This window comes from Ornithorhynchus anatinus, chromosome 4 (genome assembly GCF_004115215.2).
Source record: "Ornithorhynchus anatinus isolate Pmale09 chromosome 4, mOrnAna1.pri.v4, whole genome shotgun sequence".
NCBI classification, from domain to species: domain Eukaryota; kingdom Metazoa; phylum Chordata; class Mammalia; order Monotremata; family Ornithorhynchidae; genus Ornithorhynchus; species Ornithorhynchus anatinus.
In genome coordinates, this window is record NC_041731.1 from 7,089,644 (window position 1) to 7,160,675 (window position 71,032).

Genomic DNA, 71,032 nt, shown 5'->3' on the forward strand with positions numbered 1-71,032 from the left:
GACCTAGGTCTCAGCGTCTCAGGGAAATCATTTAACTTTCCCTGCTCACTTTCTCCCTTGCAACTTTCCAGGTTGCTGCAAGGATAAAAAAAGATTTGTGAAATCACTTTTATGCTCTTCAGGAGAAAAGTGTTCTATAAATCTAAGGAATTATTTTTATAATATCACAAAAAGCATACCCACACAAACAAGAGGAGCTAGGAAAGTCTTTTGCTTTGTGCAGGAGTGTCACAAAGATTTTTCAGAAGAAAATATTTTAGAAGGAATCTGAAAGAAATAGATAAAAGCACAGTGAAAAAAGTATGGGAGACAGTTTCAGTTATAATTGCAGAATGAAAAGCATGGAAGAAAAGGCAGGAGAAGAAATAAACGAAATGATTAGGCATATGCTTTGGCAGATCCAAGACAGTACGAAGGAAGAATCTGAAAATTAAAGTCATATAGGGATGAAATGCTGCAAACTTGAAATGAGATGAAGACGACAAGGTCAGGCCATTAATCTCAAATAAAGTATAATGTATTCTAAATAGTAACTAGTGGGAATTATGTGACAGTGCAGTTTTTGATAAATCAGATGGAGGGGCAGGGAATCGTTTTAGAATACGGAGGAAAGAAGGATGGAGAAATGAGGGAGATTAAAAGAGAAAAACAAGAGCAACCAGTGAGGAAATTTGTAGTTATTGCAGGGATGAGCATTACAGCCAGAGATGGAGAACAAGACGGAGGAAAATTCTAATAGGATTTTTCCACATATTTCATGGGCAAGAAAAGAAAGCAGCAAAGTTTCTCCTACACTCTGGCATTAAATGTTTGCCAACCACAGACTAATGCATTCCCCCTACTATAGCACTAAGAAAGACAAGAATGAAACCAAATTTCTCCTACTAGATTTGCATATTAAAGATAAAGGAAGCCTTTTTACAAGGAAATAATACTGCGGTCTATATCCAGACATGTAAAAAGATTAGTAATTTTTCCAAAAACAACATAGCTCGTTGTGGGCAGGGAACATGCTTATCAACTGTGTTATACTGTACTCTCCCAAGCAGTACAGTGCTCTGACTACACAGCAAGCACTCGACAACAACCATTGATTAATAAAAGAAAAATATCCAATTTCTATTGAAAAATATATTACATTGAATTAAGACAAAACAATAGTCTCTATTCCATGGGCTCCTCGTACTGGTTATACGTTGAGCTAATCACATTATGCCAATAAACTATGGGCTAGTTTGCAAACCAGATCTAAAAGCAGCTTTTTCCCCCCAATCAAGTACATTTTGGCTTTGAAAGACAAAGCTAGTTACTCTTTCGTATGGTATACTTTTTAGGAAAAGGAAAAAAAAATCAGTAGGGCACATACTCCATGATACTGTAAACTATTTGTAGTCCTTTCTACTGTGGCTTTTAAAATTCAGAGATATCCTGATTTTTGTGCATGTTAGTATAATCCTTAGCTGTCAAGCAAAGATAATTTAGTGGGGAGGGAAGAAGAACAGCTCAATTGCAGCTGAGCTACAACAGTAAAAGGGGGAGCTAATCTGTGGGGGAGCAGCAGACAGAGGCTCGGGTTACAAAGTTACTCTAGTATAAGATGCAAGGGGATTGTAATTTCCAGGCATATGAAAGTAGAAGCCTGGACTAGAAAGGATTACTTAGTCAAAGCTAAATTAAAATAGCCATATCCTTATAAATATGTGCGCGCCTGGTATTAGGGAAGCATGGTGGTAAATTCATCCATCATTTGACGAACCCGTGTTTCTCTTCCCACACACCCTCATCTTCAAAGAAAAAAAGTTGAAAAGAAAAGTTACCTTGTAATAACATTTTCTTGAATTGGCTTCTTTTTGGATTTAGAGAGCTTATTTTCTTTTTTCAGGAAGCACTGATAAAATTCACAAAACGACAGTAAGGAAAATCAGTCGGTTTCTTGGGATGGTTCTAATTTTTACCATAAATAAATAATTCTATTTGGTGATCCAAGCACTCAGAGAAACAAGTTTTGTTATGCCTATCAGCTGCAACAAATGGGGCCATATCACTCCACATTTTGCCCCTCAAAGTCGACTAAGGGCAAAGAAATCACGCCTTAGCTGTTCACAATAAAAATTGACTTGAAAGTAGCTAACTGCAGGAGTACCAGCTCATGAAATAATGAGGGTAGACACTGCAAGCTCTCACACACACCCCTGGCCCCAGTGAGGAGTATCAACTTGCACGATATGCTGCAAGTTGCACGATATGCCAGAAACAAATTACAGCCTAAGACATCATTGGGAACATGTCGAAAGTTGTGGAACTTTAGACTATTTCTCCCTAATCCCACCCTCTTGCTCTCATGCTGCTGCATTCCCCTCCCAGGGTCCAGAAAGCAGGAATGCCACTTCTGAACTGCAGGACTCGGCAGCAGAAGCTAAGGTGGATGGAGGCTGGGGGCTGAAAATAAAAACATCGGCAGAAAGGAAACCAGTCCCAAACCAGGCAAGGGAAAAATCTGCCGAAGATCAGACTGTTCAATAGATAACTCGATGAAGGTCAACTCTAGTGAGAGCTAAAAAACAAACCAAAAAAACTAACCCAACTCATAAGAATTCATAAGACAGTCTTAAATCTTTACCTCCCTCCCCAATTTTCCACTAATAACCTAGTAAAGAAATAGTCCTGGGCACATGTAGTATACTATTTTATTTTGAAAGAAGTCTGAAACCCACAGTTACCATAAAGTTACTATTACATTTATGACTACATTCTAAAACTACTAAAATACTAATGGGAAAGAAGACTGGGTTTAACAATAACACAAAACCACCACAGCACAGTGAAACACAAAATAAACTAAAAAATGAATATTTTAGCATGCTCATACCTCCTCTTTTTGCCATGCTTCCTTTCTCTTTCGGGTTAACCCCTTTACTTTTTGTTTCTTGATCCTGCCTACCTCCATCTGGGCAATGTTCTCTTTGCCTTCAACTGAAAAGTTGCAAAAACAGTGTTAAAATGGCAGCATTGACTGGAAGAAGCACAAATAAAAATAAAGAGAATCCGTTAAATCCAAATAACCCTGTTCGATTAATCGGATACTAAGGAATACAATTGTTCATGCTTAAGAGGGCTTTTTGCATTTAATTCAACATGAATATTTCCGATTTAGACTGTGAGCCTCAGAAGGGACAGGGACTGAGTCCCACCAGATTTCCTTGTACCTACCGCAGTGTTTAGTATAGTGCTTGGCACCAAGTAAGCGCTAAACAAATACCATTAAAAATTATAGATAAGTTGAAATGAGCTGGGAGCGCAAAGGACTAAACAGTTCATATCCCTGGGCAGTATCTGTTATTAAATTGTCCTTCTGTCCAAAGAGACCCTGCCAATGACGGCACTGTAACCAAGAGTGTGAATGTCTTTTGAAAATTGCTTCCACAAATGTTAGCAAATGCTAATAACCCACCCATTCCTCAAACTATGAACACACTTGCCTTTTTACAAATAAAATTTTCCCTTTCAGTTGAGGACAATCTTAATCTTCAATGAAATTTTCTAATTCAACTGTTTTACTTATAATCCCCCTTTTCCTCAGCTTTCCTATGTTATCACTAATGAAAAAATCAAAGGTAATAATAATAATAATGGTATTTGTTAAGCACTTACTATGTGACAAGCACAGTTCTAAGCGCTAGTACAAACTACATTACAAAACAGTGGAATAGTTTTACTCCCAAAGTTTGTATAAAGTTCAACCTATATCTGGCAAAGACAATTACATAAAGAAGTCTTAGATTTCAAAAAAATACTGCTGCATATTGTATCCATGCTGCTGCACCTGGTGTGCCATAAGTGATGATTTGCACTGAAGTTAATTTTAGAGTGTACTGATTCATCAGCAACTAAAAACACTGAACACATAGTAAATTAGAATTTTCTAATTTTCTTCTTCAACTCAAACTCCTGCTCATTTGAAAGCTCCACTTCAGGCTGCCTCTCCCCTCACTCTCCAGACATTTGAGTTTCATTAAAATAAAGACGTTTCAAGAAACAGGGGGGTTGAAAAGAGCCAACAGTGTCCGGTATAAACAAGGCTGCAATTTTTCAAACAAATCTTTTAAAGCCTTTCGTTCTTCTTTCAAGTCCCAGCCTCCTTATCCCCCACCTAAAAGACTCAGGGCCTTTTCACCTCCACACTCAAAATGAAAATTCGGCACCTTTAAACTGACAACACTTGCACGTCCTAGTGGAAAGAGCCTGGGAGTTAGAGGACCTGGGTTCTAATCTCCGCTCCACCACTTACCTCCTATGTGACCTTGGGCAAGTCACTTCAATTCTCTAAGCCTCAGTTCTCTCACCTGCAAATGGAAATTCAAAACAGTCTCCCTTCTTCTTAGGCTGTTAGCCCCATATGGGACCTGATTATCCTGCACTTGCCCCAGCATTTAGTGCAATGCTTGGCACAGGGTAAATACTGAAACACCACAGTCATTACTATTCCTGTATCTGGTCACTTGTACTGAATGCCATAAATGCAGACTCCCCTCTTAAAATCTGTGAGGTACAGATAAAAACGTTCGGAATCTGCTTTGGACGGGAGCCCAGCTCTGGGATGAGCAGAGTTAGGGTCGATCCTGGAGGGGAAAAGGTTGCCAGGGTCAAGGAGGGGATGGGAAACTTGGGAAGAAGCAAGGAGAAAGGGATGGGGGAGAAGAGGAAACCTCCATCATGCAGGGGCAGAGAGGAAAGGGAATATCGCCACGGAGTGAGGTGTGGAGGGGCAATTGGGGTGGTTTTATGGACCTGAAAGGGAGAAGATGAAAAAGGACCAAACATACACCAAAATTATTATTAAGAGACCACAGGAGAAGGGCACAATAAAAATAATTACGGTATTTGTTAAGCACTTACTACGTGCCATGTACATACACCAGCAGTTAGAGCAGTGTTTGACACATATTAAGCACTTAACAAATACCATCATTCTTATTACAAGGTAATCAGGGTGTCCCACGTAGGGCTAACAGTCCTAATCCCCACTTTGCAGATGAGGTAACTGAGGCACAGAGAAGTGATGCGGCAAAACCAAGGTCACACAGCTGATAAGTGGTGGAGCGGAGATTAGAACCCACATCCTCTGGCTCCCAAGCCCATTTTCTTTCCACTGGGCCACAGTGCTTAGCACAGTGGCTTCGGGAAGAGGCAGAAATAACCACTTGAAGGATTAAGGGGTGGGCAGAGGAACCAAATAATAATTATGGTTTTTGTTAAGTGCTATGTGCCAAGCACTTTTCTAAGCACTGGGGGGGGATACAAGGTAATCAGGTTGTCCCCCATGGGGCTCACACTTTTAATCCCTATTTTCCAGATGAGGTCACTGAGGCACAGAGAAGTTAAGGGGCTTGCCCAAGGTCACACAGCAGACAATAATAATAATAATGCTATTTGTTAAACGCTTACTATTTGCCAAGCACTGTTCTAAGCACTGGGGGGGGGGGGATACAAGGTAATCAGGTTGTCCCCCATGGGGCTCACACTTTTAATCCCCATTTTCCAGATGAGGTAACCGAGGCACAGAGAAGTTAAGGGGCTTGCCCAAGGTCACACAGCAGACAATAATAATAATAATGCTGGTATTTGTTAAGCGCTTACTATGTGCCAAGCACTGTTCTAAGCAATGGGGGGAGATACAAGGTAATCAGGTTGTCCCCCTTGGGGCTCACACTTTTAATCCCTATTTTCCAGATGAGGTAACTGAGACACAGAGAAGTTAAGTGGCTTGCCCAAGGCCACACAGCAGACAAAATAATGCTGGTATTTAAGCGCTTACTATGTGCCAAGCACTGTTCTAAGCGCTGGGGGGGGGGATACAAGATAATCAGGTTGTCCCACGGGGGGCTCACACTTTTAATCCCCATTTTCCAGATGAGGTAACTGAGGCACAGCGAAGTTAAGTGACTTGCCCAAGGTCACACTGCAGATAAGTAACAGGGGGGGCGGGATTAGAACCCACGACCCCAAGCCTGGGCTCTTTCCACTAAGCCACGCGGAAATAAAGGGTCTGTGCCAGGGTGGGGGAGGAAAGATTCCAAGCGCTTAATTAATGAATTAATGATGGTATTTCTTAAGCGCTTACTACGTGCCAAGCACTGTTCTAAGCGCTGGGGGAGATACAAGGCCCCCGTGGGGCTCCCAGTCTTCACCCCCATGTTCCAGATGAGGCCCTGAGAAGTGACTTGCCCAAAGTCACCCAGCTGGCAGGGGTCGGGATTAGAACCCACGACCTCTGCCTCCCAAACCCGGCCCCTTTCCACCGAGCCAGGCTGCTTCTCATCCCTGCTGAGCAGAGCGCCCTGCACATTGTGGGCGCTCGCTAAAAACGCCGAAAAGAAGGGCGAGGGAGACAAGGCGGAAGTGCAGAGGCCAAACAAAATGGAGTCGGGGCCACCTCGGCCAACCCACCCGCTCCACACACCCCTTCCTCAGGGCGCCACTGCCCCCGTTGCCCCCTTCTGAGAGGCGGGGGGGAACCTCGCCCCCAAATCCGCAGTCCCTGCTGGACCGGGAGAAGCCGGGTCCGGGCTAGTGGTCAGCGTCGGGGCTAGTGGTCGGGGAGGGGCCAAGATGGCCAAGGAGACGACTCCAGCGAGAGGCTCGGCGTCGCCTTGGCCTAGGCCCGCCGACCGCGCCTGCGCAGTAGCCTCGCACCCGGCCCGCGCCCCCGCCATGTGCAAAGCTCGCTCCCGCGGCCGGGCCGGCAGCCGGGCAAATCTCGCGAGACTTGGGGCGGCCTTCGCCCCCATCCCGCCATTTTTTGGTCTGAGGTCATTCATTCATTCATTCATTCATTCAACCATTCATTCATTCAACCATTCATTCATTTAACCATTCATTCAATAATAATAATAATAATAATGCTGGTATTTGTTAAGCGCTTACTATGTGCCGAGCACTGTTCTAAGCGCTGGGGTAGACACAGGGGAATCAGGATGTCCCACGTGGGGCTCACAGTCTTAATCCCCATTTTACAGATGAGGTAACTGAGGCACAGAGAAGTTAAGTGACTTGCCCACAGTCACACAGCTGACAAGTGGCAGAGCAACCATTCATTCATTCAACAATTCATTCATTCAACCATTCATGCAATTATTCATTCATCCATCCGTTCATTCTAATAATCATTCATTCATTCATTCATTAGTATTTATTGAGCGCTTACTACTCCTACTAATAATGTTGGTATTTTGTTAAGCGCTTAGTAGGTGCGGAGCACTGTTCTAAGCGCTAGGGTAGATACAGGGTAATCAGGTTGTCCGGTGTGTGGCTCACAGTTAATCCCCATTTTCCAGATGAGGTAACTGAGGCCCAGGGAAGGGAAGTGACTTGCCCACAGTCACACAGCTGACAAGTGGCAGAGCGGGGATTCGAACCCTTGACCTCTGACTCCAAAGCCCGGACTCTTTCCACTGAGCCACGCTATTCCAAGCGCTTAGTCCAGTGCTCTGCACATAGTAAGCACTCAATAAATACTATTGAATGAATGATTGAATGTGCAGAACACCGGACTAAGTGCTTGGAATGGACAATTCAGCAACAGATAGAGACCATCCCTGACCCTTGATGGGCTCCCAGTCTAATCAGGGGAATAATAATAATGTTGGTATTTGTTAAGAGCTTACTATGTGCACAGCACTAGGGGAGATTTTACAGGGTAACCATAGTCTTCATCCCCATTTTAAGATGAGGTAACTGAGGCACTGAGAAATAATGTTGGTATTTGTTAAGCGCTTACTGTGTGCAGAGCCCTGTTCTAAGCGTTGGGGGAGATTTTACAGGGTCATCAGGTTGTCCCACGTGAGGCTCACAGTCTTCATCCCCATTTTAAGGATGAGGTAACTGAGGCACTGAGAAATAATGTTGGTATTTGCTAAGCGCTTACTGTGTGCAGAGCCCTGTTTTTAAGCACAGGGGGAAATACAGGGTCATCGGTTTGTCCCACGTGAGGCTCACAGTCTTCATCCCCATTTTACAGATGAGGGAACTGAGGGACAAAGAAGTGAAGTGACTTGCCCACAGTCACACAGCTGACAAGTGGCAGAGCCGGAATTCGAACCCATGACCTCTGACTTCCAAGCCAGGGCTCTTTCCACTGAGCCACACTCATTCATTCATTCGTATTGATCGAGTGCTTACTATGATGACGATGGCATTCGTTAAGTGCTTACTGTGTGCCAAGCCCTGTTCTAAGCGCTGGATTAGATACAAGGCCATCAGATTGTTGTAGGTGGGGCTCACAGTCTTCATCCTCATTTTACAGATGAGGTTAACTGAGGCACAGAGAAGTGAAGTGACTTGCACACAGTCACACAGCTGACAAAAGGCGGAGGCAGCATTAGAACCCACGACCTCTGCCTCCCAAGCCCGGGCTCTTTCCGCTAAACGGGGGACAGACAGCAAAGCGAAACAGAACAAAACAAAACAAGTAGTCTGGTGTCAATGTCATCAAGATAAATAGAATCATAGATATATCCACATCATTAACAGAATAAATAGAGTAATAAATAATATATACAAATATGCCCAGTGCTGTGGGGAGGGGAAAGGGGAAAAGCAGAGGGAGGGAGAAGGGGGGGAGGAGAGGAGGAGCAGAGGGAAAGGGAGGGCTCAGTCTGGGATGGCCTCCTGGAGGAGGTGAGCCCTCAGTAATTGGTGGGGAGCGAAGGACGGAAGAGGGGAAAACAAAAGAAGAAATGACAAGAATGGCCTTAGAAACACTGTCGCCTAATGGCAAGAGCCCGGTCTTGGTAGTCAGAGGTCTTGGGTTCCAATCCCTTCTACCCTCTGCCTCACTGAGTACCATATCGATACCGAGTGGTTTCGTTCGAAGCATTTGTAGGAACGATAACTGAAAAAGAAACTCCTGAAAGCAACGTATTTCATCTGCCTTTTAAAAAACACCAGTGTCAGCAGCAGCGACAATAGAATTACAGTGCATTCACCAAGATTAAAAATTAGTCATTCGTGCAAAATGGAAATGGGATTTCATGGAAAATGAGATTTGAGTGCTGGTGTTTTGCCTGATAAATAATAATAACAAATGATACGTATTTACTGATGATAGGAATATCTAAGCAGATTCAGGATTCAGTTAATAGTATTGCTGTCACTTAACAGTGACCAAAAGAAAGGCCTTTGTAAATTTTAAGATTCCACTGACTGAAGCCAAAGTTTTTTCCTAGATTGCAGGTGAATAAAAAAAGTCCATTGTTCAGGGAATTTTTTTTCCTCCTCTCTTACACGGTTGTCACAATAGTTTGGTGTACATTAACATGACTAGATTTACCTGGAATCACAATGTCACTTAGGACTAAAGTAGAAGAGCAGAATTTCGGGACAGCTGAATCTGACGTCATTTAATTTAACTCGCTGAAATGGAAGGTCAAGATTGAAACCTAACAGTAGTGATGACAATGACAAGGATGGCATTTCCCATTATAAATGATGGGAGACCCTTGGTCTAATTGTGAAGTGTTGGGATCGAGAGCCTTACCTGAAGAAACTGATTAAAATGCAGTGTCACTCAAACTTTCTCATCCCTACCAGTCCGGTTCCTCCCAGGAAAGGATGCGACACGTATCGGCGAGAAGGGGCGCGACATATGAAGAAATGCACCCGACATTTCTACATAAACCTATTTATGCTTCAAGTGACTGTACCATAGTACCGATGCTGTAGCTCACAAACGAAGGGGGAGGGAGAACAGGTATTTAACCCCCACTTTATAGATTAGGACTCTGAGGCACAGAGAAATTAAGTGACTTGCCCAAGGTGACCCAGCAGGCATTCTCCAAGCAGCAGTAGCCCATAATAATAATAACTGTAGTCCTTGTCAAGCACTTATTTTGTGTTAAATGCTGTATTAAGCACTGAGGATGACACAGGACAGTCAGAACATATACAGTCCTAGTCCCACATGCAGTTTACAGTTTCAGGGAAAGGGAGAACAGGTATTTAATCCAGATTTTTCAGATGAGGGAACTGAGGCACAGAGAAGTTCAGTGACTTCTGGCTGTTGGAGGTGTGGGTCAGGTTTGGCATGAGATATAAGACAGATATTGAAGGGAAAGGGGACCAAAATGGACCATATATGACATTACTCCACACTGTGCCCAAGTCAAGCTATTACTACTATTAATAATAATAATGTTGCTATTTGTTAAGCTCTTACTATGTGCCAAACACTGTTCTAAGCACTGGGGTAGTACAAGGTCATCAGATTGTCCCACATGGGGCTCACAGTCTTAATCCTCATTTTACAGATGAGGTCACTGAGGCCCAGAGAAGTGAAGCGACTTGCTCAAAGTAACACAGCTGACAAGTGGCAGAGCCGGGCTTCGAACCCACGACCTCTGACTCCCAAGCCCGGCCTTGGGAGCTCTACTAAGCCACGCGGCTTCTTTGAGCTCTGGCTCATTTTCTATGACTTGAAATGGAGAAGCTACGTGGCCTAGTGGATAGAACACGGGTCTGGGGGTCAGAAGGACCTGGGTTCTAATCTCATCTCTGCCATTTGTCTGCTTTGTGACCTTAAGCAAGTCATTTCACTTCTCTGTAGCTCCTCCATATGTAAAATAGGGATTAAGACTGTGAGCCCCATATGGGACATGGACTGTGTCCAGTCTGATTAGCTTGTATCTCTCCCAGTGCTTAGTAGAGTCCCTGGCACATAGTAAGCACTAAGAAAATACCATTAAAGAATACTGTCAATCAATAAATCAATTGTATTTATTGAGCACTAACTGTACTTAATCCTGGCCCTGCCACTTTCCTGCTGCGTGACCTTGGGCAAGTTACTTCACTTTTCTGTGCCTCAGTTCCCTCATCTGTAAAATGAGGATCGAGTCGTTGAGCCCCACATGGGCCAGGGACTGTGACCAACTCGATTTACTTATATCCACCTCAGTGCTTAGTAGAGTGCCTAGCACATAGTAAGCGCTTAACAAATACCGCAATTATTATTATTATTTTATTTCTAAGTGCTTGGGAGAGGACAATAGAACAGAGTTGGTAGACACGTTCCCTGTCCACAACGACCTTACTTTCTACAGGCTCTCCTTGATATATTTATGTATTTTCCTTTCATATGACTCGGTCTTGAATATTTTGATAATATTTTGATCTAGAAATTGACCATCATTCAGAGTCTTTCAGAGAAGCTATTTTCTCAGCAAAGCTTTACTGAAGGTGGCTCCAAATGATTAACTTTCCTACTAAGACAAAAGTGTTGATTGTATTTATAAACAATTCATTTTTCACATTCCACTAGTTTTTTTTTTCTTTTACCAGCATTCCATGTCTGACAGCTTCAAAAGATGATGCATCTGCAACTATTACAACCATTGATTAAGGTTTCCTTTTAGTCCTGTGGTACCTGTAACTTCATTCATCACCGTCAAACGGTTCCCACAGAGCAGTATATTATGTTTTCCTTCGTGCTCAATGGTTATTTATTTTTCAATTTATGGTGCGCACCCACTATAAATATATATAGGCTAAAGAACACACCAAAAATAAAAAAGAAACTTAATATACGGGCAAGCGTGGTGCAATAAAACCTCCCATTAAATTCCTTGGCTTCAGCCAATCCAACGAATCCATTGATTTCCCCCACCAACTCCCTTTACCTCCCACACCATGCTGAAAAAAGCCAGTGTAAACAAAGACACTGTGTCTTGAAGGTCAACTAATAGAGCCTTTATTGGGCTTGAGGAAAATAAACGTCAGTTAGCACTTTCCTCCCCCAACCACCCTACCTTCAATCTGAACCCAAGGACGCAAAATTCTCCAGGAGTACTGAAACAATCATCCAAAGTTATAGTCTCAGGATGACTCTGAGTTCAGAATCAGGACCTTTCTTCTCAACCCATTTTGTTATAAATCTCCTCATAATAATAATGTTGGTATTCGTATTTGTTAAGCGCTTACTATGTGCAGAGCACTTTTCTAAGCGCTGGGGTAGACACAGGGGAATCAGATTGTCCCACGTGGGGCTCACAGTCTTAATCCCCATTTTCCGGATGAGGTAAGTGAGGCCCCGAGAAGTGAAGTGACTTGCCCACAGTCACACAGCTGACAAGTGGTGGAGCGGGGATTCGAACCCCTGACCTCTGACTCCAAAGCCTGTGCTCTTTCCACTGAGCCACGCTCCTTCTCTTATGAAGATTCCTTCTTCTATCCAGGAAGTAATGTTTATTTTACCCGCTTTTCCTAGGTTTTCTGAGAATCTCTATCCCATGGTTGCACCCAGAATGATTCAAGCGATTGAAAATATGCTTACCCAGACTCCTGACTCCCCACAAGTGTCTAACTTCTCTGTGCCTCAGTTACCTCATCTGTAAAATGGGGATTAACTGTGAGCCTCACGTGTGACAACCTGATTACCCTGTATCTACCTCAGTGCTTAGAACAGTGCTCTGCACTTAGTAAGTGCTTAACAAATACCAACATTATTATTATGATTATTATTACTATCTATTATGAAGCAGCATGGCTTAGTGGAAAGAGCCCAGGCTTGGGAGTCAGAGGTCATGGGTTCGAATCCCCGCTCTGCCACTTGTCAGCTGGGTGACTGTGGGCAAGTCACTTAACTTCTCGGTGCCTCAGTTACCTCATCTGCAAAACGGAGGTGAAGACTGTGAGCCCCACATGGGACAACCGGATTCCCCTGTGTCTACCCCAGCGCTTAGAAAAGTGCTCTGCACATAGTAAGCGCTTAACAAATACCAACATTATTATTATTATAGTAAGCGCTTAACAAATACCAACGTTATCATTATTATTACCATTACTAAGCGCTCCTATTGACCACCTCATCCAGGCTGGTGTTCTAAACCAGCCATCAAAGCAGGTTGTTCAGTCGGTCGGTCGTATTTCTTGAAAAATTACAGTGTGCAAAGCACTGTAATAAGCACTTGGGAGAGTACGAGCGTGCCTCAGTGGAAAGAGCACGGGCTAGTGAGTCAGAGGTCATGGGTTCAAATCCCGGGCCAGCCGCTTGTCAACTGGCTGACTTTGGGCAAGTCACTTAACTTCTCTGGGCCTCAGTGACCTCATTTGTAAAATGGGGCTGAAGACTATGAGCCTCACGTGGGACAACCTGATCACCCTGGATCTACCCCAGCGCTTAGAACAGTGCTCTGCACATCGTAAGCGCTTAACAAACAACAACATTATCATTATTATTATTTCCTGAGCGTTCAACTGAGCCCAGAGCACTGTACTAGAGATACACCTTGTATCCTCCCTGCTCTTAGAACAGTGCTCTGCACATAGTAAGCGCTTAACAAATACCAACATTATTATTATTATTGTTAGCATTATTTCTAAGCCCTCCTATTGACCATCCCATCCAGGCTGGCGTTCTAAACCAGCCAGCAAAACAGGTTGTTCAGTCGGTCGGTCGTATTTCTTGAAAAATCACAGTGTGCAAAGCACTGTGCTAAACGCTTGGCAGAGTGTGCTCTAATAATTACTCCCGGCTCTGTCACTTGTCAGCTGTGTGACTGTGGGCAAGTCACTTCACTTCTCTGGGCCTCAGTTCCCTCATCTGTAAAATGGGGATGAAGACTGTGAGCCTCACGTGGGACAACCTGATGACCCTGGATCTCCCCCAGCGCTTAGAACAGTGCTCTGCACAGAGTAAGTGCTTAACAAATACCAACATTATTATAATTATTCTCTGTGCCTCAGTTCCCTCACCTGTAAAATGGGGATATTAAATGTGAGCCTCACGTAGGACAACCCGATGACCCAGGATCTCCCCCAGCGCTTAGAACAGTGCTCTGCACAGAGTAAGCGCTTAACAAATACCAACATTATTATTCTTCTCTGTGCCTCAGTTCCTTTACCTGTAAAATGGGGATATTAAATGTGAGCCTCACGTGGGACAACCCGATGACCCTGGATCTCCCCCAGCGCTTAGAACAGTGCTCTGCACAGAGTAAGCGCTTAACAAATACCAACATTATTATTCTCTGTGCCTCAGTTCCCTCATCTGTAAAATGGGGATGAAGACTGTGAGCCTCACGTGGGACAACCTGATGACCCTGGATCTCCCCCAGCGCTTAGAACAGTGCTCTGCACATAGTAAGCGCTTAACAAATACCGACATTATCATTATTATTATTATTATTGTTATTATGAGCAAAGGCCACACTCCCTACCCACAACTTGAGGACAACGGCAGCTTACGACACTTCCCTCTTTGGTCCAGCAGAGGGAGCTCGCGGCGCTGCCCCGTTCGGTCCACTGGAGGGGGTGCACTTCCCCGCGTGGCCCAGCAGAGGGCGCCGCACCCAACCGGGGGGGGGGGGGGGGGTTAGCGCAGGCGCATTTCCGAGCAGCCCCGCTCTGACTGTCGTCACTCGGCGTTCTAATCCCCCGCCGTTGCCAGGGGAGACGGGGCGGGGGCGGGGCTAAGGCCGCCTTTCCCCGGCTCCCATTGGTCAGACTCCCTTTCCATTTCAGCCGTCCCGGCTCGTGATTGGTCGGATGCAAATCAGGCCCCGCCCCCTGCCCCTCCCCCCCTCCCTTTTGGAGCGCCGCTTCTTTCCCATCGCTTTGGGAAGGAGAAGCAAGGAAAAGCGGGATCTGGAATTTCGGTTGCAAGATCTCCCGGGGCGGAGGAGGGAAAGCAGGCTCCCTCCTGTCGGATGCATTAGGCGCCCCCCTTATCCAGCGCTCAGTACAGTCCCTGTCCCATAGCACTTAATACTATCATTTATTTGATTTTTTTTAAATTTTATTTGGGTGCAGAGCTCCAAGTTCGGCACAACTTGGGGTCCTCGGATTGAGAGGGGCACGTGGGGAGCTGTGGACCCCCCCCCCCCCAATTTCTTCCCACTCCCTCCCAAAAAACCAAAAAAAAAAAGAAATTCCAAGGGGAAGAAGAGCTCATCTGGGGTCCCAGGAGTGCTGGGCATCCCGGTGGAGGCGATGATCCTGGAGGAGAGCCAGGACGGAGAAGGGATGGAGAGGTTCCTCTGGCAGCCGGCGGAGCATGGCAGCGTCAGGAAGGTGGGTCCTCAGTTCATTCATTCAGGAATAATAATAATGTTGGTATTTGTTAAGCGCTTACTATGTGCCGAGCACTGTTCTAAGCGCTGGGGGAGATACAGGATCATCAGGTTGTCCCATGGGAGGCTCACAGTCTTCATCCCCATTTGACAGATGAGGGAACTGAGGCCCAGAGAAGTGAAGTAATAATAATAATGTGGGTATTTGTTAAGCGCTTACTATGTGCCGAGCACTGTTCTAAGCGCTGGGGGATACAGAGGGGAATCAGGCTGTCCCACGTGGGGCTCACAGTCTTAATCCCCATTTTACAGATGAGGTAACTGAGGCACCGAGAAGTGAAGCGACCTGCCCACAGTCCCACAGCTGCCAAGTGGCAGAGTCGGGATTCGAACCCATGACCTCGGACTCCCAAGCCCGGGCTCTTGCCACTGAGCCACGCTGCTTCTCTATCGAGCGCTTACTGTGTGCAGAGCGCTGGACTAAGAGCTTGGAATGGACAAGGGGGCAACAGATAGAGGCCATCCCGGCCCAGTGACGGGCTGACGGTCTAAACGAGGGGGACGGCAAAGCAAAAGAGAACAAAACAAAAATAGGACCACATCATCAAGATAAATATTCATTCATTCAATAGTATTTATTGAGAGTTTACTATGTGCAGAGCACTGGACTAAGCGCTTGGAATGGACAAGCGGGCAACAGATAGAGGCCATCCCGGCCCAATCCCACCTGACAGTCGAAACGGGGGAGACAGACAGCAGAGCCAAAGAGAACAAAACATGAACAGGACCACATCATCAAGATATTCATTCATTCAATAGTATTTATTGAGTGCTTACTATGCGCAGAGCACTGGACTAAGCGCTTGGAATGGACAACTGGGCAACAGATAGAGACGATCCCGGCCCAGTGACGGGCTCACAGTCTAAACGGGGGGGGACAGCAAAGCAAAAAAGAACAAAACAAAAACAGGACCACATCATCAAGAAAATATTCATTCATTCAATAGTATTTATTGAGAGCTTACTATGTGCAGAGCACTGGACTAAGCGCTTGGAATGGACAACTGGGCACCAGATAGAGACGATCCCGGCCCAGTGACGGGCTCACAGACTAGACGGGGGAGACAGACAGAAAAGCCAAAGAGAACAAAACAAAAACAAGACCACATCCTCAAGAAAAAGAGAATCAAGGGGCTGTACACCTCATTAACAAAATAAATAGGGTAATAAATAATATATACAAATGAACACAGTGCTGGGGGGAGGGGAAAGGGGAGAGCAGAGGGTGGGCAGGGGGGGAATGTGGTCCGGAGTAAGAAGCAGATGGAATAATCATAATAATGACTCTATCCCAGGAAGCCCCGAAATGCGGTCCTAAGAAATGAGGCTGGTCATAAGAATTATGGTGTTCATTTATAATAATAATGTTGATATTTGTTAAGCGCTTACTCTGTGCCAAGCACTGTTCTAAGCACTGGGGGAGGTACAAGATCATCAGGTTGTCCTACTTGGGGCTCACAGTCTTAAAATCCCCGTTTTACAGATGAGGTCACTGAGGCCCAGAGAAGTGAAGTGATTTGCCCGAGGTCACACAGCTGACACGTGGTGGAGCCGAGATTAGAACCCACCACCTCTGACTCCCAAGCCCGGGCTCTTTCCACTGAGCCACGCGCTTAAGCTTTCATTAAGCACTTACTAGGTGCCAAACACTGTTCTAAGCGCTGGGGGAGATGCAAGGTAATGAGGTTGCCCCACGTGGGGCTCACAGTCTTCATCCCCATTTCATGAGGTCACTGAGGCCCAGAGAAGTTCAGCGACTTGCCCAAAGTCACCCAGCTGACAAGTGGTGGAGCTGGGGATTAGAATCCACAACCTCGGACTTCCCCGGGGTTGCCCCCCCCCAGCAGAATATTCATTCGATCGTATTGATTGAGCACTTACTGTGTGCAGAGTACTGTACTAAGCGCTTGGAAAGTACAATACAGCAGTAGAGAGAGACGATCCCTGCCCACAAAGGGTTTACAGTCTAGGGGCACCTGCCACCTCCTCCTCCCAATGCCAGGGTGGAATTCTTTCCAAAGACAGCCACATTCCCTAGGAGCCAGTGGTCACTTCCCGGGCTAACATTCATTCATTCATCCAATAGTATTTATTGAGCGCTTACTATGTGCAGAGCACTGTACTAAGCGCTTGGAATGGACAAATCGGTAACAGATAGAGACAATCCCTGCCCTTTGACGGGCTTACAGTCTAACATCCCCTCTAAGCCTCAGAAGTCACGCTAGTTTAATAAATCACTATTTAGCAAGTGATTTACTACCCCCAGTTGCATTTGACCTTCTCTCTCCCCCTGCCGAAGTGTCCTTTCCCCTTGCGAGTCTCGATTTCCAACTTTAAAATCTCCCTCCGTCGTTTTCATTCTCTAGCCCCCAGTTTAGCCCGGCTGATGCCTTTTCCGCAGAATGATCTCTGTAAGGAAATGCTGGGGCAGTCAGGGGAAGGCCGTGCACGCTCAAGCGGCCAGAATCAGCAAACCAGCCAGAGATTAGCCGACCGAAAAAGTCAGTGGGATAACTGAACGTTTCCTACGGTCGGTGAGAGTGGTTTTTCCTTTGTTTTAAGTTACTGAGATAACGAAATACTCTTTCAATAGCGTACAGCCTGATGCCAACTGTTGCTGAGCCTGAATTTTTCCAGGAGAATGGACATCCCTGCTCTCTGGGGGATTTCGTGGAAACTTGTTGCTCGTTTGTGCTTAAAAGCCTCTTTGAAGGGCATGATCGGCATTACGCTTTTGCGCAGGAATACTAATAAGATGAAACGGTCTCTCTTTTTGTTCTTGTGTCACACTGGACCGTTGCCCTCTGAATAATTTATTGCTTGTCCCACGCAAGGAGTACTATGCAAGTATTTACGTTTTCAATTCGGTTATCTGGAGGTGCAGTAATTGGATTTAAGTAGTAGACTGTTGCTACTCTTTCTCTCGTAGCCTGTGGCCACATCAACAGAACACCAAGGGAAATTGAGCGGTAGCATTTATTTTAGGAATTTGGACGGTGTAACTAGCTCTTTCGGACCTTCGAGATTAATAAGTGATCAAATTTCTCTCCAGATGGTTGAGATTGACTGTGCCCCAGATTTGGCTGTAAAACCAGCCCTGCTAATCTGCACCGATACACTTTCGGTGAGCTTGAAGCCGTAAACATCTGGGCATCGACAGAGTGCGGTTCAAAGTAGAGAGTCCCCGTCTGCTGTTGCCGAACGGACATTACCGTATGCGGAGTCAGGATTGGGGCTGTCGGTGTTGAAAATGTTTGTTTCACGAGGCAGCTTCCTCGGAGGTTTCAAGTGTTTTTGGCTTCCTTCTGCATGACGTTTCAGGCTGCAGGCTGTGATACAGGTGCTCTGCCAGATGGGACAAGGCCAAACGAAGGAAATCATTGACGGACTTAAAAACCCTCTGGCATTTTACAAAGTCCTGTACACCCTCTTTCATGGGCCTTCTTTTCTTTCTGTTGACCGTGGGGGAGGCAAATTGAGGGCTTGTAGCCAGAAGAAACTCTCACATGAGTCCCAGGATCCCTTTGGGAACAGTCGGTTAGAAGGGTTTTCTTCATTTTTATTGTACCGTGTGTCAAGCGCTGTTCTAAGCACTGGGGTAGATACATTAATCAGGCCAAATATGGCCCCTGCCCCACATGGGGCTCACAGTCTAAAAAGGAGGAAGGATGGGTATTTAATCCCCATTTTACAGTTGAGGAAACTGAGGCACAAAGAAATTAAGTGATTTGACCAAGGTCACACACAGCATGTAAGTAGCAGAACTGGAATTAGAACCCAGGTCCTCTGGCTCCCAGGCCTGTGCTTTTTCTTTTTGTATTTGTATTAAGCGCTTACTATGTGCCCGGCACTGTACTAAGCACTAGGGTAGATACAAGTTAACCAGGTTGTTCACAGTCCATGTCCCACATGGGGCTCACAGTACTAATCCCCATTTTACAGATCAGGAAACTGAGGCAGAGAGAAATGAAGTGTCTTCCTCGAGCTCACACAGCAGACAGGTGTTGGAACCGGGATTAGAACCCAGTTGGCTTCATGTTGGTACTTTAACCTAATTTGCAGTTTAGATGGAGCTGTGCTATCTCAGAAGTCCTGCCCAGAACCACCAAAAGATCTCTGTTTGTATCTGTAAGGAGCCATGCTATTTTTCCTCATGGGACCTTTCAGTGGAAAGTTCTGTTGGCCCAGATTCTGGTAGATCCCATCAGGAGCCTCCGTTCAAGGAAGTGATTTCACCTCCAGTCCTACTGCCTTATCACCACAAGCCCGCCTGAAGTTTTCAAGATGAACAATGCTGAAATGCCACCAATTAAAAAAGTCACAAATCCCCATTCTGTTGGTTTGAAAATGAGACTGAAAGCACCTCAGCCATTAAGATGCAAACATCACCTTAGATCTTCGGTAATTAATGTTTTTCTATAATTGTCAGACAGTTCTGCCTTTCACACATCACATGGATGTAATTGTTTAACATAGGTTTCGGGCACTCTTATGTAAAATGTCGTATTACGCTGGATCTTTCTGCAGTTTGTGCTTTTGATTCCTCTTTCTACTCCTTCGGGACTCACCAAAACGGCATTTGCTACAGGCTGAAATAGAATCAACAGAACTCAGGTTTGGGAAGGGGAGGGGTCAGGCGTGTAAGCTTTGTTTTTTCTTTCTTTTTTTCTTTTCAAAAACTCCCTCTGGGCAGTTAGGCCACTCTTGAACACATCACGATTTAGAAGGCTGTGGGATCCAGCCGATGAACTGTCAGCAGTTATCGTTAAGCTCCTGTTTTGTTGTGGGAAAGACACAAAAGTAAAGAAGGGACATTTTTTTTCAGGAGGAGATTGAGTTGGGAGATCACCTTTTGCTCTTTGCAGGGTGGAAGTTGTCTGTCGTTTCTCATCTCCCATGTTCGTCTCCCATCACCTAGCCACAGATGATTTTAGTCAAGAGTCGATCCCTACTGAGCCTTGGCTAGTTTCTGCCGAAGTACTTTTGTTCGGTTCTCTAAATTATGGGCATCACATGGACAGTTTCTCCTTTCACTCCTGATTCTGGAATTTGATCCTTGCCCTGCTCTGACCACACTGCGTGCACACACACACACCTCTTCCATTTGAGTAAACGATTTATAAAAGAACTTTTCTCCATCCTGAATAATTCTCCTTTAGTATTGCTCAAGCTTAAGGAGAAGCAAAGCAAAGTCGGAGTGATGCCTTTGCCTTATTTCACTGGATTATGACAGTTCTCATGAGAAAATACTTCCCAATTTTTAAAGCCCCTAGTGCAGTATTCTCCATACAATAAGTGCATAATGAATACCACAGATTCATCATCCCTTATTATAATTGTGATATTTAAGCATTTACGTGACAAACACTGTGCTAAGTGTTGGGGATAGATACAAGACATTCAAATCAGATATAATCCCTGTCCCACATGGGGCTCACAGGCTAAGGGGGAGGGGAACGGTCAGTCAATTGTTTTTATTGACATTTTGTGCAGAGCACTCTCCTAACGGCTTTGGAGAGTGTAATATAACAAACTTGGTAGACAAGTTCCCGGCCCACAACGAGTTTACACTCTAGATGGGGCATCCAGACATTAATAAAAATAAGTAAATAAGTGTTCTGGGGCTGAGAGAGGGGTGAAAAAAGGGGGTAAATCCAAATGTGATGCAGAAGGGAGTGGGAGAAGAGGAAATGAGGGCTTAGTTAGGGAGGGCCTTTTGGAGATGTGCCTTCAGTGTCTTCAACAGATGTTTAATCCCCATTTTACAGTTAGGAAATTGAGGCACAGAGGAGTTAAGTGACTTGCCCAAGGTGACACAGCAGGCAAGAGGCAGAGCTGAGATTAGAGCCCAGATCTTCTGGCTCCCAGAAACCCATGTTCCTTCTCTGTTCCTTGTCTACACATAATTATAATAATAATGTTGGTATTTGTTAAGTGCTTAGTATGTGCAGAGCACTGTTCTAAGCGCTGGAAGTCTTGGGCACATGGGCCAAGTGAAGGCTGAGTGAGTGGGTGAGTGTGGAGGCTGCCATGTTGTTAGATCCTCCAGAAGGTGACAGAACCAGAGTCCTGACAGAAAAGTATTTGTAACAACAGGCTACGGTGGGCTAGGGAGGTTGTGGGGGTGCTAAATTTTGCCTGGAGCAGGGTTTGTAGGTGCTTTTGCTTGCCCAAATTTGGAGAGTGACTGAGGGGAGCAGGGCTAGTTAGGGGAGAGTGCTAAATAATTATAAAAAATATGGCGTTTGTTAAGTGCATACTTTGTGGCAAGCATTGTTCTAAGCACTGGGGCAGATGCAAATTAATTAGGGTGGACACAGTCACTGTCCCACGTGAGGCTCATAGTCGAAGGGAGAGAGAGAACAGATATTTCACCCCCATTTTATAGATGAGGAAACTGAGGCATAGAGAAATTAAGTGCCTTGCCCAAGGCAACACAGCAGGTAAGTGGGATTAGAACCAGGTCTTCTGACTCCCGGAGCTGTGTTAAGGAGAGCTATCGTAACCCAAGAATATTGCGGTTCAGTACTGATTCCATTCAAAGACCACAATTGAGCCAAATTGGAAACCAGAAAAGTTTAGGTGATTAGATAAGTAACGGATCAAGTTAACTTTAGAAACCTTTCTTTTTTTTTTTTTTCTAATGGCACATTGGTAGAGCAACGGGGTTATGGGATTAAGATTGACTTCCCCAGGAGACAGACTGCCTTGTAAACTCTGGGATCTTTTTTATACACCTCTTCCACTTTTTGTTTCAACTAGTGTGAAAACCTGTCCATGACTGCCTCCTTTCTCGGGAGAATGAGTTGTCTATGACTTCGGGAAACAATCTCTCTCCTAGGAGAGGACAGATGATGATACCCGCTGAGTGATCCTGGAAAGCTGCAGTTTAAAATAAACAGGCAGGAGCCAAGTGATTAACGAAAGCAAGCATGGGGGGAGGGAAGCTGTTGTCGGATCCTAGTCTCAGAACATCCTCTCGACTAAATCCCCGTTTCCCCCATCCTCCTGAGCTTGAAAATTTTGAACCACATTCCCTTAGTGCCCAGAAAGTGTAGATTTAAGGTTTTATTAAGGGTTGTTTTCTTTTTTTTTCAGGAAACTAGTCCTTCAGGATGCTGGAAAAGTTAACCCAGGGCTTCACGTCCCTTTCCACCCTGGGTGACTCTCCCTCCTTGGAAGTTTTTCTTTTTGTTTTTAATGGTATTTGTTAAGAAGCCCTTACTAAGTGCTAGGCACTTTAGTAAGCGCTGGGGTAGATACAAGCTAATCAGGTTGGACAGAATCCACGTCCCACGTGGGGCTCCCAGTCTTTATTCCCGTTTTACAGATGAGGTAAAGGAGGCACAGAGAAGTGAAGTGACTTGCTCTAGGTCACACAGCAGACAAGGAGTGGAGCTGGGATTAGAGTCAAGGTCCTTCTGACTCCCAGGCCTGTGCTCTATCCACTAGGCCACACTGCTTCTTGATTGTGCTGAACAAAAGCCTTGGGAGAGGTGGGGGACAGCCAGACTGCAGCCCATTCAGCCTAGCATTCTGTCTCCTCCATCAGGGGTGCCCGAGAAGGCTGGGGAGGGAGAGTGGGGCAATTGCCCCCTTAATGTTCAGCCCGGCTTCCTTGGCAATTAATAATTTCCACCGTGTTTCCTGGCAAGGGAATGTGATGTTTGGAGCTGGATTCTCCCTATGCCTAGGTCCCTTCCTGGTCATCAGGAGGCTCTGAGCAGGAGAGTATCCTCACTCTTTCAGTCATTTGAGGCTTTCCCAGGCTAGTCCGTGGCCTGAGGAGGGAATGAATCCACTGTAGTTGTTTATCCAGAGAGAACATGATTATCCGGCCCGAGAGGAAAGGCAGGAGTCCCGCTAATGCCACGTTGGCAGAAACTCCCGCTTGCGGGCGTCCCATGTCGGTGGCCCAGGAAGAGCCATCCTGAGTGAACGGAAGGGGGGTGGACCGGTGACATACAACCGAATGCACCTTCCCAGGGTGACGTCCGTAACGAGACAAGGTGGATGTGACTGTGACCACGGCCATGGTCCGTGGACAGATGAATGAGCAACTAAGGAGAAGTGAGGCAAAGCAGAACCGCGGATCCATGGCCAAGCAGCGAACCGGAGCCGGTTCCTCGGCTTGGTCATTCGGTCGTATTTATTGAGTGCTTACCGTGTGCTCTGTTCTAAACGCTAGGGAGAGGACAACAGACAGACACCTTCCCCGCCCACAACGAGCTTAAGGTCTGGCGGAGTGGGGGGCACATTGTAAGCGCTTAGCAAACAGTAATAATAATATAATAATTATGATATATTTGAAGTGCCTATGTTCCAGGCACTGTACTAAGCACTGGGGTAGACCCAAGAAAATCAGGTTGGACACAATCCTGTGCCATATGGGGCTCATGGTCTCAATTCCCATTTTACAGATGAGGGAACTGAAGCCCAGAGAAGTAAAGTGACTTACCCAAGGTCATACAACAGACAGAACAGACGTGCCCCAATCTGGCCAGATGCTCCAAAAGCCACTGTAGCCCAGGTGCCAATGTGCTGTGCTCTGGCCCCCAGACCTTTGGGGCTTCCAACTGGGAGCTTAGGGTCCCCCTCATCTGGCCCCGACTGACGGGGGCTTCCCTGACACTCTTCCCTCCAAATCTGGGAGAATGACTCCATTTTCTGGGATTAAAACCCAGAGGACCCAGGTTCTAATTCCAGCTCTGCCACTTGCCTGCTGTGTGACCTTGGGCAAGTCACTGTAATTTATGTAATTTATTTATTTATATTAATGTCCATCTCTCCCTCTAGACTGTAAACTCGTGGGCAGGGACTGTATCTGTTTATTGTTATATTGTACTCTTCCAAGTGTTTAGTACAGGTCTCTGCTCAGAGAAAGTGTTCAATAAATCCAGTGGACTGACTGATTTATGGAATAGCTCCTGAACTGTCTGATTCTGTAGGTCTGTCAAACCAAACCCCAGGCTCTTATTCCTCGTGACTCTTCACTGAGTAGGACAATAATGTGCTGAACTTTCTTCTTTAAAGGCTTTTCCTCATCACGGGTTTCTATAAAAAGCAAGCTTAGCCCACATTCATTATCTCTTCAGCTCAGCAGCTGTGCAGGACACTTTTCAGAACCCAGGGGATGCTCAGTCTTTGTCTCTCCTGGGGCCTAGGTTCCCACACAACACACCTGCAGCCACTGATCGGCTTCTTGTCATGTGTAGTCATAGTTGGGTTTGCTGATTAGGTCCCTTGAGGACTCCCTGGAGGAGGTGGGCTTTCAAAGCCTGAAGCTTGGGGAAAAAAAAGAGGGTTTTTTTTCTACCTATAGGAGAAAGGCTGGAACCAGACTTAAAGGTCGGAAATCGTGAAGCAGTGTGGCCTAGGAGATAAAACACAGGCCCCGGAGCCAGGGGACTTGGGTTCTAATCCCAGTTCTGCCACTTGCCTGCTGTGTGACCTTGGGCCAGTCACTTCACTTCTCTAGGCCTCAGTTTCCTCAACTGCAAAATGGGGGCTCAAAACCTGTTCTCTCTCCTACTTAGACTGTGAGCCCCATGTGGGAAAGGGACTGCGTCCAATCTGATTAATTTATATCTACCCCAGTGCTTAGAACAGTGCTTGACACATAGTAAGTGCTTAACAGATACAATTTTTTTTTTAAAAAGAACACAGGGAAGGAAGGGATTATAAGGCAATGACTCCTACTCCAGGATCAGAAAAGAGCATGGTAGGGGGAAGAAAGAGAACCTGGAAGTCGGGCTGAACTGATAGAAAAATACTTCCTTCTCTAGACTGTTAGGTTGTTGTGGGCAGAGCACATGTCTACCAACTCTGTTATCTTGTACTCTCCCAAGCGCTTAGTACAGTGCTCTGCACCTACACTAAGCCCTCAATAAATAAAACTTCCTTGGAACAGACCATTAAAGTTGATTAAAGTTGAGACTATGACATCCAGACCAACATCCAGATGCTTTTGCCTCAACCCTGATCTCCGGGCCCCATTTTAACCACACCGGAGAATCTATTTCAACAGTCTTTTTAAAAATAATAATAATGATGGTATTTGTTAAGCACTTACTCTGTGCCAAGCACTGTTCTAAGCACTGGAGTAGATACAAGGTAATCAGGTTGTCCCACGTGGGGCTCACAGTCTTAATCCCCATTTTACAGATGAGGCTCACTTAAGAGAAGTGAAGTGACTTGTCCAAAGTCCCACAGCTGCCAAGCGCTTAGTACAGTGCTCTGCACACAGTAAGCGCTCAACAGATACAACTGAATGACAAGTGGCCAAAGGGGGAATAGAACCCACGACGTCTGACTCCCAAGGCTGTGCGCTTTCCACTGAGCCATGCTGCTCCTCCAGCTGTGCGTGATGGGAATTCTGGCTGCCTTGTAGAAGAGCCAGGCAGGAACTGAGGCAGCTGTTGGTGAAAATACCGCCAGCCCCGACTCAGCTGGTCTGGGCTGGATCACAGCCCCTTGGCTAGCGATGGTGACAACAGTAGTCACAAAAGACGGCGGGCGGTGAGTCGGGAGAGAGGGAGTCAACCTCACCACCTGGATCTTGGGGCTCTCCACTGGACCACACCACCCTATCGCTCGCTCTTCTAAGGCCTTCCTTATCCAGTGGGTTTCCAAAGATGGTTTTAAGGCCTCCAGACACACCATGTTACACAGGATGATTAAGGGTTTGGGTTTTTTCCTCACTAAAGGTAACCTTAGAAGTTTAGAAGGAAAACAAACAGCCAAAGCCTCTCACAGCTAAATTCCTTAAATAAGCCCACAGATACTGACACCCATGAAAGGTTATCTTGGTTTACAAAGCTGGGCATTTTAAAGCCTCGACTGAACTTGGCTCTGATCTTTGAAAGTTACATGGCTGTTTTTCTCTCTGAGGGTGTTCTTATTTTTGTTTTGTTTTGTCTTGTTTGAATCTGAAGTTCTTGAGTCTCCTTGAGCAGACTTTCTCTCCTTGGGCGCTTAAGTGTTTTCTGGGATTCAGGCTCCGTCACTGCAGTTATGTAACAAGTTAAACAATTATCTGGGTAATTCAGGCTACGTAGACAAGGCTTCTGGAGTTTTCAGTCTAAGCACGCAATCTTTTCTTTCGAGCCATCTGGGAAATTCAGGCTAAACCTGTCCATTTGCCCTGTGAGACCAAGATGATTTTAGCTGGCTACATAATGTTAATGTTGGTATTTGTTAAGCGCTTACTATGTGCCGAGCACTGTTCTAAGCGCTGGGGTAGACGTAGGGGAATCAGGTTGTCCCACGTGGGGCTCACAGTCTTAATCCCATTTTACAGATGAGGGAACTGAGGCACAGAGAAGTTAAGTGACTTGCCCACAGTCACACAGCCGACAAGTGGCAGAGCTGGGATTCGAACTCATGAGCCCTGACTCCAAAGCCCATGCTCTTTCCACTGAGCCACGCTGCTTCTCCTACATGTGAAATGCAAGGTGGAGATGGTCAGTTGAATCAATCAATCAGTGCTATTTGAGTGCTTACCATGTGCAGGGCCCTGTACTAAGTGCTTGGGACAGTGAAATGAAACAGAGTTGGTAGATATGTTCCCTGCTCACAACGAGGAAAGAAGCAGTGGATAAGAGAATGGGGCAGGGCACTAGGTAATTATCATCAAGACAGACAGAACTGTAGTTTCTGGCCCCACCTGGTATTTTACTTCCATCCTGCAGGATCTGTGCAGGTTGCCATCTGCCTCTGACTCCTATGAACTTGATTCATCTGGGACGGGGGCCTCAAAGTTTTCAGGGATGCACAAGGCAGTCAAAGTACCAGACTGACATCAAGACAGCCAGTTTTATGTTCAGGTCATGAATCCGAAGTCCTTAAGAGCAATTATTTGCTTGGTGAAGCAGGGCCATGCCTTGGGTTTGGCCCTCAACACAAATGGGATGTGGGGAAGGGAAGATGGTCATGGGTGCCCCACTCCAACTTCTACCAGTGGCCTAGTGGAAAACCGTGGACCCGAGAGACAGGGAATCTGGGGTTTAATCCTGGCTTCGCCACTTGCCTGTTGTGTGACTTCTTTGTGCCTCAGTTACTTCACCTGGAAAATGGGGGCCAATACCTATTCTCCCTCCTATTTAGAAAGTGAGAACTGTGTGGGATGGGGACTGTGTCTGACCAGACTATCTTGTATCTTCCCCAGGACCTTAGTACAGTATTTAAATCATAGTAAGCACTTAATAAATATTATTATTATTAACATTAATATTCTGTAGGTGCTGGAGTCAGGACTCCTCCACTTTTATTATTAGTCCACCATAGTTTGTCAGCTGGGAGATGGCAGTCACCCCTCGGCCCCTTCCCTGGTTGACATTTCCATACTGGGCGGCCATGGCACCAAAAAGTGATGGAAGCTGGGAAGATTGAGTCCAACGTGACCCTGGTATGAAGTAACAGGTGGAAAATGTGGGGTGATTCAGTGCAAGTCCTTGGCAGAGTCTGTGGAGAGGATTCTTTTCCCTTTGGAGTGTTACTGCTAAAATGCTTTCACAAAGGACCAGGGAGAGAAGCCAAAGCCCTCAGAGAGCCTGTTGAGAGAGGGTGGACCTGGAATTATTCCGGCCAGTTTGCATATGGGTAAACTGAGAACCAAATTAGGGAAATTACTCTTTCTTCCAGGTATCCGCTACTTCTCGCCTTTGTAATGAGGAATGGACAACTGCCTTCTCGTTAGGGCAGTTCACAGCTTACTGTCTATCTGGGCCAAAGAGGTGGGGGGGGGGTGGTGTGTGGGGTGTGTGTGTGTGTGTGTATAAAGGAACAATTTCAGTCATGAATTACCATGAGTTCTTTCTTGTGGTAACTTCTCCAGGCTTCAGGTGCAGACCCTGTTTGAGGCCGTGGTGGCCCGTGAGCAGGGAAAACCAGTTTGCCCCCAGCCCAAAGTTTGCCTCTCCCTGGAGCGTTGCGCATGTGCCCAAAACCCATGCATGCCCTCCCTCCCCACGCAGACCTAGTGCTTCTCAGCGATAGGCTGCAAGAGGGTGGAGGGAACCCTCAAGGGAGGGAAGGATGTGGAGCTCCCAGCAACAGTGGTTCTGGCGAGTGGCCCATTTTGCCCCAAAGATGCCTAGCTGGGGAGTGTCTGCCCTGCAGTAAGCCTTTTGAGGGAGCTTCCTAATTCACGTTTCCTTTCAGCTGTATGTCTGCTGCGTGTCGGAGTTTTCCCCCTTAACAGTGCTGAAAGGGCCTATTGATGGGGGCCTGTAACAGGTTCAGTGACATCTCCTGGGGAGCGATGATGGGGAGAGAGTTTAAACCAGGGCTCGGGACCCCCAATGGGGGAAACGTGCCCTTCTGGGCCCGGATCCAGGGCTTCGGGTCCGATTGTCCATTTGGAACTGGGCAGAAGCTTTTAGACGCTGGATGGATCTCTTTTAGGCAGTATGTCCTGGGGCTTGTTGTGTTTAGCCCTCGGTATTATAATGAACACATCCTTTTGAGTCTTAGAAATGAGCCTCTATTCTTGACTTTCTACTGGCAGTGAAGTCAAACCGTCTATAAACTCGTGTGACTTCACCCAGATTTCTGTGTCTGACCTACATTTCACATTGTGCTGCAGTTAGGGGTTGAGCTGCCCTTGCATGGCTTTTTTTTTTAATTGGTATTTGGTAAGCGCTTTCTATGTGTCAGGCACGTACTAAGCACTGGGTAGATACAAGCCAGTCAGGTTGGACACAATCCATGTCCCTCAAGGGACTTGCATTCTTAATCCCTATTTTGCAGATGAGGTAACTGAGTCACAGAGAAGTGAAGTGAGTTGTCCAGGGTCACAGAGTAGACAACAATAATAATGTTGGTATTTGTTAAGCGCTTACTATGTGCTAAGCGGTGGGGTAGATACAGGGTAACCAGGTTATCCCACGTGACGCTCACAGTCTTAATCCCCATTTTACAGATGAGGTAACTGAGGCACAGAGAAGTTAAGTGACAGAGCCAAATTAGAATCCAGGACCTTCTGACTCTCAGGTCCAGGGTCTATCCACTAGGCCTTGCTGCTTCTGAATAACCGATTTAACATCACTCCCTAGGACAGCATCAATAAAAGCAAGATTCAAATTTGTCAAGCTCTGTGGGGAGACTTTTGCTCAAACCAAAGCAAGCCTCCTGGTACAAGTCTGGGCTCCTGGGACTCTGACTCGAAAAGGGAATCCAGGGACACAACTGTGCGTGTGCAAGGAACTGCCCTTGCTCAGCAAATGCACCCTAGGAGGGAGGGCCAGGTCACATCCAGTTCAGCCCAAGCTTTTTTTCCTGTCTCTGACCCTCCCTCCCCTCCCCACTGATGAAAAGGCCCAAAATAAGGCCAGGCTCAGGCCCGTACCAAGCTGTTTCTTCCTCCTTTAGCTTCTCACTATTACCACTGCAGGATGCCTGGGGGAGCCCCAAGCAGGGCCCTGGAGGCCCTAAGTCTGGGACAAAAGCAGCAAAAGCAGCCTTTCCAGGGCCTCTCCCCTCCTGCCTGCCCAGAAGTGGTTTGTTCCCTGCTCCGGTGGCAGCCACACACTTGTTTTTGCTCATCCTGGCCTATTTTCTTTTCTTTTTAGAGAGCAGGGAAAGCGGGGTTTGCGGGGTGTTCCTACCCAGCTCCCTCCCTCTTCTTCCCAACACCTCCCCTTCTTCTCCTACTGCCCTAAGGAAATTTTTAAAAAGGCTCTTGTATTTAGCCTCCAAGAGCTCCCTGGCAATATCCCTCCATGTATTTCAGCCCTTTCCCCAACACAATGGGCCTCTTTCACAAGGGCTGAGCTTTTGTTACGTTTGTTTGTCATCGCTCCCAAGATTGTCTGTCTCCCAGCCTGGGCCGCTCCAACCTCGATCTGTCTCTCGGCCCTCCCTCCGCCACCCCGACTGCTTAGAGAGGACGCCAGAGGTCACAAACCATTATTCCAGTCATTCGAGACCCTTGCACACTTGCGTTACCTTGAAAGAAGACAGGAATCATGGCCCCTCCCCGTATCCTTGTCCACTTTCTCTAAGGGACACATTCCAAACTCCCACCCGCCCTTTTCCCAAGGCCCATTACTAAACTTTTGGCAGAGGAAAGGAGGTGGGTGTGGGGCAAGGCAAGGGGAGAGAAGACGCTGTGTATGTTGTGTGTGTGTTTGGGTAGGATCAGGAGAAGCAGCACACGGCTGAAAGACGACACACATTTCCTTCAGTCTCCAGGTCCTGCCGGCAACACTAAATTGAGGCAGTTGGTGCTGTTGTTTTTTTGGAGGGGCCTCAACTGATGAAGCTGTCCTGGTCCCTGGTTGAGGGGGTGTGGGTGTGTGGGTGTGGGCGCCTGTCCATACACCTTACCACTCCTCTCTCCCAGGGCTGCGTCACTGGAGGCTCAGGACAGCGTCATGGCAACAGGGCACCGAAAGGACACGTTCCCCATTGTGGAGGAGGAGGTTTTTTGCCAACAGGGGAAGAGCCAACTGATTTTTAATTAAATTCCAGTGGGAATGCGGGGTCGGGGAAGGGGGTGGGGTGTGAGAGCAGTGAGGAAGGAGGTTGCGGGAGCCTTATTGGAGTTGGAAGCTCATGGAACCATGTGAAAGCAAGCCCCGTAGGGTTTGATGGGAAGACTGGGGAGACCAGAAGTTTCCTTGGTTAGCCCAAGTCCATCCGGTTCTCCTTCACACTAACCCCTAACTTGGGTACAATAATAATAATAATATTGGTATTTGTTAAGCACTTACTATGTGCAGAGCACTGTTCTAAGCGCTGGGATAGACACAGGGGAATCAGGTTGTCCCACGTGGGGCTCACAGTCTTAATCCCCATTTTACAGATGAGGTAACTGAGGCACAGAGAAGTTAAGTGACTTGCCCACAGTCACACAGCTGACAAGTGGCAGAGCTGGGATTCGAACCCATGACCTCTGACTCCAAAACCCGTGCTCTTTCCACTGAGCCACGCTGCTGCTGCTGGTATTTGGAATGAGTGTGGGTGTGTATACTCCGTTCTGTTCTGTGCCCTTGCAGAGTTGTTATATTCTCGGCCTTGATCCCTAGGCCTCTTTAACTTTTACATCTACGTGTGGGGCCTGGGGCTGGGAGGGTGGATGGAAAATATATCCTGTCTCTCCCATCAGACTGCCAGTCCTTATGGGCAAGGACCGAGTCTCCTCTGTACCTTCAATGCCTAGGACCATGGGAAGTGGGAGACCTGGAAGGGAGACCTAGAAGGTCTCTCCAGGTGTCCAATTCTGAGCTGCTGGTGTGGGCTAAGGGGTTCGAGTGCCTGTTGGAAGTAGAGCACAGTACTGAGCGTTAGGGAGAATACACTTGAGCAAAAGACACGGTCCTTGGCCTCAAGGAGCTTACAGCCTAATGGGGGAGAATAAAAGACACAGTCATTTGCAAGTAGTTGTAGTAAGAAGCGATGCTACAGCGGCTGAGAGCAGAAACATGAAAGGATATATCAGTAAGTGTAAGTTTAATGTAAGCCAAGGATGTGTATTTTGCCAAGGACAGGTGCTTGTAAGCACAAAGGCTCTGAGCAGCTGTTGGATTGACCTGGCCTTGGAAGGTGGGGTTGAATCAGGGCAGGCTTCCTCGAGGAGGAGAGGGTTTCAAGAGGCCTTAGAAGATGGGGAAGACTTTGATTTGTCGCGTTGTTGATCCACAGATCTGAGCTAGCAGTTGCAGTCTGAGATTTCTTCAAGGATCTCAATTCGGATGTCTGACTGAACTTGACTGGCTAACAGGGTTAAATCTGACTTTTCACCCAGCCTGAACGACACCGCTGAGAATGAGGCTGTTCTTTCCAGTCACTCATTTTTTTCTGCTTCTCTTGGGACTGTTTGACCTGACTGTCGAAGGAGAGGGAAGATCTTCTGGGTCTTGAAACCAGAGCAGAGACAGTGGTAGCCCCATGAATCACCTCCATGAGGCCTTCCCCGACGTAGCCCTCATTTCCCCTACTCCCTCTCCTTTCAGCGACACACTTGCACTTAGATTTGTTCCCTTTGAGCACCTGATATTCACCCTACCCTCAGTCCCACAGCACTTACTTACATATCCATTTATTTTAATGTCTACCTCCCCCTCTCGACTGTAAGCTCCTTGCGGGGAGGGAACGGGTCTTCTAAATCTATTATATTGTACTCTCCCAAGCATTTAGTACAGTGCTCTGCGCTCAATAAATATGATTGATTGATTACATGCTCAGCAGCCAGACTGGCTTGTGGGACGATGAGGAATTGTATGCTGGAGTATCATTTGATACTCACCCCAGCCCCACACCGTATCCTTATACCCAACTATTTCCACTACCTGTAATTGATTTTAATGTCTGTCTCCACCTGTAGAGTGGGTAGACAGGATCCCTGCCCACGAGGAGTTTATGGGTAAGGATCCTGTCTACCCACTCTATTGCTTGCACAAAGTACACAATAAACACCCTGCACAAAGTACTCAATAAGCACCCCTGATTGATTGGCTGATTGATTGAAGCCTCCCGGGAGAGGGTAGCCTTGCAAGGGGAAGGGAGGGAGGTGGAGTGGCAGGCAAGGGTCCATGGAGGATGTGGTGACTCACTTGTTGTCTCTGCAGGGCTGCGACCCGTTGGCCCAGACCCAGAGGAGCAAGCTTCAGAACCGCCGAGCCCGGATCAACCAGCAGATCAACAAGGAGATGAGGATGCGAGCCGGAGCGGAGAATCTCTTTAAGTAAGTCCCGCACACCCTCCCCACAGAGCCTGGTCATCTTCCTCTCACGACTCTCCGACCTGCCACTTGAGAAGCAGCATGGCCTAGTGGAAAGCGCACAGGCCTGGGAGTGACAGGATCTGGGTTATAATCCCGGCTCCACCACTTGTCTGCTGTGTCACCTTGGGCAAGCGACTTAACTTCTCTGTGCCTTAGCTCATCTGTAAAATGGGGATTAAGACTGTGAGTCCCATGTGGGGCAGAGACTGTGCCCAACGTGATTAGCTTGTATTTACCCCCAGTGCCTGGCACAGAGTAAACACTTAACAACTATACAGTGTAAGTCCTCTAGACTCTTACTCTTTACTGATAGGAAACATATCCGCTACTTCTGTTGCATTATACTCTCCCAGGCAGTTAGTACAGTGGCACATAGTAAGCCCTCAATAAATACCATTGATTGTCTGATTAACAGGTACCACACACACACACACAAAAAAAAAACACTCGCTCATGTCTTCTCAAACAGTTCTCTTCACCAGCCTGTGCGACCAGGCAGCTAAACTTGTTTCCTTTCCGCGGCAATTCCCCCACATCCATCCTTTTAGTAGCATGATTGTGTGACCTGACCACAGCCCCTGGTGCAGAGCTCTCCGCCAACCACCTGGGGTGGATCATCAATTAATCATCCATAGGATCCAGTAAAGACCCAGCTCTAACCCTCCCCACCCCACCTCCACCACCCCCTCCCCTCCAGACCAGGGACCTTCCTGCCAAACGCAGACAAAACAGATGGGGATACAGCCACGCTAGCTAAATTCAGAGCAGCCCAAGTGCTATGGAGCTGAGGTTGGGTGAATACCAAGTTGCTTAAAGCACTTAAACATACACATGCAGGAGGGGATGCAGAAGGGAGAAGGGAGTAGGAAAATTGTGGGCTTAATCAGGAAAAGCCTATTGGAGGAGATGTGATTTTAATAAGGCTTTGAAGATGGCTCTGATAGTGATGGGGAAAGGAGTTCCAGGCCAGAGAGAGGACACGGGCAAGGGATCAGCCACGAGATAGACAAGATCTTAAATGGGGTCTCTTGGGCAGGGAGTCCCATGGACCGTGTCTGACCTGAGTGTCTTGTAACTGCCCCAGAGTTTAGCAAGTTTGGTACATAGGAAGTGCTTATTATTTTTATTCTAAATATCCTAAGCCATGCACAGAGCTCACACACAGAACCCAAGCAGGTCTGGCCCTTGGGAGAGATGTCCTACTTAGACTGTGAGCTCCATGTGGGCTCCCGTCCTCTTCATTCTTCTCTCGTCTAACCTGCCTGGGCAGGGATTACTGCCAGGCAGGGATTAGACAGCCCAGATGCCAACCCTCTGTAGTTTCCCCTTACAGGTGGAAAAGGTTTTCAGAGACTTTTTTGGCCTTTTCAAATTGTCAAAAGTTTTTGGACCCCACCCTTAATATGATAGGTATCCCCAACTCCTAGCCGCCTAACACCCCACCCAAGGGCCCGTCATAAACCCAGCTCAAATTCCATTTTGGCACGTTCAGCCCTGAGTGGCAAGCTCCTTTTTTTTTTTCCTTTTAATGGTATTTGTTAAGTGCTTACTCTGTGCCAGGCACTGTTCTAAGCACTGGGGTAGGTACAAAGTAATCAGGTCAGACACATTCCATGTCCTACATGGGACTCACAGTATTAATCCCCATTTTACAAATGAGGTAACTGAGGTACAGAAAAGTTAAGTGACTTGCTCCAGATCATAAGCAGACAAGTGGTGGAGCTGGGATTCGAAGCCAAGCTTCATCCACTAGGGCAAGCTGCTTCCCATTTGGCTTCATGGCGGTATTTCGTTGTGGCGACAGGTCTTTAAATGGATCTAAGAAGCTTGTTTTCCACTGCCTGTGCCTAAGCCCCCACAGCCTGCTCTACCCCCTACCCTCCCCAAAGTAGGACAGGCCTAGCTCTCTGCCCACCCTGCTCCAGGAATTCCTTAGCCCCACTCTTTATGACCTAAACTCACTGGGCCTTAGTTTCCAACTGCCCAGTAACCTCAGGGGCTCAGTCAGAGGGCATCGGCAGTGACACTGGGGGAAGGAGAGGCTGGAGCCCGGAAGGGAGGGGAGGCATTTAGTCCAAGCTTGGAAACACAGTTTTCAGAGCTCAAGGGAAAGGCATAATAATAATAATAATTATGGTATTTGTTAAGCGCTTACCATGTGCCAAGCACTTTTCTAAGCACTGGGGTAGATACGAGGTATTCAGGTTGTCCCACATGGGGCTCACAATCTTAATCCCCATTTTACAGAAGAGGTAATTGAGGCACAGAGAAGTTAAGTGGCTTGCCCAAGGACACACAGTTGACAAGTCATGGAAGTGGGATTAGAACCCACATCCTCTGACTCCCAAACCCGTGCTCTTTCCACGTAGCGCATCTGGTACTGTTAGGAAATGCTTGCACTGGATTTGTATTTTCTTTGAAGAATAATGAAAATTATAATTATAATAATCATATCATGGACCAAGCACTAGGGTACATAGAAGATAATTAGCTCAGACAAGGTCGCTGCCCCACATGAGAGAAGGTGAACAGATATTTAATCTCCATTTTACAGATGAGGAGACAGAGGCACAGAGAAGTTAAGTGGCTTGCCCAAGGTCACACAATCAGCCAATGGGGGAGATGGGATTAGAAACCAGATTCTTTGAATCCCAGGACTGTGGTCTTTCCAATAGGCCAAGTTGCTTCCTTTGAAGGGAGCCTTTACTGGGACCAGGTTTTATTTTGGTTTTTCTTCCTTCTATTCCAGCCTTGAGCTCAGCCTCCCCATTTTCCCTACCCAATGCCGGTCCGTCTTTCATTCCATTTCGGCGATGGGGATGGGGGGTGTCTTTTCAGAGCCACCAATAACCACAAAGTCAAGGAGACGGTGGCCCTGGAGCTGAGCTATGTAAACTCCAACTTGCAGTTGCTGAAGGAAGAGCTGGAAGAGCTGAACAGCTGCGTGGATGTGTACCAGAACGACAGGTCAGAGGGCTCGCGCAGGGCCTGGTGCGGGGATGCAAGGAGAGGCCGGTCCAGGTGGCGGCGGCCACAGGAGCAGGATCTGGGGGCAGAAGTGGGGAATTGCCTTGAGGTGGGCGCTCATACGATAAGTAGAGTCAACGGAGGGCTCGCCTGCTGATTTGTCACCCCGGTTCCACCTCGGGTTGGGTGGAGGACTGAAGCCCAGAAGTCCTATTGCAGGGCCTGGTTAATGCCCATCAATCCAGTGATATTTATTGAGTGCTTATTGTGTGCAGAACACTGTACTAAGCACTTGGGAGAGAACAATACCACAGAGTTGGTAGATACATTCCCTGCCCACAAGGGAGCTCTGTCACAGTACTGGGTTCAACGTGATGCCCTTGGCCTAGTGATAGGGAAATTACATAAAAATATATATATATAAACTATGTAAACTGTGTGTGTGTATATATATATTTTCTGCCATATTCAAGAAGGACAACATTAATGGTGAAATTTACCTGAGTATGACTCTGAAGACCAATTTAGTATCCACAGCCCTGCTTGCATTGGCCCACCAAAAAATCATCCCTTGTTATGTTTTCACATTTGATGTTTGCAGTGCCTGATGTTAAGTTCGTTGTGGGCAGGGAATGTGTCGGCTTATTGTTGTACTGTACTCTCCCAACTGCTTAATACAGTGCTCTGTGCACAGTAAGCACTCAGTAAATACGATTGAATGGTTGGCCATCAGATTTGACTCTGGCTGAGTCTCCCCCAGACCTGGCTGGGTGAGCTTCAGTGCAGCGACCGAAGACTGAACCCACACTGCCCGCCGTGTAGAGATGCAGTGCTCTGGCCCTCGACCCCTTCAACCTAGACATCTTCCCCCAGTGCCTTCTGTTCATTCATTCATTCATTCATTCATTCAATAGTATTTATTGAGCGCTTACTACGTGCAGAGCACTGTACTAAGCGCTTTCTATTGCAGTGGGGTCAGTCCTGGCTGGCCATGTGAGCATGGACTTGGGAGTCAGAGGTCATGGATTCTAATCCCGCCTCCACTACTTGTCTGCTGTGACCTTGGGCAAGTCACCTCACTTCTCAAGGCCTCAGTTACCTCATCTGTAAAATGAGGATGAAGACTGTGAGCCCCATGTGGGACAACCTGATCTCCCTATATCTACCCCAGTGCTTAGAACAGTGCTTGGCACATAGTAAGCGCTTAAAAATACCATAATTATTATTATTATGAAGAGCTTTCTTCCTCTCCCACTAATAGTGCGAGGGCTACCATATTGTGCGACTGATCTGGAAACGGAACCAGATCAGGTGGCCCTTCGAGACTCCTCCCAGAATGGACAGGAGGAGGGTAGAGAGGGACGTTGGTGCCCCATCTCCTGATGTCCTCACCCGCCCCCCCAGCCCAACCCCCCGCCATGGATCAGTTTCCACTGGGGCATTTAGATGGAACCGCTGCCTCGAGAGAAAACACGATAACCCTTCTCCGCCCCAATTGATAGCTGTCCGGAGGCCGCCGGTCTGGAGGATGAGTAAGTATGGACGGACTGAAATGTGAAGTTGGCTTTGCCTCCCCACCCTGGACTTATGTCTTTGCTCCCACCCTCTGCTACCGGCATGTCCTCTCTCAGCTGGTTGACGCTGAGGAGCCGTGAGAGCCATCCAGGTGGCCCAGCCTGGGCAGCGTAGTGTGAGGGAGAAGGGAGTTCTCTCCGGCCTGCACGGTCTCACGGTTTCTCACCTGGGAGCTTTGGCTTCCTTCCTGTCACTGCCCTTAGTCTTTCCTCTCTTCTCTCTCCTCTCTCCTTCTGCCAAACCGCGTCCCTCCCACCCCCCGCATTTCTGGTTCTATTTTCTGGAATGTCAGTTTCACCTTTCTCAGCGAAGGAAGGTGGGTCAGGCTTTGGCGTTCTCTTCGATCGGTCCTCAGGAAGGGGCTGAGCTGGGTACTCAGGAGCTCACTAACATCCCCACCTTCACCAAGACTTACCAGATGCTATGGTGCGCAAGGGTTTGGGGACGTTCCATAGAGAAGCAGTGTGGCCTAGTGGAAAGAGTATCGGGCTGGGAGTCGGGAGACCTGGGTTCTAGTCCTGGCCCTCTGGGTGACCTCGGCCAAGTTACTGGACTTCTCTGGGCCTGTTTCCTCATTTGTAAGATGGGGATAAAATACTTGTTCCCCCTCCCCTTTATATTGTGATCCCCATGTGGGACCAGGACTGTCTGACCTGATTGTCTTGTATCTACCCCAGTGCTTGGCATGAAATAAGCACTGGACAATACCACAGTTATTATTAAATCCAAGAATCCAACAGGCAGACCGGCAGGTGGAAAGCTTGTGTGGGGTACCCCTTAGGGTGCCTTCGGGGGTCCCATTTAGAGAACTGAAGGTTGGGATCCGCCGCACCTGAGCACTGGGAGGAGGCAGAGGCTGTGCAGCCAGAAGGGCCCACCCCTTCCCCTTTCTGCCCCCTCTCTCCTCCTGGACCCAATCTCCTCAATTCTCCGAGCCACATCCCTGAGTTATTTCATGTTGGATTGGGTGAGACCCACCACCAGCTCTCGAGCCCAAATTGACCCTAGCTATGGCCCCGAGCGTGCCCGCTTCAGCAAGGAGCAGCGTCACGCTCTGACTGGTTGGCAGTCATGGAGCCTGGCTCCCATCTGTCGAAAGGTGTGGGCATGACCACCGGCACCTATTCTCGTAGTCGCGACACAAAGGAAGGGAGGGAGGGAGGACCAGTGAGTCCCCTCTCCCACCAGCCCATGGCTCAAATCTTCATCAACTCCAGCTGCTGCCCAAGGGCCTCGTAGACCCTGTCCTCCTCCTCCTCTCCTCCCCTCCTTTCATTCTTCCCCTAAGATTAGAGAACAGTAGTCGCCCCGACTTCCTTGTCTTGAACCAATTTCAACTGAAAATCGAGTCTGTTTCTAATTAGCGATGTAAAGAAGTGTAACTGGGCACATGGGGGCATGGGACCGAGGCCTCGGGCGAGGAAGAGTGGGCACCCCTGATGCCCACTGCTGGTCTGCCATGTCCTTTCAGTGAAAGCATCAGCGTTCCTATGATCCCGCTGGGACTGAAGGAGACAAAAGAGCTGGACTTGTCTGTGGCATTAAAGGTAAGTGTGGCTCTGGAACCAGTAGGGTTTCTGGCTGAAGAGACAAATAGATCAGTAACCACTCAGAACTAGTTGGGGGTGGGAGCCCCTCACAGTGACGTTGTGAGGTCCTGCTGGTCAAGGGGTTTGAACTCTTTAGAGAAAAGCCCTTGATCCAGCTGCAGGGGTGAACAGTAGTCCCAGGGTCCAGGTCCCCCCGTGTTCAGCAGCTTTGAATTTTGGGGGTCTGATTAGCTAGTCCAGCCAGAGAGTTATCAGCGAGGAACTGGGAAGTGTGATTTTTCTTCTTTTGCTTAGGGTATCCACATCCCAGCCCCCATTACTAAATCATCAAACATTCTCAAATTAGTCCTACAGGGGTATGGGAATGAATGCAGATCATATGCCACTGGGCAGCTCTTTCATCGGCACACCTGATACTCCAGTAGATACGGAACCTGACTCGAGGCTTTTGAAGTGCGTTTTGATCAGGAAAACAACTTGCCTGATAAATAAAATATTCCTCCCACCAAAGCCAAGGACAGCAGATGAGCTGTAATGATTATCAAATGCCCGACACATGGCCGCCCGTCCTGAATAACATCAGTCCAGCCCCTTTCATCCCCAGTCCTGTCCGCTGCTATTTATAACCTGCCTCTCACTGACTGTCTCTGGTGTGGAGAGAAGCAGGGATTCATCAGCCTAGAACAGATCTCTTTTGGTTTCCTCCTGAAGGGTGCTAATTGTGTGGGGTTGTATGTTCTTAGGGGCTGGAGCTAGGTAGATAACAGCCTTTCTGCCTGCCTCCTCTCCCTTCTCTCTCTCCTCCCTTCCCTCTGGGACCTGTATCATTGGGGGCTTTTTATAATCTACTCCTGGCTTCTGTCCCTACAAGCTCCTTTATTGTCCCTGGAAACTTTTTATGGTTTCCTTTAGGATCAAAGCCACTTTGTGCTCCTGCATCTGACATTAGCTCTTTATGGCCATTATCTCCAGCCTCTTTGAGGCCCTTCTTAAATGGGTATGGGCTTGGGAGTCATACCGACATGGACGTTTTGATTGAAACCGGAGACTGTGGCTCTGTTCAAAATCACCATGGTGTGAATTGCCCAAATCTTTCAGGCAGAGGGGCTTTGGGGGCCTACTGGGGTGGTCCCAGATTATTTGGGACATTTCAGGGATCCAGTTAATTAGGGTGTGGGGTAGACCTGCTGGGTTGGCATTTGGATGATCAAGGCCTCCCTACCCCTCCATTTTCCAGGCTTAGCTTCAATGGGAACAGATGCTCAAACCCTGGTGAAATTTTCTGAAGAGGCACTGTGACCTAATGGGAAGATGAGGCACTGGGCCTCAGAGGCCTGGGTTCTAGGCCTGGCCGTTCCGGGACCTGCTCTGTGTCCTCAGCCCGGTCACCGAACCTCTCTGGACCTCAGTGTCACCGGCTCCACAGGGAGAAGATTCATCTCCACCTCTTCTCAAAATGAATCCATGTGGTGGGCTATGGGGACTGGAGGATGAACAGAAATGCGTCTTGGAGGAGACTTTATTTTCTCAGGACGGCTGGATACTGCAAAGTATCTGAACCCTCTCTCTCTCTTTTTCTCCCTTCCGCCTCCCAGGAGCTGATCTCCGAGCACTACGGTGAGGATGGCACCTCCTATGACAAGGAAATCCAGGAGGTGATGGATCTGAGACAGGTCAGGGAACCCGTCGGGGGCTGGGTTACCCTGGGTTTGTTCTGCTTGCCCACCTCCTTTCCATTGAGGGTGGTCCTGGGGGTCAGAGTTGGGAAGGCTGCAACAAGCTGCGCTCATTAGACCTGAGCAAAAGAATCCAAGACAATCCAATAAATACGATTGAATGAATGAAGACAGGAGTCTGTTCAGCTCTGAGTTCCTCCACATCTCCAAGGCTCAGAGTGGTAGGGTAACTGCTTAGGCTGTGGCTTCCGAAAGCTTTCCTTTTCTTCCCTTGTATCTTTTCTTCCTCTCTATTTTAATCTGAAAATTGTGGGGTGAATCTGCAGTGTTCCTGAGGCAGCCAGTAAATCCGACCCTACCCTAACACCATTCAGAGAGACCAATGCTAGACATTTTGGGGAGTGGGACAGGAGGAGGAGAAGAGGAGGGAAGCAGCCCTGTCCTTAGGGCTGAGTAGTCTTAGGCAAATAGGACAGACACATGTACCGTACAGGGCCCTGGGAACGGGGATGAGAGGGGAAGCCACATCCCTTACCTTCAAGACTTCTAGTCTGGGGAGGGGAAAAAGAGGACATACACACAATCAGTTGTATATTTTGAGTGCTTACTCTGTGCAGGGCACTGTACTAAGCGCTTGGGGGAGTACAACGCAACAATATAGCAGACACCTTCCCTGCCCACAGCGAGTTTACAGCACCTATTGTACAGGGTGCCTTTGGGAGGGACAGCGGGGTAAACGGTCCAAAAAGATGGAGTAAAGTGCACATGATGCCAAACAGATCTACACAGATCAGAAACATTTTCATCTAACTTGCAGAAGCAACACACGTATGAGTAGGGAGCTGAGTTAATTGAAATTAATTAAGGTGGAAGGGCTTCCTAGGGTAGAGGAGTTTATAGGAATTTGGAGACAGTTTATTTTGGGGATATTTGGCCATTTCTCTTCATCCCCCCAAGGGTATTGCCTGCTCTCACCCCTGGAAAGGAGCTCTGTGGGCCTGTCGTCTATGGGGAAATCCTGAGGGGAGATATTGGGTTCCACTTGGTTCAGCAATGGGGTCTGGGCTGGGTGGTTTTCTTGACATTTCTCCCCAAATTCCTCCAGGCAATGCGGACTCCCAGCCGGAATGAAGCTGGGCTAGAGCTTCTCATGGAGTATTACAATCAGCTCTACTTCCTGGACTACAGGTTTTCACCTCCCAACAGGCATCTCGGAGTCTTCTTCCATTGGTGAGTGGAAGTTCCTGGGGACTTCCCAGGACCCTAGGAGGGGAATGGGTCTACCTTCCTGTGATGTCATGGAGCAGCATTAGCCAGGAGAGAGGAGGAGGAACAATGTACCAGCCAATCAGATGAGATAGAGACATATTAATAGTAATAATAACGATGGTATTTGTTGAGCGCGTCCTATGTGCCAGTCACTGTACTAAGTGCCGGGGGTGAATACAAGCAAATCGAGTTGAACACAGTCCCTATCCTATGTGGGGCTCACGGTCTCAATCCCCATTTTACAGATGAGGTAACTGAGGCACAGAGAAGTGAAGTGATTTGCCCGAGATAACACAGCAGATAAGTGGTGGATCCGGGATTAGAACCCATGACTTTCTGACTCCCAGACCTGTGCTGTATCCACTACATCATGCTGCTTCTCCTAGGAGGGAAAAGCAAACTCAGCAAGGAGCGGGGGCCCACCCAACCCTCGTTTCTCTTTGGCCTCCCTAGGTACGACTCACTCACCGGGGTCCCCTCCCACCAGCGGGCTCTGGCCTTTGAGAAGGGAAGTGTATTGTTCAACATCGGGGCCCTGTACACCCAAATCGGGGCCCGCCAAGACCGCACCAGTGACCAAGGCATCGACCTCGCCATCGACGCTTTCGAGAAAGCGGCCGGTACGCACCTCAATATCACCGAGGCGATAGACCACAGGGGAGGGTCTGGGTGCAGAGGTCCCATAATCTGCAGTTTCCCCCAACTAGCTGGCTTTTTGAGATACATACTACATTGCTCCCTCCACCCCCCAGCAATAACTGTTCCCAAGGATATCCTCCCTCCAAGGGCATACCTAAGTCTCTCGATTCTCTCACTGCCCCCTCCCTGCAATCCTGCTTCTGGCTGTCTGGGCTTGAGTCAACCCAGTTAGCTTAGCTCCATTTGCTCACATCCCTGATTCTCCTCTCCTACTCTCCCCCGACCTGCATCTTCCCCTTGAGATTTGTCCCTTCTGGAAGCCCCAAGTCTTGGTGATTCTCTCCCACTTCTCAGAATCTTAGTGGGCCTGAAACCGCCACCTCCCTCCTATCTGCCCTCCTTGTGCCTTCCCTTCCAGGCCACTGCCTCCAAGAAGCCTTCCCTGATTTGTTTCACCCACTGTCACCCCTAACACCAACCCTGACCTCAGTCGATGACGATCGAGTCTCCCCTCAAGAACAGCGTATGAGGCTCTCTAACCGTCTGTGTGGATGAGGATTGTCCACCCGTCGGTCCTGTGTCTTTTTAGTCAGACCCTCTGCTCCTTGGGAGCAGGGACCGAGGGCCGGCCCCCGGGGAAGGACTCCGGCTCTCGTGTGCGGTTTGTACACCCGAGGGTGTCGTCCCTGCAGGAGCTTTTAACTACCTGAAGGAGAACTTCTCCAACGCCCCCAGCCTGGACATGAGCGCGGCTTCCCTGGACATGCTGGTGCGACTGATGATCGCACAGGTCCAGGAGTGTGTGTTCGAGAAGGTCACGCTCACCCAAGCACCCAACGACTGCTTCTCCCAGCTGCAAATCGCCCAGGAGGCGGCCCGGGTACAGTACTCGAGTCCCCGTGCCCACTCGTTGACGCCAGGTCCCGGCCTGGACGGTGCCTATTCTGTTGGCTGTAAACCGTCCTCTAGATTGCAAGCTTCTTGCGGACAGGGAACGGGTCTACCGACTCAGTACAATAGGACAGGTACAAGTGCTTAATACAGTGCTCTGCAAATAGTAAGCTCTCAGTAAATACCTGATTGATTTTGGGAGCCCTGAGCTGGCATCTGGGGAGAGGAGGAGGGAAAAGAGGAAATGCTCCCTTCCCTTGAGGTCCTGCAGACCGTCCAGTCAATCAGTCAGTCAATCGTATTTAGCAGAGCACTGTATTAAGTGCTTGGGACAGTACAATATAGCCGACATTCCCTGCCTGCAAGGAGCTTACAGTCTGGGTTGAGGGATGGAGTGGATAGTACAATGTGCAGAGCTGTTTGTCAGCCATCAGATTATTAGCCCCCTGAAGGCAGGGCCTTCGTCTTCCCCCTCTGCCTCTCCGTCCCAACACCAGCTCCTCTAGCACCCAGTCCTAGTGATCAAATTGTTAAAGTCAACGGCGTTCTTACCCGCTCCCCACCAGCACATATTTGGGCCAAGAGGGAGGGGGGGCTGGCTACAGGGCTCCTTCAACAAGGCAGCCCACAGGGTCACCCCTGGGCCCTGTCCCGCTCACAGGAACCGTGTCCCCGGTGCTGGTAGGTGGAAGACGTCTACTCGCTGGTTTACCAGACCATGACCCAGCCACCCGTGAAGGATTACGTGCCTTTTTCCTGGACTACCATGGTTCACGTCAAATCGGAGCACTTCCGGGCCCTCTCGCACTACTACGCGGCCGTCGCCCTCTGCGATGGTCCCCGTGAGTACCCCTCACCTCTCCCTGACCTCTCTACCCCTTCCATCCATCCATCCGAGTGGCACACGGTCCAAAGGTCTCCTGCTTGCTGCCGGTTTTCCTCGTAGCAGCGCTGCAGTGAGGCAGCCCTGGTGGAGACCTCCCTCTGGAACTCAGCAGCCCAGAATAGGTGGGAAGGTAGTGGTGGTCTTGGGGAGGAAGGCTGGGGAGAGTCAGGTAACTTCCTCCAGCCTTAAGAACTGCCCAGGGGGCTCAGGGGGTTCTGAATCTTCTCCAAACCCTGGGGATTTGATGAGGATTTGAGGTGATTTGGGGACACGGGGGGTGGGGAACCAGGATCCCAGGAAGGATGGAGCGGGGGGGGACCAGGAATCCCAAATTCAGGGAAACTCCAAAGCAGAGCTGCCCCAGCCTGGAGCAATAGGAGTCCAGACAATCAAATGAACCCTTTGAGCAAGTTCCTAGGGCAGTGCCCAAGAGTCCAGGGCCAACTCAGCTGACCATTTCCCCTACTCCTTCCCCTTTCTGCGGCCTTACTCTTGGATTTGCAGCCTTTATTTCTCCACCCTCAGCCCCACAGCACTTACATACATGTCCATAATTAATTTTAATGTCTGTCTTCCCCTCCAGACTTCAAACTCCTAGTGGGCAGGGAACTCCCAAGCCCTTCAGTACAGTGCTCTGCACATAGTAAATGCTCTATAAATACACTTGGCTGAGTAGAGCAGCCCCATCCCTTGGAGGTTGAGGGTACATACAAACTAGAGATTTGACCTACAGGGCCCTCCAGTCTTGGTTTCCCAAGGAAAGCTGCTGACCGTGGCTGGGGGCATTGTACCCTGCACCCCCAAATCTGCCAGTTCCAGATGGCTCTGGAGCTCAATCGTTCTGGGCCAGGGACTCCCCAGACATACTAGAGGGGGCCAGTTTTGATTGGGGATGTGAGGTTAAATTGCCCTCCCCCTTCTGTTCACCTACTCTCGACACCTTCTTTCCACAGCTGTCTCAGACCAGGAGGTCCCCCAGTATGAGAAGGCCTTCATTCAGTTCCACGTCACCATGCCTGAAGGCCCGCCCCTGCCGGTCCTGCTGCAGGATCCAGAGGAGCGAAGGAAGCTGGGTAATTCTCCTTTCTGGGCGGCAGAAAGATGGCTCTACCCCAACCCAGCCTTTCCATGCCCCCCACAGCCCCTCAAGAGAAAGCACATCCCATAAGGTGCAGACAGAGGGGTGGAGGCTGAGAGAGGTCAGTGGGTTTCTCCAAAGAAAGTCATTGACCTGTATCAGGTACCACTGTTTTGGCCACTCTCAATTATTTATGATGTGGAGGGCATGGATAACCCGTAATAATGCAAAACAAGATGGTAGTTGGAGATGGTCAGCCTCCATTCCATTAGAAATATGGCCTCCTATGCCAGCTCAGGGGGCTTTCCTGAAACCAGGATCTCCTTGCACCCAGGTCTACTCAGGAGTGGACTTCCCAGCCCCTTTTCCTGAGCTCACCAAAGCAGAACTCAACCATCATCATCATCATAATCATCAATGGTATTTATTGAACACAGACTGTGTGCAGAGCACTGTGCTTAAAGGCTTGGGAGAGTATAATAATAATGATGATATTTGTTAAGTACCTACTACATGCCAAGCACTGTTCTAAATGCTGGGGTAGATACAGGGTAATCAGGTTGTCCCACGTGGAGCTCACAATCTTAACCCCCATTTTACAGATGAGATAACTCAGGCACACAGAAGTTGTGACTTGCCCAAAGTCACGCAGCTGACAAGTGGTGGAGGCAGGATTAGAACCCATGACATCTGACTCCCAAGCCTAGGTTCTTTCCACTAAGCCACGCTGCTTCATACAACAGAGTTGGTAGACGCATTTCTTGGCTACATCCAGAACTGTACTCCCCTGGGTTTTTAGCCCCAACTACAGAGTCTTCCACTGTAGGCTTAGATCCTGCCCCTGGGGGCTAGTCTATCCAGCCTTGGGCCTTTTGCATGGTCTAGGCTGGGAGTCAAGGGTTCAAATTCCAATTCTGCCATGCCTCTGCTGTGTGACTTTGAACAAGTCACTTAGCCTCTCTGAGCCCCACCCCACAACTGGGCAATCCTTCCTGGTCAGCTTAGCTGGGGTGGGAGTGGGGCCAAGGCTGGAAATGAAGAGAAGGAAGATAAGGATAAGGAGGAGCAGCATGGCCTAGTGGAAAGAACCCAGACCTGGAAGTCAGAGGACCTGGGTTCTAATCCCAGCTCTGCCAATTGCTTGCTGTGTGATCTTGGGCAAGTCACTTAACTTCTCTGTGCATCAATTTCCCTTCTTCCTCCTACTTGGACTGTGAGCCCCATAGGGGACAGGGACTGCGTCCAACCTAATTAACTTGCATTTACCCCAGTGCTTAGAACAATATTTGACACATAGTAAACACTTAAATTCTATCATCATCATCAAAAAAGAATTAAAAAAGGGTGGGGAAAGAAGCATAATTCCACCATCCCCACCGTTGACCATTTGGGCTATATCAGGGCAACTGCCGGGACTCCAGCCCCAACAGTGACATTTTTGCTGCGGGAGTGGGATTGATGGCAGCTGCTTTGGTGTCTTGCACCGTTGGATTGGTGGGGCAGAACCCTGAAAACTGCAATCGTCTCACCTAAAGCAGTATTTAGGACCACCTTGCCTTTCCCTGAAGCCTAGGACCGGTTGTAAGCTCAGTGTAGAGAGAGTCACCGCTGCCGTTCCCTGTTTCCCCACCGGCCGACGGTAACTTCCTTCTTCTGAGAGCACCTGCCATGCAGCATCTACTAGGATGAATTGGAAAACGGGAAAAAGAGGAAAAGGGCAAGCCAGGAAGGAGGGATCTGAGAGGGCGGGGATTTGGATCGAGCCCCCGTTTTAGACCGGGACAAAGAGTCTGTAAGCTCGTGGTGGGGAGGGAATGTGTCTGTTTATTTTTATATTGTACTCTCCCAAATGTTTAGTACAGTGCTTTGCACACAGTAAATAAAGTTGAATGAATGAAGGAATTAGAGGGCCCCGGCCCGAACCTCTCATCCCATCCCCCCTGCAAGTTCTGCAAGTGAAAGTGCCAGTTGTCTGCTTCAGGGTGCTCTCTTCTCAGTGACTTCCTCTCCCCACCCAGGCCCTACAGGTATAAACACCTGAGTGGGCATCTCCATCCTTGGTCCTTCTCCCCTTTCCCACAGGCAAGGCCCACCTGAAGCAAGCCATCATGAGGCACGAGGAGGCCATGCGGGTCCACGGGCTATGCCGGATCCTGCGCAAGATGGACATCCTGCAGGAGGTGTTGTCCTTCACCCACAAACGCTCACTCAGCAAATACTCTGAGGTCGACCAAGAAGAGGACTTCTTTGAGATGGGCGAGGCTCCAGACATTCACCGTGAGCAGCCGGGGCAGGAGGCTGGGCCCCCAGGGGTCTCTAGGGGGAAGGCATCTCCCCTTCCCCAGTGGGCAAGGGGCAGTGCCCTTTTCCTCTTGGGCGGGTGGGCAAATGCTCCCTCCCACCACGGTCCGACTCAGTGCCCCCTCTGCCTGGGCAGAGCAGGGGAGGACTAGGGGGAAGTGAAGGGGGCATCAGAGCTAGGAATAAGCATTGGGGGTTCTGGAAGCTGCCTGGCCTTGGGTGGGCTGACATGCCTCCCTCTGAGCCTAGTAAGGGTGGCTCACACCTGGCTCTTCCTCACCGATTTTCTCCTTTCCTAAATGTCTCAAGATCCTTGACTCCCCACGTCAGACAGTCGTAAAGTTGTTCTTCAGGTCTCACAGAAGTCGCTCCTGCTGCAGTGTCAACACTGTCCTCCGTGGCCTTCAATCAGTCAATCATCCAGTGGTATTTAGTGAGCACTTACAGTGTGCTGCACACTCTATTAAGGCGCTTGAAAGAACAATACAGACACATTCCCCTGCTCATAAGAAGCTCACAGTCTGGAGGATGTTTGTGCCGTGACTTTTCTTTAAAAATCCCACATCTGACCAGGTAGAGCATGCCAGACCTCAAAGATCAAACTTAATGGGATTTAGGATTCCAGAAAGACCATGGGGTGGATGTGGGAATACAGAAAGACTCAACGCCCCCGTGTGGGAATGGTGTTAAGTGATCTTTGAGAGGTGCAAACTACACTCCTGGAATTACCCCCGGTGATTTTAAAAAATAGTACTTTGTAAGCTGTTTGGCCAGACCAGGTCACCAGAAGGCTCTCAAAGGCAGCCACACCTCTCAATTTTGGCTTAAAAGGCGGCGGGAGGGATGTAGATTTGACTCTGGGACAACCATCTGGTAGGGAAAGGGTAAGAACCTACGCAAGGGAGGGAACAGACCATTCAGAATGTCCCCTAGAGGTTGAGTCAAGTTAAGGTGATCTTGAATAGCTCTGCAGTCTCCACAAGTCACAGGCAGTCCTTTCTCATGTGGTGCATTTTCCATGAGCAGCTGAACCCTAAAAGTTTGATGGGTACCCGAGGCTTCCTCCCCAGCCCTATTGGCAGTTTTACTCTGCTCATGCAATTCACCTTGAAAGAAGCCAAATGTGGGTCTAAAACAGACTGCCTCTTCTAGCTACCCCGGTAATATAGAGTTTCGCAGCACTCTGGGTGACAGAGGACTTGGAGTCAGACCAGTTAACTAGTGACTAGATGCTGTTGCCAGTAGCAGCGAGATACTCTCTTGCTCATTAGCTATTTTCAATGATCAGTTTTTTTCTTTCCTTGTTCCTACCTAATGATAATAATAATAATGATACTTGCTAAATGCTTACATATGCCAAGCATTGTTCTAAGTGCTGGGGTGGTTATAAATGAAGTTGGACACACTCCCTGTCCCACAGTGGGCTCGCATTCTTAATCCCCATTTTTTTTTACAGATGAGGTAACTGAGGAGCAGAGAAGTTAAGTGACTTGCCCAAAGTCGAAGCAGACAAGTGATGGAGGCAGGATTAGAACCCACTACCTTCTGACTCCCAGGCCTGTGCTCTATCCAATACATCACCCTCCCACCCTCTTCCACCTCTTCTCCACTAACCCTATCTTCTCCAATTACCTTCTTGTTGAACTTAACTTCATGTTGTCCCTGCTGTCCAGCTCCATTCCTGTCTCCCAAGCCCTGGGATTGAGGGACGCCAGCAGGGGCAAATGGGACACTTGGTTTTCTTGTTTTTTTAAAGGCAAGGGGAGGCAGTAGAAATGGGAAAGGACTGGCTCCGGCAGGGCAGATGGGTAGGGTGAGTAGGGTCTTCCCAGAGCCATGGGACCAGGGAGTGTGTTGCTGTTTTTTAAAGGTAGACAGGAAGGATTCACAGTGGGGATGGGGGAGGGCAGGATGAGTAAAGGAAAAAACTGGATAACTTGGCATTAGCTGACTGGAACAGGAAGTCTCTCTCCCCTGGTAGGAATAGCTAGCAAGGTAGCTCGTGGGTTAACCAGGCTGAACTGGTAGCCTAGCCAGCTCTCTAAGGGCTTTTCTGCAGGTGGGTCTCTAAGTGGGTCACTTTCTGAAGAGGAAGAGAAGGAGGAAGTGAGTGACCATTGGCAAAAGCAGCCGGGGCAGCGTTGGAAAGTGACCGTTGCCCCAGAGATGGCCCTGAATCTGCCCAGGAGGCTGGGTTGACTTTGCCTTTTTATTGCTTTTATTTTAGCCAAAACGCTTCAGAAGCCAGAGATCAAAACGCCTAACTTCTCCAAGGTGAAAGTGACTGATATTTTTCATCGTTTGGTAAGTTCAAAGCTGAGAAACATCCTTGATCCTCAAAACTTGTGGAGTTTGGGCCTCTGGACTCCTCAGATAACAACCATGTAGGATCAGATGAATTTGTACCAACTCTTTCTCTCAGTATCTCCTCCTTCCAATTTACAGAGCTGAAAATGGTGCCCAGAGACAGTACCACTGTTCACTGTGGTATAAGAATCCCCAGCGGGCTAAAACATTGTCAGAAAGGACATAAAGCTATATCCACTTACCAGCCTTCGAAAACGAGTAGTGTGCTTAATTAACATTAGCTTAATTCTTGCCTAATCTTTTTATGGTTTCAATTCAGAGGTTCCAGGGAGTTGCTTGATTTCCTCTGTGATAGGTTCTTCTATTGATAAAGCTTGCAAACTCTCTCTAAAACAGCATCCAGAGACACTAAACCAGTAGCTGAGAACCATAAAGTAAGTTTTTCAAACCCACCCAGTTCTTGCAACAAATGCAGTCAACAATTTGTTTCCACTGGTAGGTGGGGCTGGGCTAGTGTTCTCCAGTTTTGCTGAATGCTTTCCCGGTATCTTTTTCCCCAGTTTGCCACTGGGAAACCTGTGGAGTGCCTTTGTAACCTCTGTTCTCTGCCTCATTGCTTGCTGGTGGTATCTTTCTTCTCCAGCTGGTATAGTCTGCTAGTATACAATCAATTAATGGTATTTATTGAGTGACTTACTGTATGCAGAGCACTGTACTAAGCACTTGGGAAAGGAGAATACCCTGCAGTTTCTTTTGTTTTTTATGGTCTTTGTTAAGCACTTACTGTGTGCCAAGCACTGTACTAAGCATGAGGTAGATATAAGCTAATCAGGTTGGACACAGTTCATGTCCCACATAGGGTTCACAGTCTTAATCCCCACCTTACAGATGAAATAACAGGCCTAGAGAAGTGAAGTGACGTGTCCACGGTCGCACAGCAGCCAAGTATCAGAACCGGAAGTAGAACCCAGGTCCTTCTGACTCCCAGGCCTATGCTCTATCCACTAGACCACACTGTTAACCGTGATTAGTAGACACGTTACCTGCCCAAGAGGAGCTAGTCTGTCAATCCCTCAAGGGGTGGCAAAACCTCACCAAGCATTCAACTGTGGGAGGCTGCAGAGATCTTGGAGCCACTGTCAGCTTGCTTTCCACCCCCTCCTTATCCTCGCTTCTCCCTCAACAATCCAGCTTGCACATTTTGCTCCCCGATCTCCATTCTACTCACTCTTGCTCTCACCTCTCTTATCCTCACCCTGTTCCTCCTGCCTAAAAACTCCCCTCTTCATCTCCTGGAAGGACACCACCCTTCCCATCTTCAAAACCCTATTAAAATTACACCTCCCCAGGAAACCTTCCTTGACTACTCTCATTTCCCCACCCTAGTATCACTCCTTTTTACATCACCTACCACACTTAAATCTATACCCACTTTTCATACTTTCCCCCTACCCACAGCACTTTTTGCACATATATTAAGTTGCTTCTCCCTTCCTGTAATTTACTTTTATGCTTATTTCCCCACCTAGATTATAAGATCACTGTGGTCAGGGATAACAGTCTACCTACTTTGTTTTCTCTGAAGTGCTTAGTATAGTGTTCTGCACACAGTGAATGCTCACATATCATTGATTAAGCCTTTGTTCAGAGTTATTTGACAATTCTCCTGGGTTGTGAGTCCATTCTGTGCCTCACAGCTTGTGACTTAACCTTTCTGGGCTCAGACAGCCCCACAGCCATAGGGATTTGTGCTAAGCTCAGGAGTCTCACAAAAGAAGAAGGGGAGATGGCAGACCCCAGGACCAAAAGATCCCTAAGAGATGAGTCAGACATGGCCCCTCCTTAGTGGGGATGGGGTGACTATCATTTCCCAGGCTTGAGGGTCCATCTCAGTCCAAGATCCCTGCCCCATGGCATCCCTGAGTCTATGGAACTGGGATGAATCCCTGGGGATGGGGTGCCCAAGACCACATGCCTTGCCAGATCCCGCCAATCACAAGTGACCTCAGCCTGGTCTACCCTCCTTGGGGCTGCCCCAGGCCTGGCCAACTTGAAGCCAAACTATCTGCATTCAGGCCCTTAGCCAGGTATTGCTTCTCTCAGCTGTCCCCTCGGTTCCCTCCACCATCCTGCAGGGACCCCTTTCCATCTTCTCGGCAAAGAACAAGTGGAGGTTGGCATCCCGCGTCCACCTGGCCAAAGGGGAGAGCGGATTTGGGTTCACGCTCAGAGGGGACTCCCCCGTTCTTATTGCTGGAGTCATCCCTGGGGGCTGTGCTGCGGTAAGTGACTTCCTCCCTCAGTCCCGGGGCCCAAGGGTTGGACCCTGAGGCCCTGCTACAATTTGAGGCTTCATCCAGGCTTTCTTGCTTCGCCTCTCCTTGCCTCCTCCATGCTCCTAGTCAAAGGAAGAAGTTGCCAGGCCCTACCCCAGCCCAGGATGCTCTCCCTCCTCCACTCTGCCAAACCAGCCCCCTCCCCTTTTTCAACTCATTGCTCAAATTCCACCCTGTCTCATATGCCTTTCCCACCTTACTTCAGTCACTTCAGTGATTTGAGAGCTTGAACTGGGCTTTCTCCTCCTCCTGACTCCTCTGACTTGGGAGATCTGCCCACTACGAGCTCACTACACACTGGGGATGGGGGGGAGAAAGAGCCCATGGCATATGTCCTGGGCTATGGCTAATATGTTACCAGCCCCACCCCACCTAGAGAGTTATCAGTGCTAGAAGGATCCAGCATCCCTCGGACAGACCCCGACCCTGTTTGTTGATATGAGCCTTGGTAAAATGACCCCTGGGGTCCCATCACTGGGTCATTTCCATGAGGGGCTCAGGTCTGTGGGCAAGTCTTCTGCAGAGCGCTGGCCTTCGAGGCCCAGGGTGGAGGAGGAAGGGTGATGCAGTAGTTCTACACAGAGCCCCTGGGGGTTGGGCCAACTTGGTCCCATTCACAGTGGGTCCATACTGAGTGATGCTGGGGCCTCACAAAAGTCTTTTCCTTATCCTCCTCTTTCTCTAATCATTTTTCCTCCTCCTCATTTTCCTCTCTCTCTCCTGCCCATCCTGTTCCTCTCCCACTTTTCCTCCCTGCAGGCAGCCGGCCTAAAGGAGGGAGATTACATCGTCTCCGTCAACGGAGAGGACTGCAAGTGGTCTCGGCATTCAGAGGTGGTGCAGCTGCTGAAGAGCATCGGGGATGAGGGTGTGGACATCGAGGTGGTCACCCTGCAGAGCTCAGAGGGACAGAGCCTGGTAACCAGCCCCCAGGGTCACAGCGGGGAGCCAGGGGTAGACCTGTGGGCCTGGGAAGGGACCCCTTCAAGGTTTAAGGAAGGAGAAGCCCCATTTGGAGGGCCCAGCTTCCTTTCTCCCTCCTCCCCAAGGAAGCAGCCATCCGCAGCTGCCATTCCAGAAGAGGGTGGTCTCCTGGCTGAGCCACCGTTCTTAGGCCATCCCCAACTCACTGAAGTTATTCAATCTCAGTTTTCCCACCAGAGGATGGGAATTATACTCTGATTCCTTCCAATCCTTCCTAGGTCAAACCACGTGTCTGACCATCTTGTGCCTTAATCCCTGTGCCCGGAATCATCATCTGCCCTAGAACAGTAATATCAGAAATCGGGCCTGGGGAGAGAGTGGGGAAGGGGGTGCTATTCGGTGATGACTTAGGCCTCCCTTCATGATGTGCAGTGGGAAGGAAAGAGAGCACAGAATCAGAGCCCCAAGTGTCCTGCATCCCAACTCAAGGTGGGGGAGCCCTCAGGAACTTCCATCTTTCCAAACCCAGGCACCAGTGCAGAGAGAGGCTGGGCTTCTGTTTCAGCACTCCACCACTTCTCCTTCCTGTCATCATTCAGTTTAGCCTCTGTCTCCCCCGCTAGACTGTAAGCTCTTTGAGGGAGTGAATCATGTGTATAAATTCTGTCCCCTCCCAAGAACCTCATACAGTGCTCTGCAGACGAGGGCCTCAATCAATGCAAGTAATTGAGGCTTGTGAGGGGCAGGCAGATTCCAAAGAGCTAAGGAGTCGAAAAGACCCAACGTGGAGGTCTTTTAAGACCTGCTCAGAAGCTCTTGGGTCTTAGAGGAAAGTAGGGATGAGCAAAGCTGGGAGTCCAGCTCAAACGGCCATGAGCCAGAAATGGCTTCATCTCCACTGGCCTCGGGGCAGGTTGGGCTGAGGTGATTGGAAAGGTGGTTAGGCAGGGGGAGGGCCAGCCCTCCAGACCCTTCATCCTCATCCTGTTTTCTCCACCATCCCTCTTCCAGGCGGACAAGAAGTCATCCATGTCCTCTCCCGGGGGGCTGTCACGGAGCCCCAGGGAGAACAGCAGGAAGAAACCGATGAGTAGCAAGAGCAGTGGCAGCGGCCCATTGCTCATCTGGAGCAAGAAGACCAAACGGACACAGGGGAATGCTTTGGCCCTGCCCTTCTCCCCAGCTGGAGCCAATGAGTCCAACTCCTGAGGCAGGGAGGGGCTCTCCCCTTGGCCCCTCCTTACCTCTGTTCCCCTCCCACCCCATTTTGGCCCTTGGGCTCAAGGTGTCCCCGAAGAGCAGTTCAGAGGCACAGGGTGAGCACAGCAGCTGGAGAAGAGGGTTGGACAGGGCAGCACAGGGTGAGGAAGCACAGAGCTGGACCAAATGGGCAGTCGGGACAGAGGACAGAGCTGGTGTCTGGGATCAGGACACTGGAATGGTGGACAAGAATGTTAGGAACAGAACCATCCTCAACCTGCTCTTACCCCCACAGCCAGCTGAATGAACAAATCATCCCCAGAGGAGTTAAGAAAACTGCCTTTGTGCAGCAGAATTTCCAGAAGCCTCAGCTGCTTCGTTCTATAAAGAAGGCAACCAAGAGCTATGGAGTGGGGGCCGGGGTAGCTGATACTGTTAGGCCAACACTCACCCCCTCTGCCACTCTGTCCAGGCACCAACTTCTTTAGAGAAGCAGCGTGGCTCACTGGAAAGAGCACGGGCTTTGGAGTGAGAGGTCATGGGTTCGAACCCCGGCTCTGCCATTTGCCAGCTGTGTGACTTTGGGCAAGTCACTTAACTTCTCTGGGCCTCAGTTCCCTCATCTGTAAAATGGGGATTAAGACTGTGAGCCCCACGTGGGACAACCTGATTCCCTTGTGTCTACCCCAGCGCTTAGAACAGTGCTCGGCACATAGTAAGCGCTTAACAAATACCAACATTATTATTTCTCCCCGCTCTCCATACCTCCTCTGAGCAGTTTGAGTGTTTTGTGCCTGATTCTTTTTTGTCCTGCCCTGCTACCTTGACCTCAAGATCTGTAGGAGAAAATGGAGCCACTCCAGGCTCTATGTCCTGAAGGAGTCCAGACAAAAGGGGGATCTGTGTGTAGGTATTTCTTTGAATCCATATGTGTAGGTCTGGGATCTACCTGACTGTGCATTTGTGTCAGTCTCTGTGTGTCTCTCCCTGAATGTGCATAGTCTGTCTGTACACACTTATGCAGGCACGTTCCATTTTAGCATCTTCCATGCTCACCCTCTTCTCTGGTTGGAATCCACCACCCCTACACTTCCCCACTTTATGAACTAAACTCTCAGGCCTTATGCATATGTACCCGTCACCCCGTCTGCTTCCCCAGAAGGGCTCTGCTCTATGCGGGGCTCTCCCCACCTGATTTTACCCCCTCCACAGGCAGACCCCACACCTCTTCTCTGGGGAGGCTGGATGTCAGAGAGGCCCTGGGCACACTGGGGACCTGTGGGGTGGGAAGAGCCAGTAAGAGGGACGGAGATGAGGCAGGGGGATGTCAGGCCTCAACCAAAGCCTTCAAGGGCACCACCTGCTGCAGCTGCCTTGGACAGGAGGAAATTTAAGAGGTGATGTTATCCACCTCTCAAAGGGGATAGTATAGTACTATACAGAGGGGTGGGGATAGTACAGAGGGGTGAAGGGGGTAGGGAAGGGGACTCTGTCCCAGGGGTCTTCTAGATCACCTCTCCTCTCATGCCCCAGCTGGGATGCCCAACCCAGCTGAGGTGTTCCCCCCACCCCTCAACTCTGCCAAGCCTCCTCCTCTGCAACCCCCACCCTCAATCCTCCTCTTAGATCTGGCTGCGTTTCCAATGCCTTCTTTCCCCAGGCTCCCATGTGCCCTGCGGGGTGGAGATCAGGATGTCTTTGTTTAAAGCACCAGGTCTTGTCGGGAGAGGGGAGTGAGGCTTCTCAGGTTGGACTGTGCAGGCCTGGGGTGTATCTGACCCTGGTGCTGGTCACTGCTGTGGTGTGTGTTGGGGGGAGAGGAGAGGAAGACTTTACCCTTCACCATGATTCAACTCTGTTTCTCCTCCAGCACCCCCCCACAGACTCACCCTTTTTTGGGGTGGGGGTGGAGGTACCAGTTGGTGCACCAGGAGGTAGGGGGTGCTGAGTGGGATGTTCTTGGGGGGTGGGGAGGGGTACTAGACAGAGCAGCATCTGATCGTATGACCCTGCCCCCTCCGATCTGGATAAAACTGAGACACTTCGCTAGCCCACGCCTCCCTACCTGAGCGAGGGCCTTAACCACCCCTAGCCTTCTGATCAGTTGTCCATTCCAGATGGGAGACTCCCAGTTCTACACCATTTTGCCTTACACAGAGGACTTGGAAGTGAATTAAACTCCCTCTGCCACTACTTGCGTTAGTGTCACTCTTGAGGAGGTGTCTGTCACGTGCTAACCGAGGACCTGCCCATGCAGGCAGTGTGGACAAACCCTGCGGACTGGTTGTAGGGATAGCAGAGTCCAACCAAGAGGCATTAGTGAGGGGAACCAGGGTGAGATGCTGCCGCCTTCTTCCAACACACCCAACTGCTGTCTTAGCAGGACAGAAGTTTCTGCTGAAACTGGGTTGCCAGAGAGGCAGAGTGTCTAGAAGCGGACAGTAGGATGGCAAGAGGGGTGAAGGGGGTAGGGAAGGGGGCTGTGTCTGTCCTAGAGGTCTTCTAGAGCACCTCTCCTCTTTCTCATACCCCAGCTAGGATGCCCAGCCCAGCTGGCACCCTATGGAAATATAATAATAATAGTAATAATCTGAGTATCTGAGAACACCAGGGGAAGAGGTGTCTGGCCCTCAAGAGACAGATAGGGAATGGAAGACCAGAGTAAGACAGGCTGGGACTGGATTATTAAATCGGCCAACACTAGCCCAACTGATGAAAGGATTGAACAGCATCCACCTGTTCATGGACAAGTGCCCAACCTGCAGCCGATCACTGAGAGTAACGACGAGGCCGGGAGAAGCGATGCAAGGCGCGCCACATCCCGGGCTGGCGCAACAGTGGCCTTCGGCATAGACCTGGCGCAATCATCGTCCGTAATGAGAAAAACGAGCTGAGGTCACTTCACCTCTGGCGGGGCCTCTGATAAGCTGCCGGGCTTGAGGGTTTGCCCTGCTCCAGCCCCGCGGCAAACTGGGTGTTAGGACTGACCACTATCCTAGGCCAGGAGGAGAGGGAATGGTGGACGCAGACCACCAAGATACTGCCCTCTCCCTTCCCAGACTCCTGTTTTCCCCATTCCTTCCCTAAGGCTCTATCCTAGAAGGTGGGAATGGCTGTATTTTGTTCAGAGAAGGGAGGGTGGAGGTTTAGGGGTACATATGTACAGTCCCGGGGTGGCAGGGGGAGTCAGGTTTCTGTCCCCAGGAGTTCCCTCCAGGAAGTTCCACTAAACTTTGCTCCCATTGATTCTCCCAGGCCCACCCAGTGGTGGATGGATGGGTCGGAGGTGGCAGGGGGTTGTGGAGGGGGCTATGCTCATAAATCTGCCACTTGTCGGCTGTGTGACTGTGGGCAAGTCACTTAACTTCTCTGTGCCTCAGTTCCCTCATCTGTAAAATGGGGATTAAGACTGTGAGCCCCACGTGGGACAATCTGATTCCCCTATGTCTACCCCAGCGCTTAGAACAGTGCTCGGCACATAGTAAGCGCTTAACAAATACCAACATTATTATTATTATTATTAAATCTGATATGGTCTCCTCTGTCTCCTGTATTTTTATGTCTCCTTGCCTGGGTACAGGCCAGATTTATCATTTTACCACCCATAGACATTAAGCCCCTTGGCACATTAATTATAAAATGTCGAGAAATCAAAGCGTAAGTTGAAAGATCATTTTATAATAAACACTCCACCCTGACTTTTTCCAGCCCAACTCCAACTCCTGCAAGCGCACAGGTACAGTTCTCCGCTAGGACCGCTAGGGGACAGCAGCCGCCCGTCCAATGCACAGGTGGGATTCAGGGCAGACCCCCCAACACCCCCCCCCCCCAAGGGGGCTCCTTGACCTTTCACCCCTGCTGACCCCAGCCGCCCCTCCATCTCTTCTTTCACCCCACTCTCCCCCAGCCTCAGAGGTAGAGACTCTACCCCTTGGAAAAGGTCTTTCCCCACCCTACTGGGGGCAGAAGGTGAGGAACTGTGCTGATACTGCAGCAGGAAGGATGGAGGTTAGACACAAAGGAAGACTTACAGATGATGAGGCTTTAGGAGGCACTGCTGCAGGGGAGAGGAGGAGGCTATTTGGGTTTCAGCGAGAAGGGCTACTCCATGGGGGATGGAGTCCGCTGCTTCCACAAGCGGTAGTATTTATGGAGTGCTTACTATGTGCAAAACACTGTACTAAGCGCTTGGGAGAGTACAACACAATTTAGCAGAAATGTTCCCTGCCCATTACGAGCTAACAAGTTTCCTCAGTGGGGATCAGTCAGTCACTGGTATTTATTCGGTGCTCACTGTCTTCAGAGTACTCTACTGAACACTTGGAAAGAAAATATTACTATTACTAATAATGATTATAATGATTATGATAATTGTGCTATGTATTAAGCACTGACTATGGGCCAATCGCTGTACTAAGCGCTGGGGTAGCTGCAAGATAATCAGGTCAGACAGTCCCTGTCGCAAGATAAGGGGGAGGGAGAACAGGTATTTCATCCCCCTTTTGCAGATGAGGAAACTGGTTGTTTAGACATCAGGAATGTTTCTGTTACAGTCTACTCTCCCAAGAGCTTAGTACAGTGCTTTGCACACAGTAAATGCTCAATAAATACAATTTGAATGAATATGATCACTGCTCTCAGGGAACTTACAGTTTAGGGAACGCAGCCTAATTTTCTTTCCTGCGGCTTATCATTAGTGTTTATTGAACGCCTACTGTGCGCAGTTGCCGTCTGGGAGTTTAGAATCCAGTGAGGCAGACAGATTTGAGGCTTACAGTGGGAATAAGAGGGAAAACATCACTGCATCAGGTCGCAGTGAAAGTAAGCAAAACTTGAACAAATAAATAAGTGGAATGAATAAACCAATATCGCAAATGCTAACGCTCCGGGTTAGAGGAAAGGATGATGCAGCCATGGAGGTGGGGAGGAAGCTGAGAATGTCTCCTGGAAGGGGGGGCTTTTTAAGGGAGGAGATGAAGGTGGGGAGGCAAATCCAGGAAAGATCGAGGAGAAAGAACTGGTAGGATTTTGTGATAAGACTGGATGTGTGAAAGGCAAAGAGGGCCCCAAATGGTACCTAGTCATTCCATGTCCCAGGCTCAGGTCCTCCCTCTTTGATCCACCCTCCAAATGAAGAAATTGGTACACATTCCCGTGATCCATCCCCTCCAGTACCATCTCTCTTTTTTGAGGAAAGAGGACCCCCTTCTTCCTCCTCCTAACAATCCAGGGTCCCACAGCCCCAGCTGTGGGATAGGACAGGAAGAGACAGGAAGTTCCTCCCAGGGATAACTTCAACTCCTCCTGCTGAAGCCCGATCCTGGTCCCCGTATCTGTTTGCTGCCTAGAAGGCAGCAATTAGTTCTCCAATTAACTTTCCATTAATTCTATGGGAAGCCCCCTCCTCAATCCAGCCCCCCCGGCCTCGCCCTGAGGGACAACCTGTCGCCACTAGGGGGCAGACTTGTTGCACGACCAGAGAGATGCCCAGGTGGCATGGGGGGTTGAGGGGGGAGGGTCTGGGGGTGGGATGGGGCTGAAGTGGGCATTAGGAGACCTCCTCTTCTGCTACCCATCTCCCACTGGTCCCTCTGGAGGGAGGGAAGGAGGTTAGAGGAGGGGAGGGAAGATTCAGAGAAGCAGCATGGCTCAGTGGAAAGAGCCCGGGCTTGGGAGTCAGAGGTCATGGGTTCTAATCCCAGCTCCGCCACTTGTCAGCTAGGTGACTTTGGGCAAGTCACTTCACTGTGCCTCAGTGACCTCATCTGTAAAATGGGGATTGACTGTGAGCCCACGTGGGACAACCTGATCACTTTGTATCCCTCCCCGGCGCTTAGAACAGTGCTTTGCACATAGTAAGCACTTAAATACCATCATTATTATTCAGTTCGGCTACTGGGCCTCCCCCTTCCCCTCCTCCTAGTTTCTCCAGCATTTTCTGCTTTTTCCCCCTCTTGTCAGTGTCTGTCCCTTCACTGACTCTCTCTCTCTCTCTCTTTCCCCCCAGCTCCCTCCAGATCTGGGCAGGCACTGCTCTGGCTTCTGCTGACGGTGGCTCTGCAGAAATGACTCCAGGGCCCTCGGGAGGCAGGGCCAGGTGTGGGTGGCCCAGAGATCTGCCTGGCTGAGGGGTGGAAGCGTGCGCCCCTTCTAGACATTAAGCTCCTTGTGGGCAGGAACGCGTCTACCAATTCTATTGTATCATACCCTCCCAAGGGCTTAGTACAGTAAGCGCTCAATAAATCCCACCGATTGCCTGATTAGAGGGGAGGAGCTGGAGAAGCGTCTGAGTTCCCTGTGGATCCAGAGAGAGACCCTGGTCACTGGGACCTTTGAACTCAGCCCTGCAAATTAGCCCAGGGAAAAATCATTCAAGGGGCCTAAATGAAGTCAGGCAGCGGGTCTGAAAGAAATCGAACAGACTCGGGATCCTGCTGGTCCCCGGGGGGTATTGTGTCAAAAGCACAGGGGCCGGGGGAGAGGAGAGCTGGGGGATTTACGCACAAGCTACCAGTTGAGGAAACCCTTTAAGGATCAAAAGATGGATTGAGTCCAATCCCCAGGTGTCAGAAGCAGACCCCCTTGCTCCCCTCACCATTCCCAGTTTCCTCCACCTCCAGTCCCGGCATCGGACTCCTTCCCTAAAGTCTTTGGCTGAGTTGAGAAAGCAGGGAGGAGCCCCTGTGAAGAGTTTTGGCCTATTTTTGAGATCTTCCCTGGGACATTGGAGTCCTCTTCTGGACTGGGAATGGAGAGCTAGAACACTACTTATAGATCCAGAGCAAACTTTAGTGGTCAAAGACCCCTTTCTGTTAATTGGTCGCCCCTGTTGCTGCAGTGACGACACTGAGCTGGGGGGAGCAGGAGATGGAGGCTCGAAGGCAAGAGGGGAGCAGAGGGCAGAGGCACCTTTGTCGGTCCTTTCCCCAGAGATTATAGACCCCTCAGAGGAGGATTTCCCAACCCCGCCTCCGCCACCCACTTCTGGCTCTCATACACGCTCCTCACTGCTTCCTCATGTATAGCCTCTATCCCTCCTGCTGCAATTTGAGACTTTTTCCCTCCTGCTTCTTCCTCGAGGGAGGTGGGGTTCAGCAGGCGGTCCTCCTCAAAGTCCCCGCAGAGACAATTGTTAATTTGCCCCTTGGACCCCACCTGCCCCACCAATTCCCTGGTCTCCCTCTCCCTTCCTTTTCCCTCCCACCCCCACATTAAAGAGCTCATCCTGGCGGCCCGGACCAGGCCTAATGGAGGGACAGAGAGGATCAGAGGAAATGGATCCTGAATCTTTAATAAAGAAAACCTTGGCCGGGCCATAAACCCACAGTGACAGCGGCCACGGCTCTCAGCCTTATTGCCTTTCTGCGAGTTCTTTACTTAACTCTGCCGTAATGGCTTTAATAGCCCGAGAGGGAGCTGAGGTGAAAGTCCTATTAAAAAATGTATTTCCGAATTTAATTGAGGCTCCGTCTGTGGGGAGAGAAGGAGCGGAGGCGGGGTCGCTCCGTGGGAGAATGTTAAAAGTCTACTCTCCCCAACTCTCTCTCCGTATCTCCACTCCTTCCTCCTCCCCAGCCTGACCCTCTGCTCCAGCTCAGCCAACCTGTTCATCAATATAATAATAATTATAATAACAAGTGTTCTAAATTCTGGGTGGGTAGATACAAGATCATCAGGTCAGGCACACTCCCTTCCCATATGGGGCTCACATGTATTTACATCGTCTTTTACAGATGAGGAAACTGAGGTACAGAGAAGTAAATTGACTTGTCCAAGGTTACACAGCAGGCAAGTGGTAGAGTAGGGATTAAAACCCGGGTCCTCTGTCTCCCAGGCCTGGGCTCTTTCCATTAGGCCACACTACCAAGTTATCCTTCCACAAGCCAGAGCTCAGATAGTCTTCAAACTTGAAACATCCTCTCCCCTTCCCCCTCTGACAACTTTTCTGGAGATCCATCATGTCCAGGAAGCCTCCTGGTTAATCTGCCCTGGATCCAATCTCTTCTTTCAGCAACACCTCTTTCTTCTCTTTCTTACCCTTTCCTACAACTCAAGGATCTGTCCCCTTCCTAACTTTGCTTTGAGCTCTCCTCGACGGGCAATTCTATCCCCATTCTTAACCACGAGGGAAGTCCTTCCCCGTGTCTAACCTAAGTCTCTCCTGCTGTAGCTCAGCACATCTCTTTTCCCACATTCCCTGGTAATGGAGTCAATTCAGGTCAATCTGTCTTGGATGAAAACCTCCCATCGATGTCCTGACTGTCCTCCTTCATGATGCTCCCCCATTCTTGTCTTCTTGTAACCCCACCTTTTCCCTACCCCCTAAATTGCCATGCCCAGTTCTGGGCCAGGACTTTGGACAGAGATTGACCTGGGGTGAGTTGAATAGGTGTCTGGCCACCTAATTCTCTGCTGCACAGATGAGTTCCCTTCGCCTAGTGATCCACTAAGACCCCAGGATCTTTTTCTGCCTTTCTTCTGCCTTAGTCTTTTACCAGATTCCACTTCCTTTCTCCACATTTTCCTTACAGCCTTGAAGGGCTGGGGCTCGCCACTGTGGATAAGGAAAAAAGGAACTCTATCTTGAGCAACCTGGTCGGCATATCCGACGAACCTTCGAAATGATCAACCTTACTTGGCCACAGTTGGCAGGATGGGATCCCGGCAGCCAGGTCCAGGGAGCCCAAGAGATGTCCAGCGGGGGTGGGGGGGCGGGAGGGGGGTGCTCATAGTCCTCAGCAACACAGGATTGGCATGTGTGCGGAGGATGGACCTACCAGCATTCCCAAATGTTGCTGAATATAGAGAGGGTAGAGGAAACGTTTAAAGAGCCAGTGCCTGAATGCTCTGGGAGACACTCTGGGTGGGCAGACCAGCCTGGGGTGGGCAATCGAGGTGGGGGGGGTGGGGGTGGCCAGAGAGGACCTTTCTCGGAGTGCAACTCGGGCAAGAATACCCCAAGTGGCCTGGCCAGTCACTCCCCCCCAACGTGGATTGTGACCTGGACTGACCAAGGGGTGAGGGCAGAGGTCGCCACCCCCAAAAAGCACCCCCCTGCCTCTGCTCCATCCCACGACTCAGTGCCCACCCCCAATCTGCCCAGCCTTGGTTTTAATTAAGACAGGGGTATCCCGGGGGTCTCCCCAGGAGGTGGCTGTTTATAAACAGCCATTTTAATTAGCAGCAAAGTGCAAAAAACATAATGATAATAATTAAAACCCCCTTTCCTCCCCCTCCCCCTGTGGCCCAGTCAGCCTCCCCCAACCCCTGCCCCCCCCAGCAGATTCACCGAGCTCAGCGGAATCACCAGAGGTCGGACGGCTGCGTTTATTAATTTGATTAATAAAAATGGACGTCACCGAGGTAATTACGCACTAATTGGGGATGACAAGGTTGTCAGAGTCGGTCCCTCCAAGGAACAATATCCCCCTTCCAGCCCTCAGCCGTGCCCCCTCCCCTCCGCCCCCCACCAGCTAAAGCTCCAATCGAGCTAGTGGCCGGGAAGGCCTTGGGGACTCAGAGTAGGCCTGGGTTGGGGGGCGAGAGGTCAGAAGGGGTCCCTTCCACCCCCCACCCCTCTGAGCAGAGGAGAAGGCTCTTGCCCAGGGCCCCAGGAAGCCACGGGACACCAATTGTGAGCTGGTCCATTCTCTGCCCTCCAAACTCTCCACCTCATTTCTCTCGGCTGGCTTCAAAATCATTTTGGAAGCATCAGCCCTCTTAACTTGCACTGGTCTCCTCCACCCCTTTGGGAAGCCCCTCTCCTTCTCCCCTATCGCTTTAGGCAGATATCCCTGCAGACAACTTTCGGAGACACTCCCTTCCCGTCTAGTCCCAGGGAACCCACTTGGGGACCAGGAAAGTAGGGGCAGTTGCCTTTTGGTCCCCTGCCTGATTTCTAATAAATCACCACCTGTTTTTTAAAAAATTATTATTATTTAAAGAGGAGATGCTCAGGAGACCTCTAAGTTGCTCCGAAGTCGTCATACCAGGGAGGGCAGAGAGTGGAGCTCCCAGTGGACAGAAAAGCAGTGGTCAAGCTGTCCGATCCCTGATTCAGGGGAGAGAACCAAGGAGCTAAGCCCTGTCCCTCTCTCCTTCTTCCTCTGCCGAGGCACAGGGGTTACTGAGTCCCCCCACTGTAGTCCTTAACCTTCCCAAACACATCACCACCCAAGGGAGGAAGGGAGCTCCTTCTGGTGACCAGGGATTGGGGTGGGGCACGAGGTTCTGACCCTACCCAACTACAGGACCGGGACAGTGCCAGGGTCAAACTGGACCTGGGAATCAGAAGGACCTGGGTTCTAAACCCAGCTCTGCCACTTGTCTGTTGGGTGACCTTGAGTAAGTTGCTTAACTTCTCTGTGCCTATTACCTCATCTATGAAATGAGGATTAAGACTGTGAGCCCCATGTGGGACATGGACTAGGTCCATCCTGATTAGCTTGTACCCAGTGTTTAGTATAGTGTCTGGCACACAGGAAACACTTAACAAACCATTAAAAAAAAAGCAACTGCAAAGCCCCTCCCAGATTCCCGCTGGACCCCCTTTCCTTCCATCTCCATCCCCTAGGGATCCCTGCCCTTAGAGACCCCAGCTGGGGCCAAGGCAAAAGGAGAACAACTTTCCACTACATCAGGAAGGATCAAAGAGCGATCCCAGAAAATATCACCCTAATGTAAGGATCAGGAGAGAGCGAACGAGAAGCTTACCTCCAGCAAGTCTGTCTGGGATGGAAGAGGAGCTGTCCGACGGGAGGCAGGGGCTGGTCGAGGTGGCTGCTAGAGAAAGACCCAAGGTGGGTTCAGATAGTGGGTGGATTCAGCTGATGAGCACGATTAGATGGTGGGCAGGATCAGGTGAGAGGTGGGATAAAATGGTGGGTGGATTCAGATGGGAGGTGAGATTAGATGGTGGGTGGGATCAGGTAATGGGGAGGATTAGACGGTAGCAGGGAATTAAGTGATGGGTGGGATTAGATGGTGCCTAGGATCAGGCGATAGCCAGAATAAGATGGTGGGTAGAATCAAATGATGGGTGAGATCAGGTGGTGGATGTGATTGAATGGAGAGCTCTAGTTTCTGCTGAGCAGGTGGCAAAATCTGAGTCTCAATCCCATCACTTCCCTCTTTAAAACCCAGTTTCAGGCCACCTCTTTCAGAAAGCCTTCCTGCATTCTCCCCACCTATAATTTGACCTTTTATCCTATCTACAACCACCCCCAACCGCTCTCTCAATTCCCCCTGTCACTGCTATGCCTGCCTGACTTTCTGCCTCTATATGTAGGAGTTGTCTATGGATGTCTTCAATCTTCCCTCTCAGACTCACCTGTCCTACCTGATGACTGCTCGGGCTGGGGGTTCCCTCCCTCAGGGCAGAGGTGGGATCTTCCTCTAACAGAAGCCCGTGCTCCTGGGAATAAACCAAACTGTGACCAATGAGTTGGTGACACCCCACCAGACCACCCTTTCTGTTCATGTCATGGCCCCGGTTTGTTCCCTCTTCCCCTTCCCCGACTCCCTTAATAATAATAATTATTATTATGGTACTTGTTAAGCACTTATGTGCCAAGCACTGTTCTAAGCAATGGGATAGATACAAGTTAATCAGGTTGGACACACTCCCTGTCCCACATGGGACTCACACTCTTAATCCCATTTTTTTTTTTACAGATGAGATAACTGAGGCCCAGGTAAGTGAAGTGACTTGCCCAAGGTCACATACTAGACAAGTGGTGGAGCTGGGATTAGAACCCATCACATTCTGACTCCCAGGCCCGAGCTCTATCCACTAGGCAATGCTGCTTCTCCCTTGCTCCACTGCTGCCTTGGAGGCCGCTGCCCACCAGATTCCCGGCTGGGGCAGTGTTTGCTGAACGGGTGGTTTTCGGCCCTGGCGAGCTTTTCGCAGGAAGGGCTCTGGGGGTGAGCAGGCTTGGCCTGTCACAGCAAATTACAGTCCCCGCTGCTCCTCAGCTCGCCCTCCGTGGACCTTCCCCTCCAATGCCCTCAGCTTTGCAGCTCAGCTTGTGTGACAGGCTGATGGTCTTCCCTCAGTGTGGGCAAGAGAACTGAGCTGTTGAAGCAAAGACCCCTCCAAATTGAGTAGGTAACTGCCACTCCAGAAGAGTTGGCTCCAACCCTCCGTGTCAAAGCCCGGGGGCCCGGATCTCTATCCCCAGTTTAGACCAGGAAAGTACTCTGCTTCCACCCTACCCTTCCGGACTGTTGAAATGGAGAGATTGTTAATGATAATAACATCACTAATATTCATTCAGTCACATTTATTAAGTACTTACTGTGTGCAGAGCACTGTACTAGGCGTTTGGGATAGTACAATACAACAATAAACAGGGATATTCCCTGCCCACAAGGAGCTCACAGTCTAGAGCTGGGGAGACAGACATCAGTACAAATAAAGAAAATTACAGATATATACATAAGGGCTTTGGGGCTGCAGGGTGGGGGAGAGCAAAGGGAGCAAGTCAGAGCAATGCAGAAGGGAGTGAGAGGTGAAGAAAAGTAGAAATTAGTCAGGGAAAGCCTCTTGGAGGATATATGCCTTCAAAAAGGCCTTGAAGGGGGTGGTGGAGAGCGGGGGGAGTAGCTTGCTACACGTCAAGCACTGCTTAAGTGCTGAGGCAAGTACAGGTTGATCAGGTTGGACACCATCCCTGTCCCACGTGGGGCTCACACTCTTAATCCCTATTCTACAGATGAGGTAACTGAGGCACAGAGAAGTGACTTACCCAAGGTCACACAGCAGATGTGGTGAAGACAGCATTAGAACCCAGGTCCTTCTGACTCCCAGGCCTGTGCTCTATCCACTAAATCATGCTGCTTCTCTGATTGGATGGGTGGGTGGATGGATAATGATGATAAACACTTTGTGGGCATGGATCTTGTCTACCAACTCTCTTTAAAATTTTACTTTCCTAAGTATTTAGTATGGTACCCTGCACACAGTAAGCACTCAATAAATACCATTGATTGATTTATTAAGGGTTTCCTATGTGCTAAGCGTGGTGCTAAATTCCAGGGAAATACAAGTTAATCGGATAAAACATAGTCCCTGTTCCACATGGGACTCCATGGTCCAAGAGAGAGCAATAAACAGATTACATTGTTACTGAGCTCTTTCTATGTGCCAGACACCATGCTAAGAGCTGAGAAAGATACAGAATGAACAGTTTCAAAGGTCCCTATTGTGAGGAGGGGCAGACACCTAGAAAATTTGAATGTAGCAAACAGTGGCAATAATTTAAAATGTAATACTAAAATGGGACTTGGATTCCAAACTCCTTGGCCATTCCTCTCAGAACTTTAGCTGGGGCTAGAGGAAAGGATGCCTGGAAAACTTGGGGGCTAGGGGAAAGGAGGGCATTTTAGAATGATAAACCATACAAATCTCACCAGAGATGGTCTTGTTTCATTCTCATTTAGCTCCCTCTTACTGCAGCCTATTTCTTGCCCTGTTCTCAGTGAAGATGAGGATCAGATGACCTTTCCTCCCTAACTCTGCCCCCATATGCCTCTACTTCCAAGAAGCAGTTGAGCCTTTGAAGAAGAAAATGGAAAGGGTTAAGGGGACATTTAGCACAGAGTAGAGAAAGCGAAAGGTGACTAACATTCTCTATGAAGGGTTTCATAGGGAGGAGTGTGACCAGGTGCTGCCCAAATCATCTGATGACCAAACAAAAGCAAAGTGCTGAAAATGCAAGATGAAGTTCAGCTGGATCCGGGGAAGTACTGTTGGAAGATTGCAGTTAAATCAGAGGGAGAGTTAGGAGTATCTACGAGAGGACATTTTAAGGGAAAAAGAGTCACACCCCGCCATTTAGGGTGTAAATCTTTCACCTGTTTGGGAGTCAGGGAACTAATCCAGTTTATCTTTCAGGGACCCTCCCAGCTCTAGAATGATCCTCAACTTGCTCCCCATACTTCTATAGTTCCCTCGGTTTCAGGAGAAATGCCATAATTTATTCAATCACATTTATTAAATGCTTACTGTGTGCAGAGCACTGTGCTAAGCACTTGGGAGAGTACAATACAACAATAAACAGACAGTCAGGGGTCAGATCACTTGCAGATGCAACAATCACACACATGCACACACATCCACAAGGACCCACACAGACCCATCACTTTTCTATCCTCCCCTTTCCCTTTGAGCCCATCTGCCTTAATGGGGTGGAAGGTTTTGGAGGAAGTGGATTTATGGCTGTGATGGAGTCCCTGTAACCCCCTTCCCTCCACCATCATTGCAGCCGCTTAGTACAGTGCTCTGCACAGAGTAAGCGCTCAATAAACACGATTGAATGAATTGAATGAAGGAAATCGCATTCATGAGATGGAGTCAGTGACCTTTGGAAACAGGAAGATGGTCAGTTACCCCAAGGGGCAGACCCTAGACCAGCCCCAGCACTGGCCTGGGGGAAGCTTCCATCCTGAAGGGGGAGAGGGAGAGATATAAGGCAGCGCCTATCCGTAAGGGACAGGCAGACAGTCACAGCACTGACCGGAGTGACCTAGAGCTGAGGAAGGGCCACCGTGAGAGCTTGCAGACTGGAGAGAGGATGGGGTGAATGAATCTGGGAAGGCTTCCTGGAGGGGGCCATGAGCTTGGCTGTGAGGAAGGACCAGGGAATGGAAGACAGGGGCGGCTCGCGGAAAGGCTCAGAGGCCACGGGCAGGTCCTGGGCGAGAGCAGGGAGGTGGAATCCGGTCCTGAGAGCTCTCTGCCGGTCTCACAGGGCCCCTGCACCCACCACTGACCCCGACCTCTCTCTCCGCCCAGCCGGCCCGAACCCCCACCGGCAAACGTCGCTGTGGGGTGACCTTGGCGGCCTGCCCAGGAGGGGAAGAGCTGCCTCCCCCTTGGAGAGCAGTGCAGCTGATGTGGGCGTCTCTCAGATTTCGCTCCACCATGTGCTTTTTCCCTCCCTCACTAACGATTTTCTGGCCTATTAATAATCCCTATTTGGGAGAGCCAAGAGCCCTCCCCGCCCCTGCCTCAGAGGGTCGAGGAGAACAGCGGGAGGTGGAATGGAGTTCCTAGCTCCAGAGGCAGCCCCTGCCCATCCCACCTTGACCTCCGGTCACGCTGATTCCCTGTTGGCCACTGGTGACTCAGTTTCCCTGGCTGTTCGGGGTCAGTTGCCCCTGGGCCAGTGGGATTGTCCCCTCAGGTGATGGCCCCCTATGACAGGCTAGCGGCTAGACTAGCAGTGTCCCCCATTTCCCTCTCAGACTCTTCAGTTTCCTCAAACAGGCAGGTGAGGCAGGCAGGTCAGAGGTGAACCCACTTTTCCGAGCTCTAAACGTCATCGAATAGCTGGGGCAGGTGGAGGTGTGGGTAGAGGGAGACAGAAGGAAATCGGAGGGTGGCAGGAGTTAGGCAGGGGGCAGCTGAAGGGTGGCAAGTGGCTGGGGCAGCAGGGGGTCGATGGAAGCTAAGGTACATGACTGTCCTACTACATCCTCCCAGACTCCAACACCTCACTCCCCGTCTCCCCGGATTCAGGCAGCTGAGTCCTAGAGAAACCCCCATATAGGATGAGAAATAAAAGGCCCTGAGCACCTGAGACTTAGGGTCCAAAGGGGCAAGAGAGACAGGCTGGGTATCAGTGCCCTCCTCCTGGGACAGTCCTCAGCATCCCTCTGGGCCTTCTCCTCCTGCTTCCACTCCTCCTCCTCCAAGAAGCCTTCCCATAACAGACCAGTTACACGAGTACCCTCCTTCCCACATCTACGTCCAGGATCCTGGAGCCGAGAGGGACCTTGAGAAGTCAACTGCCCTGCCTCCATGCCCATTCGGGAGCAGGTTCTCTGGGGGCGTGTGGCAGGGTGTGGATGGGGACTGAGGTAGCCCTTTCTGGTGTTTTATTCCTGTTAGCCTGGAAGTTCTCCCGCCTGGTCTAACCAGATTCCTGACCTAGTTTAAGCCTCTTTCTTGGGTGTGGCCTCTGGGGTCACTTTACCTCAGCATCCCAGAGTCTGAGAGTTCCTAGCCTGGAAGAGACCATCTTCAGAGACTATCTAGTCCACACCTCTGTTTCTGCGCTGGCTTCCCAGGCTGGATTGAAGGAGCTGCTGCTTCAGGCCCCTTACTGGTCCTGGGAGAAGAAAGGGATTGATGTGGGGTCCTCAAGAACCTCACTGACCTCCCTGGTCGTGGGAAGATTTGGTCTCGTGACTGGGGTGGAGGCTAGAGTGCAGATCTGGCTCTTCCTCTCAGGGAACTCTTCATGGATTATGAGAGACAGGATGGACACACAGGCAATCCCCATCCACAAGGTAGGGGAATTCAGTCATGGCTGAGCTAAGAAAAAGACCAGACTCATAGCAGGTGGGGCTGCTGAAGAGTATGGGAATGGATGAATGAATCGGGGAAGGCTTCCTGGGGGAGGTGTGCCGGGCCCCAGAGGAGAGCCAGGCTCGATGGTCAGCGCTTTCTAAAGTGTCTGCAAAGCCAGGGAGCTGCAGGGGAGCGAGGCAGCTGATTTAGCCTTGGGAGACAGTGCCCAGCGTCAGCAATGTCCTCTCCAGAAGCTCAAGGCAGCAAAACAAGCTGTCCCTCCGTCCATCTG

The 71,032-nt window shown here is 49.3% G+C and overlaps 1 protein-coding gene across 2 annotated transcripts; it reads left to right on the top strand.

The window, feature by feature from the left end:
- Positions 1 to 14,612: 14,612 nt before the first annotated feature.
- On the top strand, positions 14,613 to 54,999 carry RHPN1 (rhophilin Rho GTPase binding protein 1). 2 transcript variants are annotated; one of them, XM_007662165.4, is made up of 15 exons: positions 14,613 to 15,060; positions 32,690 to 32,805; positions 35,683 to 35,811; positions 38,858 to 38,933; positions 40,532 to 40,609; positions 41,718 to 41,842; positions 42,335 to 42,501; positions 43,213 to 43,400; positions 44,097 to 44,253; positions 45,251 to 45,370; positions 47,458 to 47,652; positions 49,904 to 49,980; positions 52,119 to 52,265; positions 53,079 to 53,237; positions 54,255 to 54,999. In XM_007662165.4, exons 1-15 carry the CDS (start codon positions 14,980 to 14,982, stop codon positions 54,450 to 54,452), a joined length of 2,013 nt encoding a protein of 670 aa, XP_007660355.2. In that variant the 5' UTR covers positions 14,613 to 14,979; the 3' UTR covers positions 54,453 to 54,999. The 2 variants fall into 2 exon arrangements, with proteins under 2 accessions (XP_007660355.2, XP_007660356.2); XM_007662166.3 differs by lacking the exon at positions 14,613 to 15,060 and adding an exon at positions 17,473 to 17,649.
- The last annotated feature ends 16,033 nt before the right edge of the window (positions 55,000 to 71,032 follow it).

Excerpts from the sequence above, each read along its gene's own strand:
- RHPN1 (XM_007662165.4), top strand. The coding sequence starts at position 14,980 with ATGATCCTGGAGGAGAGCCAGGACGGAGAAGGGATGGAGAGGTTCCTC. Across the intron at positions 42,502-43,212 it reads CGCTTTCGAGAAAGCGGCCG|GAGCTTTTAACTACCTGAAG; the intron begins GTACGCACCTCA and ends TCGTCCCTGCAG. Across the intron at positions 47,653-49,903 it reads CGAGGCTCCAGACATTCACC|CCAAAACGCTTCAGAAGCCA; the intron begins GTGAGCAGCCGG and ends CTTTTATTTTAG.